The sequence below is a fragment of the Ornithodoros turicata genome, chromosome 2 (genome assembly GCF_037126465.1).
Source record: "Ornithodoros turicata isolate Travis chromosome 2, ASM3712646v1, whole genome shotgun sequence".
In the NCBI taxonomy this organism is placed as follows: domain Eukaryota; kingdom Metazoa; phylum Arthropoda; class Arachnida; order Ixodida; family Argasidae; genus Ornithodoros; species Ornithodoros turicata.
The window spans coordinates 101,514,887-101,586,975 of NC_088202.1; the positions used below are offsets into that span (position 1 = coordinate 101,514,887).

At 46.6% G+C, this 72,089-nt stretch overlaps 2 protein-coding genes and 1 long non-coding RNA gene across 4 annotated transcripts; 2 read left to right on the forward strand and 1 right to left on the reverse strand.

The window, feature by feature from the left end:
- Positions 1-18,092: 18,092 nt before the first annotated feature.
- LOC135383892 (uncharacterized) lies at positions 18,093-28,094 on the forward strand. 2 transcript variants are annotated; one of them, XM_064613185.1, is made up of 5 exons: positions 18,093-18,156; positions 18,568-18,636; positions 19,471-19,492; positions 20,606-20,643; positions 27,221-28,094. In XM_064613185.1, exons 1-5 carry the CDS (start codon positions 18,135-18,137, stop codon positions 27,634-27,636), a joined length of 567 nt encoding a protein of 188 aa, XP_064469255.1. In that variant the 5' UTR covers positions 18,093-18,134; the 3' UTR covers positions 27,637-28,094. The 2 variants fall into 2 exon arrangements, with proteins under 2 accessions (XP_064469255.1, XP_064469254.1); XM_064613184.1 differs by lacking the exon at positions 18,093-18,156 and having other exon boundaries at positions 18,260-18,636.
- An 11,240-nt stretch (positions 28,095-39,334) lies between these two features.
- Positions 39,335-39,870, reverse strand: LOC135383894 (uncharacterized). Its single transcript, XR_010420131.1, has 3 exons — positions 39,786-39,870; positions 39,470-39,622; positions 39,335-39,367 (listed from the first exon to the last, which is right to left on the reverse strand). It is a non-coding gene; the product is annotated as an uncharacterized LOC135383894 (long non-coding RNA).
- Positions 39,871-44,403: 4,533 nt separating this feature from the next.
- On the forward strand, positions 44,404-63,598 carry LOC135383895 (uncharacterized). Its single transcript, XM_064613186.1, has 5 exons — positions 44,404-44,549; positions 52,879-53,027; positions 60,557-60,723; positions 61,291-61,352; positions 63,383-63,598. Exons 1-5 carry the CDS (start codon positions 44,427-44,429, stop codon positions 63,422-63,424), a joined length of 543 nt encoding a protein of 180 aa, XP_064469256.1. The 5' UTR covers positions 44,404-44,426; the 3' UTR covers positions 63,425-63,598.
- Positions 63,599-72,089: the final 8,491 nt, after the last annotated feature.

Below are 72,089 nucleotides of genomic sequence, written 5' to 3' on the forward strand. Positions count from 1 at the left end.
AATCTTGACATAGCAGCAACAACAAAACGCGTTTGCACGCTGGCGGCAAACGCATGTGTGACCGGCTCCTCTCGGCCGCGCCGCGAACGCTCAGGCGGTGCCGCTTTTTGAGAAAGGTAGAAACCGTTATAAACGACCGAATGGATGGATATGTAAAGAAAAATATTGTAATGGCAGTTCCACAAATGTGGGTCCGTATACTATATAATATTTGAAGCTAAATGCTCAGTGAACGCCTAGGATTGCAAGAGAAATGAAGAAAAAAGGACGAAAGAAAAGACGACAAAAGAGTTATATTGCTGCGCACAGAGCTGTACGTAACGTGTTACAAGGAACGCGGTACTGTCTTTGCCTACTAAGTAACGACTTAGTTACTTTCTAAAAACTATACCTAACAATGTACCTAGTTTTTTAAAAAAATGGTAACGCGTCACTGCAAGTTACTGGTTCCTTTTCCTTATTTTCTATTCCTTTTTCTTTTTTCTTTTTTTGTTGCTCACTGTCACCAACCACGACCGCCAGTTCTGATTTTTCCCGTGCTCATGGCGGCATTCCACGAGGCTGAAGCACGCGGAAAGAATACCGGCGGAGAGAAAAGGATACCAGAGAACAACGCCTTTCTCATTGCTCTAGAATCCACAGTGTTTCAGAACACTCAATGTGTTCTTTGTGTTCCTCATTGCAAGGGGTAATATATTTAATGCAAAGAAAAAAAAGAGAGAAGGATTCACTGCGCTCAGAGCGTTTAGTGCTTTGTCTCTCTGTCCCCGACTCTGGAACTCATGTCAGCCAGCTTTGGGTTCATCAAGGATGAGCCAAAAAAAAGGAAGAGTAGGCGATGCTTTCGTATTTCTGCTGTCTGGTATGCAAGTGTAACGTATCGAGGTAACTCGTTACTTCCAAGTAACGAGAACGCCTTCCTTTTATTTGTTAGTAACGGGTAACGTATTTAGTTACTATTTCTTCGAAGGAACGAGTAACGTATTTAATTCCTTTTTTTTTGGGGGGGGGGGGGGGGTAACGTGTACAGCTTCGCTGCCGCACCAGTGCGAAAAAAATATCACAATGCGTGAAAGTATTTTCTTCTTTTCGGGTACGAGATTTCAGCGTGTCTTTCAGCCAACTGTGAAACCGCTTCGACACCGTTGAAAAGTTTTTATTAACGCGGCTAAAATCGGTATCGATATTCGTCGCTGACACTCGAAAGCCACAGCCACGCTTCGTGCGGTTCCGTCAAGTTCGGCACCATCAATCGAAATCAATATGGTCCATGTTACAGTATTATTATATGGTCCACGTTATGATCGTGTTACAGTTGTCGCGCGCTGGAAGTCTAGCACTTTGTGCTCGTCATCTTAAGAAGTTAAACGAGACACATACTGTGAAATGCTGTCAGAGAGCGCCACGCAGCATCAACAATCTCGGCCTCAGGACAAACAGAGAGTTCGGATCAAACTCAAACAATACAATCTGATTTCCCTCCAGTAAACTGTCAGACACAGGCAGAAAATTTCTTCAACAGATTGCTTTTCCCAATGTCGGTCTAGACGAAATCGAACGCCTCCAGGTATTCGCTTAACATACACGTCAGAGAAGAGCGCTGCCGTTGCGTTGAGTTTCACATTTTTGCATTCACCGTTTGCAAAGCCGCAGGCCCTAGACATGAAAGGAAAGGAGGGGTCTTTTCTTCTCCCATGTGTGATGCTGAACCTGGAGGAGAAGAACACAGAACGGAGTGAAACGTAACACGTTGGTGAAAGTTACCTCAAAAGGTGATTATGATGACTAGAGCTTTTATGCTGCCGAGATGACCAAGTCTATACAAGACGGTATAGCTAAAAATTTAAAAGTTGCGCTCCCTTCTTGTAAACGTTACACGAGTTTTCCGCGATTCTACACGTCGTGATAGAAGTTGCTGTGCTACCGTAAAAGTCACGAGTTGTGTTTCTAGGGGGAGAGTGAATGACGTTCTATAAGTATTAAAAAAGGAAAGAAGATGAAGAAAAAGTGAGGTCTGCCTCACGCTCGTTTGCCGCCAGCAACACATATCGTACTCTCCGCACTTTTAGAAAAAAAGGTGCAAAAAGTTGGTAACTCCACAAGTTACCACCTTATGGTTACGTTACCTCCTTGCTCAAGACCGCAAGGGGTATAACTGCCCACGTTACCACCTTCATGGTAGGTGACTGACGGCGTACACTGATCAAATCCGTATCTATAGCCGTAGTCTACCCCACATTGCGGTTTGGCGGTTGGGGCTCTGATTGCTGTGCTGCGAAGTGAAACCACTGACTGAAACAAAGGGACAACAACGTGGTTTGGACGCTGCGAAAGTCTTGAGTCTTCATGAATGTCAGTGTTGACAGTATGTGGTTAGTGGTTCAGTTCAACGATTTCAATCGTCTTGTTTTGATCCGGGATGGAAACCCCGACGAGTAAACGCTGCGACACGCAATTGCAACAACGTTTCCTGAAATACCTGATGTGGGCTCCTGCCTAATCCAGGGAACGGTTCCCAACTACTCTTATTCTTCTTTATTGTTTTCTTCTTCATTCATTCTGTTGCTTATTAATCGTCGTCAACGATGTTTAGCTGAGCTATATTTGTGCAGGTTTACAACAGCGAATTTTAGTCGTTCCTCGACTACACCCCCAGCGAGTATTTTGGAAGACAAGGGCCGTGTTCTTGTTGTCTATAAGGAAGGTGCAAGTGTTGGATGTATATCTACGCTAGTGGAATGCAACAAAGACTACCAAGAACCACCTACAAGGCGAGTATGAACATGCGCGGTCGAACTATTATGACATTTCAGTTACTGTTTCCATGCGGAGAGCACTAGGTGGTCCTGGCCCCAAATGAAGTGAGCAGAAGCAGCAGCAGAACACTAAAGGGGCCGTAAATAGGCCACCAAATATTTCTGAAATAATGATACCCCATGAAAGAACGCAGATCATAATACCTAAATATACATTTCGTTCGGCTCCTGCCAGCTCATTGACCCACATAACTGCTTTCAAAGATGAGTAACCAGCGAGCCTCTCTGCACCACGCATACGTCACATGGCTACGTAACGTTTTGCCGTCCAATCGGGTGGCCGAGCTGCGCACATGACGTTTCAAATTACCAGCCAATAAACATACTTCGTTATCAGCTGTGAGTCTGAGCGCTCAGTTTGTTGGTGTGAAACGACGTCTTGCGCTCCGTGGTTCCGAAATTCAACGTCATGACATCTTCAACATCTCCGGCTGGCGCAAATGTCAACAGTTGGGCTGCTATCACATGACGATTCGAACCCGGGTTCCTCCCAGTCACGACGTGACATGTCCAGCACGCTATCCACTGTACCACGCGAGCTGGTGACGCGATGCCGCGTGGCTCAACCCAGAGTACGGCAGCCCAGTTGTCGGAACCATTCGAAGCTGACGAAGATGTTCCATCGCGCACCTACCTAAGATTCCTGAACTGTAGTCCCGGATATTCATCCGCGCTCGTGGTGTGCTGCGTGGTACTGCCCAGAAAACGTGGTGCGCGTATGATATCTAAATTAAACGCATTTCTTTTCCAGTTTGAGGCTGTAACTGTTTAGATTTTGAATAGAAGAGGATTCACGTTCATCTAGTCCAATTTCGCATTTGAAATAAAATCATACGTGGAACACTCGATCGTAATTGGTGAGGAAAGCGCTACGTCAAAATGACGTAAAGTTAGAGCGCGGGGCGGAGCTAAAATGCGAAAGAGTGCAATGAATATTTCATCCGTATGCAAGCGCCTTTTGCTTTTGAGCGTTAGTAATTGCAATGAGTTTTCACTGTCTAAGTTTCAATAATATAACAAAAAGAAATGTGCACCTTTTGTACCTGTTTACGGCCCCTTTAATGTCAGGCCATGGAACTGAGCTGTAATTGCCATCTTGAGCTTTATTCATTGAGTCACTAAAATGGTGTCCCAGTCATTCATAAGCATTTGTCATGTAACAAAAATGTGATAATCTGCCCATATTACATTGGGGTTTCTCGTGCTCCCAAAGTATTCACCTGCATTTTTATTGCATTAAGAAAATGTTCATAATTGAATAATACTATGTGGTATGTGTGTGTGTGTGTTTTTCTGTGACGTGTGGTTTGAAGGGCAGATAGTTCAAATGGCATGAAATGGAAGGCGGTTGATACGTCTTGCGTGCAGGAACCTTACACTTTTATTACAGTGAGCAATATATACTTCTTATGAGAGGTACATTAATTTCCAGCATGTGACAACATTGCACTTTTGTGTAGGGCACGACTTTACACCCATCATCTTAAGTGCAGCCCTGCAACCGTTTGGGCACAACATAGGCGATAGGCTGTTTTCCCCAAAAAGGTGTAACAGCTCTACTTTTTTTTTGTAGAGTGACAACTTTACACCCTTCTATAGGTGGCATTGTTACCTGCTGCATGTGGTAAAATTACACCCTTGCATGGGTGTAACTTTGTACCCATAGCCAGGGGTGTAACTTTACAACCTTTTTGGGCACAACATATGTAGCAGACCAGTTACCCCCAAAAGGTGTAACGACTCTACACTTTATTCTGAGAGCGCGACGGATGTGGAAAGAGGGCATATTTCTCCTTTATCTCATGACAGAAGTAACGGTGACAAGACTACGCGCAGTTCGCCGAGCTCGCGCTACACGTCCTATTTAGGGCTGTCTCCCTTTGTGAGTCCTCGTGCTTATATTGCTATTCTCATTTCAGGGTCCAGCTTTCTGAACGCTTGTTCGATTTCTTGGTGGACGCTAGCGGGTAGTTTCGAGGGTTTTGAATGCTTCAGATTTAGATTGTGGCGAACAGCTAATATGAAAACGGAATAGCACATCCAGCTGACCATCACAACAGCGGAAAGCCGAACATGACAGGGAATCCCTGCACCTCAAAAGGACGAAGAAATCGTTCGTCATGAAATCTGCACTCCTTCCGACGTCCCGCAGGTGAACGGTAAGACAAGCTTGGTTACTTTTTGTTATCGAAGGAAGTAATTCAGGTTTATCGTGTGAAGTGTATTAGGTACGTACAACATTTACGAGTCACTCTGTACGTTAGAGGCGTTTCATAGTGCATTGCGTTGCCGTAACTTCTGCGTTTCGGTTATGCCGCTAATCAAATTATATGTGAGGTTATGCTAGTTGCCCCTCATGCACGTCGCAGCCGTTCATTCACTGTAATCTACGAACGTTTGTGAAACGTGTGCTGTTACACACCTGGCCCAGCCGTTTTCGAAAACTGTACACCTACATACTGGGTGTGCGAACTGCGATTCTCTTCGGTGTCGAAGCACCTAAAGCTCCAGTGAAGCCTGTTACAAGACGTGAAAAGATATGTACTGTAACTTTTTCGAAACGGTTCGCGAGGACAAATAAACTTGCTTTATCAACCGCTATCGCTTTTTGTTTCTCTTCTTTGGAACAACACATATATGTTACTCTATACAGCAAGCGCGAAAGAAAAACAGACGACAGATGGCCTTGTTTTTTTGTTTTTTTTACAAACAAACAAACAAACAGACGAAGCTGTGGCTGGAGGTAGGGGTGGTAGGGGTGACGAGAAGAGAGAGACGAAACACCCGAGGAGCGAAAGGGAAGGAGGTTGGGAAAGGCGACCGGTTTGCGCATGCGCACATGACCCGTGCTTTTTTCCCGCGCTGCTGATCTTGACCGCTGTGAGTGGCTCCTGGAGATCACGTGGTTTGGGTGCCCGCCATTTTCCCCGGACCATTGCGTCTATGGGAGCTTCCGGCGGATGCCAGGAGTGCGAAATGGATACTGTGTTGCTAGGTGACCATGATCGAGGAAGAGCGCAGCACCTTCCCATACAAGTAAACCGTGAATACAATCGTCGTTTGCAACGTCTTTTTAGAAAGGATGGTATTCGTATTCTAAAGTGCAAAGGAATGCAACACAGAATGACATTTTGAAGTTCATTCGGTGCAACGTGAGATCACAAGATGGCGGCTGCTAGCGGTCTGCGTATGCTTTCAACGACCATGTCGACTACCGCCGAGCAGTAGTTCCCCCAGAAATCGAGCTCTGGGGGAGTACCAAGCTTCCAAGGGGGAGGGGGTATATGTTTATGAATATGTGTATGTATGTCTGTATATGTTTATAGTTTTTGTATTGGTAGCCGAGCTGTATTGGGCAATCTCAGAAATCTCAGGGGGGTGTAAAAAAACAAAGGGGGTAGGGAAATGCCTGCCGCCCAGTGCAAAAGCTCGGTGGCGCGTCGATGTAAGGCAGCGTTCACACGGGGCAACTTTTTCCAGCAACTATGAACAAGTTTAGAGTTGCTCGCAGTCGGCCGACGTGACACCGACAACCTCCAGCAATTGGAGTTGCTGGGAGCTCGGTGAGGGCTCGGGGAGCGAAATCTTCAGAAGCTGCTCGTGCACCGACCAATCAGTGAGTGGAGCATTGCCACGTGACTCCCGATGACGTATGTGATTCCGTTCGCGCCGTACTACCTGGCATGGGTTCGAATGCTGCAGGCATAGAGAAATAACCTTCTTTTTTTCTTAACTAATGCCACACAAACATATCAATGGGCATTCTTTCAGGACGTCAGTTATGTTTTTGCGAAATAAACTAACTTGAAGGTTAATATTTCTTTAAGGTTTGAATAATGACAGTTGAGGAAGAGGCACCAAGCGTTGGATTCGAACTCACACACTCCTATTGCCGTAAGCTTGCTTGCGAGCGAAGCTACCGAGTTGCTATGTGTGAACGCTGATACTGCACTGTCTGGAAGTTGCTGAAAAGACGTTGGTTCGAGTTGCCCCGAGTTGCTGAAAAAAGTTACTCCGTGTGAACGCAGCCAAACGAAAACGAATACAGTAAATAACGAATGACTATACCGTAGCGTGCATGCTCAAAAGCATGGTGTCAACCTGAACCGAAACCGAAAACTGAGAACCGGAAACAACCACTATTTTGGGCAAACCGGAATAGACCACTCGCCGCGGCACGTCACATCAAGATATCATGAGACTGGGAAAGAGTGGATCGTTGGCAAAACAAGCGTACATGGTTGTTGCCGTCGTATAATTTCGTAATTTCAAAATTTCGAATCGAATGGCCGCACACACCTTACTTCTTTTAAATTTTCGCTTTTGTTCCCCCTCTTCTTTAAGAAACTTTCAAATTCGGCTCAACCTTTTTTTCAGAACCGATATGATTCCTCACAAAATGTTATGAATAGCACGTAGCTAAGAAGCAAAATCCCCATTCACAAGTCTGTGTGGTGCTTATGTTCAACCTTATGAAAGTCGCGGTTATACTAAGCAGAAAAGAACACAAAAAGGGAGGTGGAGGAGTTCAGAACACACCCCTCCCACACCCCTGGTGCTCTTCAATTGCGACCACGTGCACAAGGCGAACCGAAGCCAGTTCTCAGTGAATATCATAGATGACGCCTGTGCTGACGTCACAGCCGGAACCGGTTCGAGCCTTTATGCACCGTTATTGTTTTACTTCGCAGCTGAACCGGAGCTGAACGTTCTGAACGGAGTTGTTGCGGTTCGAGACTGGTCTATGGACTTTGTTCAACGTGGAAAGTGGACAGAGACACAACAGGAAACTTGCACATACGGAAGGATATTAAAATATAGAGAAATGTCCTGCATAGAGAAATGAAACAAAGCGTAGAAGCGGACTTAATTAAGCGGTTTCTCGTCATCTCTAGTAATGTAACTATTAATTAACCTTGTAACAAAATCCATGTTCTCTCACAGGAATCGCGCTTCACCAGCATGAACTCATCAGTCACAACTCACAACAATGGTTTAACTATGATTAGTTGTGCTCACAAGGAAGTATCGTGCACAATCAATTTAAGAAAATCAGGGAAACTAAATAATAACAAATAGATACATAAGTGACATTCTAGTTTCAATAATTTAATTTCTCGTATGGAAAGAAGACGATTGATGAGGCCAATGAAACAGCCAACTGAGAGAGCAGAGATGCGAGTGTGCGTTAAGCAGTTGCTATACAGGCTCGAACAAATAGTTACACAGAAGAACTGAATAATTTATTTGTGACACGCAGGTTCCATGTCATAAACTGCCCCAGCACGAATTACAGCGTATTCTGGTCCAGCAGCTATGTCAACATGTACATCTTTAATGTGTCTGTGCTTATTTATTCACTTATCGGTAGCAAACAATGTACCTGAAGTGCAATGGCGCGCTTTGGACTTGCGCTTTCCTGTGTTCTGACTGTGAATAAACGACTACGTATCAATACGGCGCACTCCCGTTTTTATGTGTTCGTGTTCTTCTCAATATTCCCGACTTCCTGATTAATATATATTGTAGGTGAACCTTGGTATCGTTATTTCTCGTGATGATCTTCACGCGCAGGCAGAAATTTGCCTTCATATTCACATATTACATTCCAAAAACAGTCACAAGGGCTAACACAAAGGCTACAAACAAGCCCCTAATTCTGGTTTATTTAAAGGGTGTAGTACCCACGATGTACTTAATAAGAGAGCGACCAGTTCATTTGGCCCCCGTCCCAGCGCCGGATTTTTGTTTCACGTGTTTGCCGCGGGAGCATTGGTGGCGCTAGCGACATTCCCTACTTAAGTGGGGTTGTAGTGCTTATGCTGTAACTTTCCAACGGATTTCTTCGCATCCGCGTCAGCTATTTGTGCCCTTTTTTCGACAAACATGTCGTAATCTTTACGCACCAAGCCGTCACGAAGACCATCAGTTCACATGGGCATGGTTTATTCCGTAGTGCCCTTTTTGCAAGGCACGATGCCTCATCGCGCGAAAAGCGAAAAAGTGTGCTGCCACCTGAGCTATTTCTCTAAAAGCTTACAGTCCAACTGCGGTGACTTTTATGTTACCCCTTAAAGTATTGTTAACATTATTTCCTTTTCGTTTTGAGCAAGTAGAAAAGATTTGCAACAACAATTCACTTTGGAGACGACGAGTCAGACCCACTTGTAGAGTGATGGCACCAACTTTAAATTCATTTTAAATTTAAATAACGGTTTATTGAAGCGTATCGCCACAGGAAGAGCAACAGGAACTGCTGCTAGCCTATGGCACGCTTTCACCAACGGTGCTTAGCTTTGGACTAATATCCAGGGTTGCGTGATCTGGTGAATATTCCAGTGACAATAACTTCCTGTCTCGGTTCAAATGTTAATTGGTGTTGGTGACACCGGACCGTAGTCCATCACTCAAGGACTGAAACCGGAGCGAATATCGGTTCGGTTACGGTCAAGGGACCGTGGTTACGCTTCAGTGTTCAGAACTCTGAAAGCGGTTTCTGTGACAGTTACGAGGTTCGCCGTTTTAATGCTTGCGGTTACCGCTAACCAAACAGTTCAACTGGTACTTTTCCGGTTTTCTCTAGGATGTATCTGCAGGCCGCGTGGATGTCGCAAAATGAGCTACAAGTGCAAACGGGTAAAAATGAACATATAAGTCGCAGGAAACTTTATTCGAAAAGCTTAGTCGGCTCTTTGCAAGGCTAACCTTGCCTTTATATATATATATATATATATATATATATATATATATAAAGGCAAGGTTAGGTTATATATATATATATATATACAACCCCCCTCCCCATTAGCAGGACTACACTGCAAGTATATATTAGCAAAAACGTCTTCAACTCTTTCCCCTTTACTTTGAGGAGAAGTGTATATGACGAAGAGATCTAGTTCAACAGAAGCACGTTCAACACCACTAATCAGAGTTGTAAAGCAATACAAATATCACATCCAAAGTTGATCGCGTTCACGCATGAACAGATTCTTATGATCCGGTTCAGGATACGGTTTCAGTTAATTGCGAATGGTGAATAGATGATTTCAGAAATCGCATGGATGGCCCGCCAGAGAGCGCCGTGTTGCGAATGCCCTACTGCACCTCGGTATTTAGTTTTCATGAGTCAGACAGAAGAAGAAGAGCGCAAACGGTTTCGGTTTTCCCTCCTTCCTTCGAGCAACAGGCAGTATGGCATACAGGCAGGCATGCACGAATGCAAACCATTTCCCACGACGCATTGCGCGATGCGCGTGACTTGGGCGACGGAGGGCCCCCGTGCGGAGCACAAGGGCAATATGTGAAATCGCCTATTGCAGATATGGATCTATAAGAAATTTGGGTTCCAAGTGGTCTCCGGTTCCGTCCCGGTTTCAGTCTATGCGCGCACTTCCACGTGACAGAGCATGATTGGCTCCGCTGCTGGATCGCCAATGAACTGATTGGGTCTTTACAGCTCCCGTGGCTCAGTGGTTAGCGTGCTGGCCATGTCACGTCGAGACTGGGAGGTACCCGGGTTCGAATCCCGGTGCCGGCTGTGCTGTCTGGGGTTTTTCCTGGGTTTTCCTCAGACGCTTTCAGACATATGTCGGCACAGTTCCCTTAGAAGTCGGCCCAGGACGCACATTCCCCCAGGGCGTGAGTCGTGACGTTGCCCACATACGTGAGGCCGACAACGGCAAGCCCTATCACCACCACCACCACCTGGGTCTTTACAGCGATACCTGTATGGCGGTGGTGGTGATAGGGGGGAAAGGGCCAAGTTCTAAGGGAACTGTGCCGACATATGTCTGAATGCGTCTGACGAAAACCCAGGAAAAAATCCAGATTGCACAGCTGGCTCCGGGACTCGAACTCCGGTACCTCCCAGGTTCGACCAGGTATGTTGGAACTTGTTTTGCAAGGACGACGTGGTATCAAGTCAAGTACCTTATGTTGTGTACCAATATGAGATGAGCTCGTGTTGTAGTGTACTGCTATCTGTGCATGGATCGTGTCACGCACTGCATATGCTTATTGCTGTACCAGAGCACGAGAAAACAAAATAAACATCATCCCTGTGAAGAATGCCCCGACAGAACGAGTACACCAGTCGATATTGTACATTACAAGTCAATATAGACGTCGTAAAGATGTACAGGGGTCAGTACGAACATCCTGTCGTCACATGTCCCAATGCGGCGTCCTGCTGTTTTAGGCATGGTTTTAGGGAATGTAGGCAGCGTGCCAAGCGGACGTTTCACCGGTGAGAGGAGGAAAGGGCGAGAGAGGCTCAGCGGACAAAGAGGGAGTCTCAGCGGACAGCCGCTCCATAGGGATTTGGGAAAGTGGTCTGGTCGCTCTCTTATTAAGTAGGTCGTGGTAGTACCCCTTGTATCAACATATCGGTGACATTTTTAGAAATGATATCGTAGCCCTTAATCGGAAGGAACAAAATGTTTTATAGGTAATAGTAATTGTAGCTAATAGTAAAATGTAATAGTTTTGTGTAATAGTTTCAGTTTTTGTAGTTTTTCTGTATATTAACACGGCGAATTTAGGAGTATAGGACTAAAGTATGAACTATTTGAAAAACGCCTTATTCATAACGTGGCGGCGCCATGCTTGAGTATTCTTGCGGTCGTGCTATGGGCCATTTCCTGCAGCGGGGCCAGCTGGAATCCTTGAGATTCAAGCTTTCTAGGATGATAGGCGAGCAGGAAGAATGGACAGCCGAGCTCATGAAGCTGCAGTTGTGGTGGTTAAAGGTCTCGCCGGACAACGTCACGCCTGACGCCCTGGAGGATGTGCGTCCGAATGTGCGCGTCTGAAAGCGTCTGAGGAAAACCCAGGAAAAACCCCAGACAGCACAGCCGGCACCAGGATTCGAACCCGGGTACCTCCCAGTCTCGACGTGACATGGCCAGCACGCTATCCACTGAGCCACGCTGCCGTTTCTTACGGACAACTTCGTTATTGCCTTCTACAACGAGCAAATAGCGTCGGATAAGCACGCTTGGCGAGCTGCAACTTCATGACTGAATCCCTCGTCGAGTTGCGCACTTTTGGGACTCTGTCGCTTTGGGACATCTAAATACTCAATTACTTGCACTAAATTTACAGCAGAGTGTGTGGTGCAATGTGATACGCAGTTACGTATAGTGGGCCCGTATGTGCAACGCGGGGTGGTGATGTTCAGAGCAGATCTTACTACGGGACTGTCTGCTTAGCAGCTCGGTCTATTGAGTAACTCAGTAAAAGTATTTGGGCATCTGTGACTAGACACATTTTGTGTACCTCCAGTAAAATATCATATGTACTTTCAGGTATGTACGTGCACCTGCAGTTGTTTGGTGCCAGACACCAAACAAACGGTGAACGGAAATACGATTCTTGAGATGGAAAAGAAGTCAAGTGGGGCAGGTTGACTGTTCACACAAAGAAGGAGGAAGAGTCCCCTTCTTGGAGACACATAAAAGCTAACTTTCTCTGATTATGTGACCATTTCCTCGCGTGTTATGTCGATTTTCTTAATGATGCAAAGGCAACGGCACACCAGAAGGAGCACATTGCTTTTCCTCTGAAATCTGATGTGTCGTACTTGATTATCTGCTTGGTCCACAGCTCCTTTTTAAAAGTCATTATAGCAACAGTGACCCAAACTCACATGCACCACTATAGGAGGGACAGTGCACAAATCAAATTTTCCAGTGTTCTCTAAATGCATGTCTGGCAGCAAGCTTCCACTGAAAATGCAACACTTCTGCACATAAATGAAGTCTGTAGCTCGCGTGCAGCATAGACAGACTTCTGAAAGAAGCTGCCGTCCCGTACACGCGAAACAACCGCGGTCCAAAGCATGTTCTGGCAATGATCGTGTCACGTGCATTTTAGTTATTGAGAGGCAATAACAGCGAACTGAAGACACCTTCTCGGTATTGGGGGCCAATATTGCCCTTTTGTGTGCGCAATGGCACGGAACAGTAATGAGAATTGCCGGTTCAACCTGCCGGGATGTCGCATTGTTGGCGATAGGCAGTGGGGCGAAAACCGAAACCACCGGCAGCTATACTCAAACATGGCGCGTAAACGTAGTCTCCGTGTCCGCACATAGATGGCGCACTTATGAATAACGAGAATGATTAATTCTATGAATAATTTTTAAAGCCCCGGGACAGACAATCTTCCGGAGGTACGTGAGATTTGGTTGACTAAAGTGTGGGAATAGATAATTGGTCACGAAAGCAAAATAACAAGAAGAGAGCTCCCTGAATAGGTCCGCTTTGAGAGGCGCTCTTCGTGGGATTATTATCTATGAATGGATACAGCAGCGTCTGCCGCCGTTGTGACGTGATCGAGCGGCTGAAAGTATTAGTACAGACATTATCTTCAGCACAGAATGACGTGCAGATCCCCAAACCACGGATCGGTATCCTCAAATAAACAAGAGATATAGACACATCACATTTGCACCGTTTCCTGGTCTTTACCGCAAGAGATATGTGGCCAAAGTTTCAATATAATTGTGGTGTTTATGCGTTTGAACTTGCTATTTTTTAACATGAGAGGAAAATGTAAGCTTTCTGTCGAACATGGGACCAAGGAATTTGTGCTCAGATCTAAGACTTCAAAAAATAATAAATAGCATCTGTGATAAAAATTTAGTACCCGTCATTAGAACACCGTGTCCCCAACAAGAATCATACGGTGGAAATATTCCCTGCGTCATCTCTCCCACCGCATGGGACGGAAGCGGAAAAGCGGACCAGCTATAGCATAGCAGCATACCTCAGTTGGAGCCCCAGCTTGCCAACCCCCGTAGACGCGACAGAACAATGCTTGACGATGACCAAGTTTAAGTACAACACAGTACGATCAGAAATGTTATGCAAAATCATGGATTAGACAGACAGACAGAGAGTACACACCAAATAGATCAACCTGAATTAAAACCGTGACTTACTAGCATTTGTGGTTTTCTCGGGTTACTCCATATTATAATTATTTCTTTCATTGTTTATTGGCTGCTGACAACAAATCAACAACGTGCAATGAACCGACCTAGGCACATACGTGACAGTTGTGCTATTTCAGTATTTACATATTCAAAGCTATCATAGACCTGTTTCTGCGGGCCAGATGGCGCGAGCGAGCAGCAACATCAGCGCCCTAAAATGTGCAACCGCGGGAGTTTAGCAGACGACGCGGATCTTTGAAATACATGGTCTCGAGTTGTTCGCACTTGGCAAGATGCACCGCTTTTTCTGTGGGTTTCCTACAGGTTTTGTAGCTTTCCTTGGCGCCATGCCGCTTGAAACACCACACAGAACTCGCTGATGAAACTCCCTGCTGTCTGGATCCGTGGCCGCTTGGGCTCGAAATGGCGCTGTGCAAACTTCGCTGCAACAGCCTTATAATAATAATTCGTGGCTTTACGTCGCGAGGCAACTATGATCATGAGCGACGCCACAGTGGTCGGTCTGTGGATTAATTTTGCCCGCCTGAGGGTTTTTTAACGTGCGCCGAAAGCTCAGCACACGGCACACGGTATTTAACATACCCCGCGGAACATATTCGAAGTGGTTGTGACATTTTGGTTTATGTTGCTCTGTACTGTGCGCCGGAATATCCTTCTACGTGTCGTAGATTGCGCGACACAGACACTTGAACACGTCCAGTTCTGGCGTCACAGGAGCGCCACCCTCGACCATTCCTATTGATTCACGAAACCACGTGACACCTCCAGCGGCCGATCCGTTGTGACGTCACAGTCGGGTGGGTCTCGCTATTCGCGATGACGATTTGCTTCTAGTACCCGCTCTGCTGTAAAACGTGGAATGTCATGTGATGTGATAGAAGAAGGGAAAAAAAGTGGAATGTACTTCACGTCCATGCAAATCTCTTGCATTTGTTCGGGGTAAATCTGACGAAGTGTCGTAACCTAAACCCCTTTCGCCATAGCAAAAACGTGTCTTCCTAACCGATGATTTTCAAAGCTGCGCGTGTGCACCTTGTAGTCTTTCAACAGAGAGTCGTCGAACATTATGCTCTGGCTCAAAAACAGAGTGATATCTTCTGGTTCTGACTGCTTCAGAAAGACCTCCACCATGTTAAAACTGACAAAGAAACGCTTCCCTGAATTTCAGATGAAATTATTCAGCAAAACAATTTACTGTTCTCTTTGGCGCACTGTCAAACGCGACAGAAATACGATAGCATATACATAAGCAAGGACGAAGGGCGGTCCTTGCGCTATAGGCCGCGTACCCACATGCGGAGAATATGCGCGGAAACGCGAACGCGGCGCGGTGAACTCTTGCCGCTGTGCGGGAAAAGCCACCTCCGCTTTTCACTTTTTGGCGATCGCGCAGTGCACGATTTTTAGCGGCAACCGCACATGCTCGGCCAATCAGGAAGCAAACGGAAGTTGCATGCGTCCTTGTTTTCTTCCGGCCTCCCGCACGGAGAGCATTGACGGCGTCGTTGACTGGAAGGTATGTCGCAGTGATGCTTACGTTTTGCAGCCGGCGAATTTATGACGGAAATAAAATGTCAATGCTGCCTAAATAAAAGAGCGTTGCATTAAAATCACTTTTTGGGTCGACACTGGTATAAAATTTGGGAGTGCAGGTAAGTAAAGTGTAAGATATTGACTGCCATAGTGTCAGAAAGTTGAAACCTAAACATTGTTCACGACAAAAGAATTCGCTATCGCCATAGCGCGTGAACCCAAAGCCTGCGTTTATTGTGTCTGCGATGTGGATTTCGCAAAAGCCCAGATGTAAGAACGGAAACATTTACTACAGTCAGTAGCTCGACTTCGCTGTCGTTCGCCATCTTGTCAAGCTCTCGCTGTGAAGAGGCGCGGGCGGAGGCAGCATAGCTGGGGCGGCATGCATAAGCGTTCGCGTGCGGGATGCGGTTGCGCACATCTCTACCGCATGTGGGTACGAGGCCTAACACACTGGTTATACATTATACACCAACATCCCGTCATACATGTATGACGAACGTGTATAACAAACATCCCTTAAACATGTATGATCATACAGTGCTGGTCACACTGCTTAAACACCGGCAAAACATGTTTTAAAGCACGTGTGTATAACCAGTGTGACCGTGCCGTCATACAAGCAAGCGCTCTGACTCTGTTTGACAACATGTTGTCAAACGCACGACGATGTATTTGGGCACTGCCGAAAAACGGTGATGGACAAGTTGTATAAACGGGCGTATTCGCCACGACAGTTTTCCTTCGCACGAGTCAGTGTCAAGGACATCGCGATGCGCGTGAGTTATTTTGCAGGAGTAAGTTGTAAGTCAGTGTTCGCGACATTGTGTTGCACGTACGTTCAAAATGGCGACCTCTTTGCTTGCGCACATGGAGCATGAAACAATCGAAAATCAGCCAGTGCAGCCCCGTCTTCGTCGTGTTCGTACATTTTGAATTGCGATGTCCGCGAATGGAAGTTATATAAACTCCTGGGTTGGTTACTGTGACACTGACGTGTGTCATACATCAGTGTTTATGCGCCCCATGCATATGCACCCCATGTGGTTCCACCTTCACTGTACTCTATGGTGCGTATTTCTGAACATCTGGCCGACTATAATGGCGGCACGCTTTGTCGCACGCTGCTTACATACGTGCCCCGTTTTCGGTCACCGCGTCCGCATCTCCGGCAGATCTGCGAACTCTATACTTGCGCGAATGCTCCGCAGCACACCGCGTACGCTGTAACTCCATGGCGTTCGTGCTGCCAGACGTCGTGAACGACATCACGTGAGACGCGCTGTGCACTGAACGACCAGCGGCACGGCCGAGTGGGAAAAAGCGTTCACTCGTTAGTGGTAGCCAAGGTCGTTTTCCCTCGGTTTTCCGGCAGACTTTCCAGACGAATGTCTGCGCAGTTCCACCTGAAGTCGGGCCAGGACGCATACCAACCCCCCTGTACCCCACTCCTTCTTGCTGTCATCTCTCCATCTGTCCACGCCTGAACGCCACTCATATCCACAGTTGCTTCGTTGCGCTAACACGCAATCAAAACGAAGCATACATTAGGGAGTTTTAGTACACCGGAAGCGCTTTACGAACACTATAGGCAGCTGTCAAATCCAAGATCACCAACGTGGTGTCAGCCACTTCAAAGGAATCAGGTGCTTACCATGTTATATTTTCGGAACAGTTTTCGTGAAGACCTTCCAACCTGCTAAGTCTCGTCTAATCCTTCCAATGCTTCTAAATCTCCCGACTGAACCGGCACCGGGATAAAAAAACAAACCAGGGGGAGCAGCGTGGCGCGTCCCGGACACTGAGGCCCGAAAAGTGCGTCAAAGAAACGCTATCGCATTTAAAACTCTGCACAAAGCAAAGTCGATAACGACAACATCTGTGCAGAAGATAAAAACGACTGAGTTTGTTGTACGGTGACATCCTATTTTTAGACGGCGTTAAACTCCGCCATGCATTGTGCAGAGATGACTGGCATTACTAGCTGGCGATAAAAAAGTACCACTGTCCGGTATTGCATTACGTGTATTTTTACTGGTTGGACGTCCAGTTGAACGTCTCTTCGTCTGGTTGTTGTCTGTCTTGTAATTTCGAAAGAGCAAAGTTAAATTTCCTTGATCCCCAAGGGCTACAGTCAGCCACGTTACAATGTACAGCTTGAGACAAAAGTTTACGGAACACGGCGCTGGCGCATTTCTTCATCGGAGCGGCCCCTGGCTAGCTATCAGGAAGAAATCAAATAAGAAACGGGTGACCGGCTAAGAACGGCCCGGCTCAATCCGGCTGTGTGTCAGCTCCTGTTTGACGCCTGGGTGTCGTTCCAGTACAGAAATGCGACTCCCCGGTGTTCCATAAACTTTTGTCCCAAGCTGTACTATTTCTACACTGGATGCAAGAAGCAGTGCTCGACAACTGTAACCTTGTATGTAGAATGTCTTGAGTGCTTGTGTGTGAGTGTGTAGAAGCATAACCCATGAATGAACATGTCAGTCATACACACTAGGGAAAAAACGCATCGAGGCATAAACTGCTAATAAATATGCAAGAAAGGGAAAAGAAGTAAATCCCTGTCAATTTTTCCGTCTGTCTTCCAAAAGCTTTCGTCCGTTTCATTATTTAACGGCACAACCTCCAAATTAAGACTACCTCCCTATGTCCAAATCATGAGCTATGCACGCTGAAGGCACGCAAGTGTCGCCCAGCCACTTACGGTGTGGCGCAGGGACGCGTCGTAGAGTCTTTATAATGGACATATTTCCGCTTGCATCTACATCCGGCGTGTAAATTGGGTGTGAGGCGTCGGCAACGACGCTCTCTTCTTAACACGTATGAAGACGTCGTGTGGTCTCGGTAAGTGCTTCGTGCTTTTCCAATTAGTACACAATTGCGCCTATTAACACCTCGAAGGCTTTTCTGTGGTGAAGAAAATTAACGTTTTTTCTTACTTCAAGTAATGTCGCGTACTCCCAGCAACGTGATGTTTCACACAGAGAAGATACGGGTGCGTTCACAACGTCCCTCGCTACCAGTGTAACCGCAAAGTCGTCGCGTAGTTCGTGATCGTTCAATGAAGTATCGATCTAGTTTGACTGCAGCGCCTTGCTACCTTTATGTGTTGTGTTCTGAACGTTGTCTTGGCAAACGGGAACTTAAACGGGTGTTCACATCGTTTACGTTGTGTTACATATAACTCGTTCGTTGAAGTCGGCTGCAAGGTTCCTGGAGTACGACACACGCTGAAAGGTACATTCAATCTTGCAGCTACAGCGCGGAGTGCAATTATGAAACACCTCATTTTGTGCGTAGTGCTGGGAACGGCAGCATCAGCATGTAAGTGAATTTTCCTGTTCTACTCACCTCTGGACTCAAAGATAGGTGACTCTAAATGCTCGCCCGAATAAAAAGAGAAAAACCTCAACCATGAAGTAACAATCGGAGCTGAAACTTCAGACCAGGAGTTGTCGATATCCCGAACCTTTCCTTTCTTGTTTTCTTAATAAACATATCCCCCCCCCCCCCCCCCCCCCCCGAGCAGAGACTATATGCTCGATCTGAGGCTTGAATATACTGTCACCGGATCTCTGGACCTTCTAGTGTTCGACATGTATGAATAATATTTCCTCAATATCTGAGATACTGTTGTCACTTACCTAATGCTGTACGTACGAAGTTTCCCTGAGGCATTACCTGAGCCAAATCGAAGGTCACAGCAGGTCACCTGATCACAATAAGAGTTTAGTAAAGTACGTTGCACGGTACCCATAGTACTGCATTGTCCCTTCAGCACATAATTTGATCGTCAGCGTCCAGCGTATATTTTCTTGTGCATCAGCCAGTCCAGAGTATATTCAAGGATGATTTCGGTGTCTATAATTAGTCACCTCATTTACGAATTATCAGTTTCTTAATTGTCTGAATCAACCCTTCAAGCACCATATATAGCAATACATCCCTATATGTCAAGCTTGCAAAATGACATATCCAAGTAGTAAAGGAGACACTGACTTTGCTTTATTGTGGTGATATAATACAAGCGATGTACCTCCATGGGTGATCCACAATCTCCTTTTATATCACGCAGTGCAAGAAGTATCCCATATTTAGTGCGCTGTTTCCCAGTATGCATCCTGACGTTTTGATAAACTTGTTTCATTCTGGTTTCAGATCACGTCAGCCTCAATGATGTGTACGTATTCTACCGTCCTTTTACCTCCTTTGTTCCATTTTGCCATTTTTTTCTTTCTATTTCTATTCTATTCTATTCCTTTGTTCTTCATGTGTCAGTGTTCTCAGGAAGTGTATATTTTAAACACGTTTTCTCGTCTTCTGGGGAAGCTAGTGCCCATTGTAGACCATAATAGAGTACAGGGTGTTACCCCCAGTGTACCCGCGTCGGCTTGCCATGTTCTGCAATTACTCAATGCAGCTGGAGCATTTTCTCGTCTAAATGTAAAGCTTTGATTGAACTCCGTAGCGCAAAGTTATAATGCAAGAAGTACGAATCCCGTATTGAGCCGTCCCAATGTAGAGTTGGGCCAACATCTCCACATTTTTCTTTTTTTACCTACGTACGTACCGTATTGAAAACAACCAAAATGGCGATGTTGCGAAGAGCTGTTCAAACGCTGCTTCCCAGACGGCGTCTTGACGCACAACAGTCAAGCGCCTGGGATCGCAGTGCGCTGTTCTTCAATAACTGCCGCTTCAGTGTTGTGTGTCTGGGGAGCAGCGTCTCAACTGCCCTTCACCCACGGCCTTCGCCATGCCGCCATTTTGTTGAATACGGGACTTGTATACGTTTCGCATTATAACTTTGCTCTACGTTGTTTAATCATTCTTCTTGATTCATCTTGATCTTCAATCACTCTCCAATCGTTCTTGGAAATTTATCAGGATTGCATCTCCTTCAGAGCTTTATATGTAGATGCCATGATGTTCCATCTGCATTGATTGGCTGCCGATCATGGCATGCCGGTGGCGGGAGACCTTCATAGGGTAACACAAGGTAGCCATACTTCTATCACAAGAACGTTATCTTCACGTGAAATTTTTAAATACTGCTAAGGACTGTGGAAGTAGGTAGACGTGTTTATTAGTTTCAGAATATATACTTTGTTATTTTTTCAGGGCCGATAGTTGTAGATTAGTTATACAGAGCAGCTTAATGTATGTGCTAAAGGGCAAGCAATTCGGGGCACGTCTTTCAGTCAAACATTCAGTCAAACGAGCAAAACGATGTTCTGTGAAACTATCTTTATAATAACCACTAGTCTGAAGAGTATGCAACTTCCTTTCTCAGACTCTATCCTGATGACACATCAACGGAGAGTGATAATGGTACGTATTATTCATTTGGTAAACTTTTTTAATTCAATGTTAGCGCCGCGAAGCTACTGCGGCTATGACCGCGCACAGACGTGTACAGGTGGAGAGAGGACAGCAGGAAGGACAGGAGTGTAGGTAAACAGACGAGAGATATAATGGAATGCGATTTGTAACGACACCTAAATTCGAAGCCAAACTTCAATTACAATTAGGCCCATGTCACACCAACGTTTGTGTCGTACGTTTGCTCCAAAAATAGAACCTAGGCCAATCGAGCCACGTAGGTTCCAATGTGTCCGTTTTGGGACCGTGAAAAACATGGACGAGAAAAACGGTAGTGTGAAACCGGCTTTATATACAATCGGTGACGATTTGATGTGGCCCTCTGCCGTTACTCCGTTAAGCAGCTCACCCGTAAAGACTCCCTGGCTTCACACAGGCGGTTACTGACGGAAAATCACTAGCTCTAATGAACCCAAGATCTCTGGAACGTGGTTTCTTAGTCCCAGGGCGATCAGCACTCGTTAGCGCACGATGGCGCAGTCATCAAAGGTGAGATGCGAAAAACACGTTAACAATTCGACGCGACATTTTACTACGTCCACGTTATAGAAGGCTCACAAGCAGTACCTCTTAAATTCTCCAACAATTACGGAGCGCGAGAAACGCACACATGCCAATTATGAACTCCAAATTTTATATGGAAATGACTTTACGTTCAGAATTTTGACATAGGATGATAGACTATCACAGAGTCCCGGCCGCTTTGTACAGAATTTCCGGATGACCATTGTCGTGAGGACCCTGTGGTGAGTCGGCGGGCGCCATAGTTGAGGTGCTGTGGTCTCTGTAGTTTCACGATGCCAGACGACGCTCTCGCTTCCTAACCACGGCTGCAGTTACTTGGACTCGTTCACTGTTTTCTCGTGTTAATTAATTTCTCGTTATCCTCCTACAGGAAGAAGGCTCCTACATACAGACACACACACTTCGCGTTACCATTTCACACCCGTGATCACAATGCTCGGGACTGATTGCCCCGCCAAGATATTCGGACCTCTGACGTATACCCTGACTGCTTTTGTGTGGGAGAGATTTACTAGACGGATTTCACATGGTACTATACAACAAGCACAACACACACGTAACATACACAACACAAGATCAACGATACAGGGCGATGCAAATTGCGGATATTAACATATGAGAGTCAATGAATGATAAATGATCAAGGATGGGAAAAAATATGGATGGTGAAAAAAATACTGCTTTTTTCCGGGAAAAGGTCAATTTCGACGTATATAGACGACCTGAGCCCCTACGTCATTGATTACGTTTCACCGCCGCGCAAAGCATGCTGGTGGGCAAAATCAGTCTTATCAGCCTATCAGACGACGCATTTTTCCTACTTCTTGCCCACCACAGCAAAACATAACATCGATCCGGTCTTCTCATGACGTCACATGTTAATAAACAAAGGGTCGTCTATAGACAGAATACCTGATCTACAAAAAGCACAAGTGTACCGTTTTGTCGAGATATACTATGATGCATAAAACCATGTTCGAAAAATCTCCGAGAAACGGCGAAATCATGGATTTGTGACGCAGCATACTACTGCGTCTTTTTACTGTCCCCATATAGGTACGATGCGGTGGACCGTATTGCCTGACCTATGTTGCACTGCTCTGCCCTATGTGTTTTACCTTTTTCAATGCCTGCCCTGTTTACAAAAGCAGAAACACTACCAACAAAACACTTCATTTTGGAAGTACGTAAGAGAGGTTGACGGATTGGGAGGGATCATCTCCGTTTTCCGTGCTCATGAAACGCAACCTGAAAAGCGTTGCATGTATCCTCATTGCCAAAAGACAAAATAAAAATATTAACTCATTTAATGTGAATCATTTAGCTTATGGTGATGCTCAAATGTCAATTCCCCTGCTTGTCTTCCTAAACATGCGTATTGATGTCTAATTAGATGGGTTACTGTACAAACAGTATCTACATTCCCGACAAATGCACATTTTATCCAACTTCCCAAAATGTCCAAATGCTGACAAGGTCCGAAATATTTTCGGTCTTTATGAGCAGTTGGACCAAATGAGCAGTTCGGGGAACTTGCCCATGAAGTCCGAGGCCCATTTTGTCTGAACACCCCCATTTACACCGAAAGACGGGAAGTTCAAGGACACCTTTGTGTGCGTCCAAAAATGGAGGAAAGAATCGCGCCTGCATCGTTCTAGCAACGTGAGGTTTATTTGTCGTAACGGTACTGTAAAGCAGCAGGCATGCAATTTTATACTGCTGGCTCATTTGATAGCCTGGGTGCTAAATATACAAACGCCACAAATTTCATTCAAATGTACCTTACAGGCGTTTAGAAAATTCACATACGGGCAACCCTGTGTCTAAGACACCACACCACCTCCGCAGTGCCCGCCATATGTAGGACGGGGAACATAAACAGGCCAATAACATTGGGAGCGTACAGCGAAATATGTGGACCACTACCATCACCACGCCGGTTCGCCGGACGTGGTCCATTTTTGCGTAGGTGACTCTTATGGTGATTCTGCTGACAGTTCTGTCACTCATTTCCACGATGTACCAATATGCTTGCATTTCGAGAGAACACATCTCAGGAACAGTTAAAGTTCCCTTAAACGGGTGGTGGTAGTTGTGATGGAATAGTGGTCAGGTGCAGAGGCAAGTCCGTCGCGGAGTCGGAAGAAAGCAGGACAGGCCCAGGCGTGGAGACTATACACGATCTTTATTCCATAGCACTCTCAATCCAAAGACCCCCCCCCCCCTAACCAATATGGCGGTTCCCTATATACATGTTCATCTTCCCACTCCCCCACGGGACACCCAGTCACGAGCAAGGGAAATTCCACGAACTGTCCATTCGTGACACACTCCAGGACGCGTCACAGTATAATACAAACATAATCATACACATGTGGATGGGCCGGAACACGTGCTGTACGTTTCCCCACATACGTCACGAAGGTCGTGAGTAAAGAAAAAAAACGGTACGGCTCCCCCCCCCCCCCCCCCCCCAGGGAACATTGTCCCATTCTCACCACGGTCGTTATTTCGGCTCAACCAGTGTCTCGTCTCGTTTTCGTGTAAGGTCAAACGAGGGCTGCGTCCGCGGAGGATTCCCGGAATCCGGAGCACGTCGCCGATGACAGACACAGGGGTGGCCGAGGGGACCAGCCACGCAAGCCAGTGGCATTACCCTGCCGGTTTCTTTGACCGCTGCAGCTGCGGCCTACCCGGCAGGGCGCCAGAAGCTAACAGGAACTATCTCGTTTCAACAAACTTTTCAAAGAAAGTTCAAGAAGCCAGCTACTTAGCTCATGACTTAGCCGATAGAGGGTTGGTGGTGGTGCTCGTGAATGGGCTCGCCGTTGTCGGCCTCACAGAGGTGGGCAACGTCACGACTGACGTCCTGAGAGAATGTGCGTCCTGGGTCGATAGAGGGTTGGAGACATGTAACACTGCTGCTCGACGAATGGGCGATAGTTACCCACCAGACGTCGCCCCGCGTCTTTTCACCGCAATTTTAGTCGTGTTCAAAAATATTTAGAGTTTTCTGTCGCAATTAAATTTACAGTGTGGCTTTCTTTCGGAATAAGCTTTTAAATGCCGCTGCCAATATTAACAGCTTGCCTGCTGCTTTACAGTACCTTTAAAGTGCACGGTATATTTGTGAAAATAACATTGAACTTTGACGCTCTGGATTGAGAATAGTACATAAAATAAAGAAGGGGCGGCTTAGTTCATCGCTTTGTTCTTTTCAGCCTTTGTAGAGATGGGACAGCGACTTCACGAAATTAGAACACAGTGCCGTGCATGGGTAGTATGTTTAGAACGGTTCAACGGCCCGGTGCAGCTTCTGCAGTAACAAGGCCGCACTGAACATGGAGGAAGTCGCTAAACGTGAACCATTGACTGGAATTCTCAGATTATTCAAACGGCCAACAAGGGACTGCGCAAAGCCCGTGCACACGTCGCCTAATTGTTTTCAGCCTTTGAAACCTTTGGCTGGTAGACTAGTACAGACATCCTGCACTTGAAGAGGTCAACAAATGTGTGCGATTGACTGGAGTCCGCAGAGCCGAATTTTAGTCTATCACTCGTCCGGCTCCCGATTCCTTCTGTCATTGGCCTTGGACTTCCTGCCTTTCTGTCCAAATGGGCGCGTTCGGACGAAATGGGCCTCGAACCTCGTGGGCAGATCCCCCGACCTACTGATGTGGTCCAACTGCTCATAAGGACCGAATGTATTTTGGACAAAATGGGCATTTGGACCATATGAGATACTACCGTTTCCAGTAACCCTCGGGACGCCGCTACAAAAGAGTAGGCAGATTAACAGGCAATGCCCTACTTAGTCACAAAATTTACCTTGAGTGTGATACTTGCTTGCTTCACAAACAAGTGATACTTTCATGGTCGGCACAGGCACGCATCGCTCATCGAGTACTTGAGAACAATGCACAAGCCTGGCAGCTACAAAGCATCAAGAGCGACATTCCTCTTTGACCCGCGGGGGCCAACACGTCTTGGCGACGAGCATTTCACAAGCACGTTGCCGAGGTTTTCTAATTGCAGTGAAATACATATACTACGCAAGAGTTCCCCATTATCACAACCGCGATCTTTCATGAAGAGCATTTATCACAATCGTGGGCGTTCCCCCTTGCAGGTGATTAGAAGATATCTCTTATCAGCTGAGAGGGCGGTGTGCCTGTGGCACGTACATATCGCAAATAAAGCTCGAAAACACACGATCCGCTGTTGATGCAAGGCAAAGAGGGATATTAGAGAGTTTTAGTACACGGTACGCTATCGCCTTTGCGTACGTAAGGGATAGCGTTGGTGGTTCTGCGCACTGCGCGAAGCTCTCTTTCTGTTATGGACGTGCGTAGAACCACTAACGCTAACCCTTACGTACGCAATGGCGATGGCGTACGATATACTAAAGCTCTCCCTGTTAGTGAGTTGTCGTGCGTCGTACGTTATCGCCTTTGCGTATGTAAGGGATAGCGTTAGTGGTTGTGCGCACGCGCAAAACATAAAGAGAGCTTCGCGCAGTGCGCAGGACCACCACGCTATCCCTATACGTACGCTATCGCCTTTGCGTACATAGGGAATAACGTTTGTGAATCAACGCACGCGCAAAACAAAGAAAGCATCGCGCAGGGGCAGAACCATCACGCTATCCGTTACGTACGCAATGGCGATAGCGTAGTGGTTCTGTGCACCGCGCGAAGCTCTCTTTATGTTTTGCGCGTGCGCAGAATCACCAACGCTGTCCCTGACTGGTTGCATGCCTGTTTCAGTTGCATATTCGTAGGGGGCCTGGCTATTATTGTCAACTTCATGATTCACGTCAACGAAAGCACATTTTGTTCCGAAGCGAGTACCCTATGAACATCAACTCGGACTTAGAAAGTGTTGAGATATGTCAGTGCCAGTGAGGTTGCATCACTGCTTCCGATACCTGCTTCAAATGCCCGATGCCTAATCGAAGGTGGACGCCCTCCAAGAGTAGTACACTTTCCTGACAGTCTTCCATGGATCGAATTGCTTCAAATACAGCGCTGCACTGTATCGTTGCACGCTCCATGAATACCTTGGGCATATTTGATACTATGCGAATTTTCCGCATCGTGCAAGAAATGCCGTCTGTTAATTACTATCTGGAGTATTGGTTTAGCAACGAAATCGAATAAGTTCCAGTTTCATTACGAACACTGTCTATTAAATTTCCTTTGCACGCATTCCAGGTGAAGTTAGCTTACCTTTTCAGACTATTTTGAAGCGCACGTTTGCGATTGACTCTTTTTTTTTTTTAATATGTACTGTCTCCTCACACAAGCACAGATTAGTATAGTAAATACATAGCTTGATGAGGGTTCGCTGCCGTACGATTGGGCATGCAACTAGAAAATAGAAAAACCAACTTGAAAAGAAGAAATGCAGGTCCAAAAACTAATAGCGTTACCCTCTTGTGAACAAAGTGCATGAACCCTTGCAGATTTCATCCAGTAATACATCTGTGTGAGGATATGCAGGTTTGAATCTCCAAAGATATCAGGCTTCTGTAGATAAGCATGATAAAAACATCCAATCTCCAAAAACATGAGTACTCATATCACTCGTGCGACAGAATTACGATGCACAGGTATTCACATGCGCGCGTGGTTCTTGTTACCTGCGCTGTCCTTGGCGTTCAATTATTTTTGCTGTGGTACAGTGCTGGACAAAAGTTTTTCGAACAGGCTACGGTGCATTCCTCCCTCAGAGTGACGCACTAGCAGCGCATGGTACCGTACGGACTTGCAAAACAGGTGACTGGGTTACCTAGGCACATGTCTGTAAGTCATACGGTCCCATTCGCTGCTAGCGTGTCATTTTGAGAAAAGAATGCACCGGAGCGTGTTCCGTCAACTTTTGTCCAGCACTGTCCAACGATGCATATCTCTATGTCTGTCTTGCGTCTGTCTTGTCTGTCTTCTGTCTTGCGACGTGAAAGCCACGAATTACCATTACCCATCCTGTTCTCTTGATGCAGAGCAAGATGACTTCAACGCAGCATTCGTCAAAAGCCTTCAGCTCTCTCAAGCCTACGGCAGGCTCCTACACAAGGCGAAACGGTACGAAGAGTCTGGCCTCAATGTGGACCCAAAGGCGTTCAGTCAACAGCGACAGGCACTGCTATGGGATGGAGTACAGCTGAGAAGGAAACACCCTCTTGCACTGCCGCTAGCTGCGCGCCTAATGGAAGCCCTTTACCTTGTCAGCATCAGCCATGGTCATCCTCACAAAGCCAAGTCCGATCTATCTTACCTTGGAAAGGCTTTGGTTAATGTCCTTGTTAGTGAAAAAGCAGAGGCCGTTCTGAAGGCATTTGCGAAGTTGGTTCAGGAAGGTGGCATCTGGGTTTATGCACCTCCAGTTGACGCACCACAGTTCATACCGACTATTTAGCTTCACATGCGTGTTCTTCGGGTCTGGTGGATACATGAGCAAGCGAAAATGTGTGCTCTGGAGAATGGCTATGGTTCCAGATAATTTCTCCTTAATTAGATTTCACGAACCCTGATTACGTGTACGTTCAACGTATTGGCTTTTTATAGTATTGGCTACAAGGAAGTGAAGCGGCAGTGACCTCGTACTTTTATACATTGTATTGTATGTAATAGAACTCAAATCCGCTGCTTCGCTATGCTAGGCTAAGCTAAGCAGTCGTAACGTCAACTTCTTGTCTTTGTCCATGTCCTTTGCTGCTTCGAGCTCTAATGCCAGTTTACCATCTACTCAAACTTCATACTCTTGTGCTGTTTTTGATGTATGCGGCTGAACAGAATACATCAAGTCATGATGTCTTGCTCAGCAGGTAAAGTATGTAAATATTCAGAAATAAAGCAAGTATGCATACTACACATAACCAATCTACGTGGAGGTTTGCTTGCACATTTGGGGCTCTATTGTGATGTCTTCAACGAGAAACCTTAGCGACACTCTGCACTAAGCAATGGTAAAAGTAAGTTTTGACTTGTCTCATGTTACCTTCACTGAAGTAAAGGAGAAACTTAACTGTCTTTTCTCGAAATTTTTAGACTACGGTTTTAGATACAGCGTTAACGCATTATCTATTAATAGAGAGTTTTAGTATACCGCTACCGGTGCCCGGTAGGCTACCGCGGCTACCGGTGGACTTGCTTACCGCAGTCCCCGGCTCCGGTATTACAGGCTCGTTTAGTATAGCGCGACTCTACCGCGACATTTCACCGGTAGCGACGCACGGAGACGGGAAGGAGAGCGGCGGCGCTGCTGTCGATCTCGCCGGTGAAGCGAGCGGTACGCTGGCGGTAGGCTGCGCGGTATTTCGCCCCTCCGACCGGCGGCCGGTATTCCGCTCGCGCTTGCGCAGAGAAGGCATGACGTCAATAGAGAGTTTTAGTATACCGGCCATAGGCTATCGGTGGGGCCGGTATTGACGTCATGCCTTCTCTGCGCAAGCGCGAGCGGAATACCGGCAAGCACGACAAGGCTTCTCAAGACGAAAGTATGAACCAACAACACCAAAAGTGACGGACTGCTGTCCCCCCGAAATTAACCGGACCGACATAGGACCAAAATGTATGACTAAGAGGATTGCTCTATTCATATCACGTTGGTTACAATGCTATAGTATCGAAGAAGAAATGAGATTTTGCGATATGGTCGCGTACGCAATGCCTGGATACGGGGGCGACTCTCATTTGGAGAGGGGGGGGGGGGGTTCTTTGCCGAGGCGCGTAGTGTGGGAGTGGAGACCGGGAAACCCAATGGGCTTAAATCAACGTTTTGGGGGGCGATCGCCCAACCTGACCCAGGATCACACTTTCGAGGACAGCAATACCCGAAATGTATCAATCAATTAAAGTGGACGTGAAACAGAAGCTGAAAGGAATCTTCAGAGGAAACGTGCATGCATTCGCTCTTGCGAGTGACAGATATCCAGGGCCGGTAACAGTTACGTCTCAGTAACATGCCACGTAATGGATGATGCGTTCAGCGTGCATGTTTATGCAATTCCATGCAGGCCACTTCCCGACGCTCACACTGCTGAAAATATTCGAGGGCTAATTCGAAATGCGATGGAAGGATTTGATGGAAGGATGAAGCCTTCATCATTGCACACAATTCAAGGAACTATGTGTCAGCAGTACAGCACACGGGTTGGACAAGTCTGCGTTGTTTCGTGCACACGCTCCAACTATGTCCAACCATGCAAAGATGGAGCTCTGCGAATTTTCATAACTTTGCTCCAAGGCAAGGTCTACAGTGAGTCACTACAAGAAGAGTCCACAGGCTAGGAAGGAACCGTTTGCACGATATTCAGAAGACCGTGGGAGCGAACTGTTTATGGATGATTCAAGACGTGCCAATGTTGTGGATAAGTGAGTTTCAAATGCTTCAGCGGCTTGTCAGACTGAAAGTTGCCATATCTATTGAATTATCTGAATCTGACAAGATTGAAAACCTCATTTCATTAAAGTGGAGGCATGCTACTGCCCTGACATCAATTATGCAGCCATTTGCTGAGGTCACGGCAGAGCTGTGGAGGACAATGAGTAAATTTTGCGTCGTGTCTGCTTCAGAAGTTCAAAACACGTTTTGCAGACTTGAAGATGAGTGCATCCGCTTCACTTGCCGCTCTCTTAGATCCCTGGTACAAAGACGTGTTCTTCGTGTCATCTGCAGAAAAGAAGTGGGCTCACACTCTATTAGAGTAAACGGCTGAACGTCCAAGGCGACACTTAGTCACAAGAGGACGAAGACTCTGAACCTCAAGTAGCGCATGAGTCATCTTTTATATGGAAGGTGTTCAAAGACATCAGCGGAAGCGTGGCACAGCCCCAGGCAGAGGGTACTCGCACCAAGTGACGCACTAGAAGTTAATAATACATAGTAGCAATGACCATTTACTATGGCTGAAAACGACTGCCAGGTACGAATTTGCTTCATTAGCAAAGTTACCCAGGATTTACTTCGCCATTCCAGTCACACAAAACTACAAGTGAGCGTCTATTCTCGAAAGAAACTCGGCTCACAGGGAGCCCAGGAGGCCCGTATCACGCAGAAAGCAGAGCACCGCTTTTGTGACACTTCACTGACTAGCTCACTGCACGGGGCCCAAGAGTGTTGCGAGAGAAACGTCTGTCCATCCGTCCATGCACCCAAGCTCTGAGAGGTGTTGCCAGAGCACGGCCCGATGATGACGGCGACGCTTACAGTGGGGGAGCTGATGGGAGATATCGTCTTCTACGGCGCAGCAGGGGCCAGTGGGAGATGGGACGCGGCCCATTTTGAACAGGAGTGAACGGGTAAGGGCAACGTTCAGCCGAAGATGATGTAGAAGCCACTCCTACTCGTGGGAACAGCGGCAGCCGATGACAAACTCCAGTGAGGGGTCGATGGACTGCAGGAATGCATGAGGTCGGATAGCGTCTACACGATTACCTATCGCCGACCGACCCTGCCGAAAGCCTTGCATTACTTCGGGGAAGAATCGCACGGTCTCGAGGTACCAACTGAGGCGGCGGAACACCATGCGTTCCAACGTCTTGCCCACGCAGCTAGTAAGGGCAATCGGACGGAAGGAGTCAATGTTGCGGGGTGATTAGCCAGGCTTGAGAAGGGGCACTACCATAGCGGTCTTCCAGACTTGAGGGACGTCGCCCCTTTGCCAGCTGGCGTTGAGCACCGGCAAGAGGCAAGCACGACCTGAATCCGCAAGGTTCCAAAGTGCTTTATACGTGACTTCGTCCGGCCCGGGGGATGTGTGCTGTGGGGAGTCCCACAGTGCAGAGTTCATCTCCACATGCGAGAAGGGAAGATCCAAAGCCGGCTCCGCGGACGACGCCAAAGCAACGGCAATGCCGCGGGCCGATAGTTGGTCGGCCGAGGAATCGGCTGCGAGGCGAGCGCAATATTCCGACGTGCGTCTTGCTGAGTCGCGCTTGAGTGAGGGTTACGATGCATGATGTGCCATGATGGGCCATGAAGCTCTTATTAACTCCATCTCCGTCCTTACACGATGTCATAGGCGTTCTTCTTCTACTCATGAACACATCCAATACTCCGTAATCGACAAATCGATACTTTTGCTATATATGGCCGCAGTGGTGATAATAAGTTCAGAATTCCTGTATGTCTTATCTCTACACCAAGGTGTTGTGTTTGTTTACGAGTCTTGTCTGATCTCTACTTAGCAGCTACGCATTATTGAATCCTCAAGAAAATTACTTGATAATCATAAGAAAAAAGAAAAGCGCCCTGTCTTTACGTGGTCGGTGATAAAATTCAGCCCGTACTTATATGACCAGCCTACCAACCTTGTACACCGGAGCTGCCAACGGTATCATCACCACGTCATCTTATCTTTACCACCAGTCGTCCCAACATCGTCGCAACAGTCGTCACTGATCACTGCGTACCAGTGGCGTAGCCAGAGGGGGGTCCAACTCAATATGAACAATAAAAAGCCAACAATATAAAGTCCCCGTAGAACCACCCCGAAATATTTTCTGGCTACGCTACTGCCGCGTGCTTTTTACTGGCTAAGGAGAACGAAGGACCCGTATGGCCGCTTACATAGGACGATGGCTCCTACAGCTCCACGAAAGCAATACTTGTACGAAACCTAAGTCAAGAACTCGCGTGGCTCAGTGGTTAGCGTGCTGGCCATGTCACGTTGAGACTGGGAGATACTGGGGTTCGAATCCAGGTGCCTGATGGGGTTTTCCCTGAGTTTTCCTCAGACGTTTTCAGATATATGTCGGCACAGTTCCCTTAGATGTCGGCCCAGTCGTGACATTGCCCACCTCTGTGAGGTCGACAACGGCGAGCACCACCAAAGAAGGCTGTTTTGACAGGGATCGGAACCGAACCAGAACCGAAAACCGCTAACACCCCATATTTTTCCCTGAACCGAACCAAAATATTTTTTCTCACGTTGAACCGAACCGGAACTGAACCGAAATAAATTTAGGCGGTTACCGGTTCCCGAAACGGTTCAGGCGTAATGCGCGTTGTGAGAGATCGGAACTATGATTTACACAGCAGACTGAGCCGCGTTGCCACAGAGCCGCGTTGCGAAATTCGAAACTGAAACTGAACAAAACAAAACTGCAACCCAAGTGCGCAAAGCGTTTCCTCCTGGCAGCTATTGCGTTTGCTCAATAGGTGACCGGTACTTTCTAAGGATCATGGGAAAAGGGTCCACTTCCGTGTTTACGCTAGCAGACGACGCACGCCTGCGTGCCTTGTGCTGTGCTGGATGTAGATGTGTCGGGCTCTAGAAACATCTTTAGAAAGCAGTAAAGCGCGACTGTTAGAAGCTGACTAATAGACTGTGTTTTTCGGTGCGTGTACATAAACTAATTTACTGACGGTAAGCACGCACGTAATGTAACATTGAGTATAACGGCTGAAGCAAACAAACTTCAAGCGTACGTCACGTGTGTGTCCAGCGATATCCAGCTGCAGCTGAAAAAAAAAATATATGATTAAAATCAAAACGTCAAAAATTCGTTTTTGATGTTGTGGGTTTCATATTCTTCCATATGTAGGAGAATTACGCATCATTACCGTCGCTGTGCCAATACCTGTCATTGTAGTCCTGAAGGGTATAGTCAGCCCTTCACAACAGTGCAACAGCCACCCACACTGCTTAAGAAGCGACTGGGAAACCAATTTTAAACATGCAGAGATTACAAAGCACCTTGCCCATCGGAATCTGTGAGGCGCTTGACACGGAAGCGAGGACACTGACGTCATTTCCGCACGAAATTACCGGCGCCCTATTGTGTTAGCTTGTTTTGAGGTCTTGCTTTTTGCAGTTGTAAGCTTCCTTGTGTGCGATTTTTGTTGTCCACCAATCCCAAGTTTACATTTTGGGCTGTGAAAATAACGGCCAGTCCCTGAGCATGATGTAATAGGGTGTATACGATGAGTGAACATAGAGACTAGAGTAGAACCATAACGTAGCACCTGAAATGCAGATCTGTAACACGCAGTGTTGCAGTGAACTACTGCTGCGTCGGCAACGACAACAACAAAAGTACATTTGCGTTGTTTGAGAATCGTAAGGGCGTGCTTGCTTTTAACACATGGCGATCTGCTCAAAATTCGCTGTCCTGAAGCGGTTCTAACCGGTTTATACCGTTTTGAAACGACATTTTGCGCTGCTGCGGAGTTGAACCCGAACCGAACCGGGAAAAAACAACGATTCCGATCCCTGGTGCTGACACGCAACAGGTCCTGATGTCGGCTCACATAACTTCCAATGCCCTCGCCTATACGGCTAGTCTCTATAGATGAGCTTCGCTTGCATCACCAATCTTCTGAAGTACCACATAGTAAACTTTTTTACACTTTTTTGGTGTGAATGGCTTGTCCCATTGCGCACACCTTTTTGGTGTTGCCTTTACACTCAAATGATGGGTGTTTTCTAATACACCCTTTACTTAAGTGTATTCCTAATAAAACACTGTTATAATGGGCGTTTAAAAACAAAAACACCCTTAAAGGGACTATGAATAGATTTTTTTCTTCGTTTCGTTCGAAAGAAGACATTTTTCTGAGTCTAGAACCGAAATTTTGCCTTCGTCGCGCGAGCGGTTTTCTCCGGAGCGAATTTAAACGGAGCGGCGAAGGGAGGACAGCTGGCGCCGCGCCATGGCGAGCGGCCGAGCGGAGACACAGCGGGCAACTTGACGGGACCACGGCCGGCTCAGCAACGCGTCATCGTGACGTGTTGCCGTGCCGAGGAATCCAGGAGCATGCGCCGTAGGATCCAGCGTATGCGTTCATCGGGAGTGGAAATCTCCATGACGGCAGCTTTCGCGCGATCGTCGCATCCTGTGGTTTTCATCGACATGCCGAGACGATGTTGGATAGTTGGTTGCCCCAATTTATGTCAATATTCGCCTGGTATCCAATGTTTCATGCTTATCAGTGACCAGACAGACAGCTTTTGACGCCACAAAGCAATCGGACCGCCGGAGTGGAAAGACGATGCGGTGCCATCGACTAGCTGCTCGTGTTTGTAGCATTGCAGACATTTGCATGATCGAATTTACGAAGCGTACGCTAAACCTCTTCAACGTACTGGATAACGAGCTTAGTGTCGTCTGAATCAAGGTGTAGCACCATCACAATACCTGTCCACACCTGGGAAAGAACATCCACCTAAACGGCGCAAAGGTGAGTATTTTTCGTTACTGGAGCTGACCAAGGTCTCTCAGTCCGTGTGGTTGAAATACTGTCATAGATTTCAGGATTGTGTGGGTTAATTCTCATCTGCGTGACTCTGAACCTTGCCGCCGCTTACGGCACAGAGAGAGTAAAAAAAAAAAAAAAAAGTAGAAGGTTACCGAATCTAGTCCCTAAACTCAGGTGGTGCACTGTTGATAAAAGTACACTTCGTTTAGCATGATCTTAAAAACCATATTTCAACAGAATATTTATGTGATATGTTGAACATACGTATCCGTTCTTTTCTCTTCACTGACCTGTTTTCATGTTCACAGGTGACTTCCTCAGCGGAGCCTGAAACCACTTAGATGAGACAGCATGATCATTGTAACCCACTATTCAGAGCAGACAAATGCTGTGCACCCTCTTTCCAGATTCCTCTTTAATGCAGTGTCTTGCCTACCATTCGGGCTCTGTATATTGTTCACAAGTTTTCTTTTAACCTTTTTTGTTATTTGGTCTACAGTTTGCTTTATCATGTGCACAAATGTGATATTGAGGGGGACATTTTCTTGTTTACACTTCTTATCTTATAATCATCGCTCAGTTAGATTACATCATTTGCATTCACCGGAACTGCGGTTGTGTACTGTGTTATTTTCTTTTCTCAAATCAGGGCGGCCCATGTGCATGGCAGCTGAAGTCTTTCACCAGGGTAACATGCCAGGACAACTCCAGCAAGTGCTCTGCAGGTCACCTCTAAATTAAAGGAACCTACCTTTGATACACTATGTCCTCATGAGATTTTGTTCCTGCACCAACTCTGCGCTTTGTTTCACATTACCAAAAAATAACCCTACCAACCATTATCATACCAGTTGTGTACTGCTGTGTTCAACGAGCTCAACTTGCTCTCGGCATCCTGCAAGGCCGTGCAGCTACTTCAGCCCTTATTTGCTGGTAACACTGGTGCCAATACAGGTGTTAGATGAGCTGTGTGACAGTGTAAAATAGAACATATCCTGTGTTCTATTAAAAATAAAAATTATGCATGTATAGATGTTAGGTCTTAGTTATTGTACTATTTAAGCTAAATGTCGGCATTTCAGCTGTTTGACCCTGATGTCCTCGTCCTTGACGCACATACAAGTGCGCCCACACCTTCGGAGGAGCCTGCATAGCGGGGACTCTACCAAGTGGCAAATGGAACAGTTCTTTCACAAAGAAAGCAGATTTCCGCCACAAGACCAACAAGCAATTAACTTGAAATAGTACCAATTACTGGTCGTTTTTTCTAATTGCAAAATACTGGGCACGCTACGTCAGTACTGGTTTTTTTTTTTTTTTGCTTTTTTCCAGTTACTCAACTGGTGACTTCAAGCTTACGTAACACAATAATAAAAGGAGCAACAAAGCAGGCGAACTGGTGTCGTGAGATTGTGTCCCCGAGTCTTAGGGTTATGGATGTATTACACAGTATTGGAAATCTGGTTGAACAATAAATTTGTTAGACGACAAACACTTATCAGAAATCAATACGATGTCAGAATACTCTTACAGAATACGCTACAGCTGAGTTTTTGTAGGCATGGTGGTTGGCAACGCTAAATGTTCAGATTTACGACGTGTTCAACATTGAATACAGAATACGTAACGTGCTCATAAATAAATTCTTGTATGAAACATAATCTGCCACCTGTAGAACAATAAATGCAGAGTAAATCAAAATCGCCTAAAGGCGCGAAGCTCCTTGGAATAATAACAGTAATGATGTAAATGTAGTGAGTTGAAACAAAGTAAAACAAAACATTAGACCATTAGGTCACCAGTCTTTTACGATAATTCGTGCAAACAAATCGAGCAACAAAGGGGGCATCTTCCAAATATCACAGTCTCACTTCACAACGCACTTCCTTTGTTGTCAGATTGCTAACATGTAAACATAACCGCAACAGACGTAAATATAACTGCAAGGCCAAGCAACCACCAGACACTTCCCAGGCAGCACAGCGCGACGACCCAACGTCGGTGCGCCGGCGGCGACCGACCCGACCGGGTCGGCTCCCGACCATGGTCCGGCATACGGTTTGCAACATCGGCAGCCTGTATCGTACCCCAACGATTTCCCGAGGTGCAGCCAATGCACACTTGCGGGTACCTCCTACCCCCCAAACAAGAGTTAATTTGCGCGATTTTTAAAAACAAAATCAATATGTCATTGTAGAAAACTCTTTATTACATCATAGTCACAAAGTACATGGGTTCTTTAATGCATCACTTCACCAGCAATGAAAGAAAGAGAGTTACATTGAAAGTATATAACCACCAGTCCCGCATATGTACTATTTACTTCACAGATATTCACTTAACACAGATTATATGGAACAGAGATAGAAGTTGGAACTCGTTACCAGTTAAGTTCTAACTGTTGAAAGATGGAAGCCACTGAAAAGGTTAGCCAGAACATAATTGTAGGCCGGTTCCACGTTAGTTCAGACAGGGACGTCCCATGGACCTTCTGAATTTTCATATATATTTAGACGCTCATCGCAGATGGCGATCAACATTGGTAGAATTAATCACTCGAATACTTTCCGTGCCAAAAATCGAGAAATCCAGTCCTGAATTCGATTGTTGCAATTTTGTCGTGTTTCCACGTGTATACATCCTGAGTCCTACAAGATATCGTAGTGCATTTTTTTTTTTTTTCTGCTTTAGTATACCTACCTGCCAGCACTCCGAGCGCAAATTTAGGCGCACAGGTGGAGCACTGTATCGTATAAAAAGCGGCGAACATGCTCTGTCGCGCACTTTTGTTCAAACTTCGACGCTTCTTGCTCTGGCTGTCGATATCTCCGACACGTTCGTACGCAGTGGGGCCGCGTTTTAACGCGCTAATCAGTAGTATACGCCTTTGGAGAAGAAGTTTTTGCGTTAGGTGAAAGGCCTAACATCGGGCCATATACTGGGAAAATATATACGAAATTAAGTGGGACCTTTTTGAGAAATACACGCGCAAAATCCACGTTTATTTCGAAATATGCCTAAACATTTGCCTATTTAAGCACATGCCGCTAGGAAGTATATGCAGGATAGATATATCAGATGAAAGAGCATTAAAAGATGAGTGAGCTGATACCAAGTATTGTGATCAGGGACATCTATAGCCAGAGATATCAGGTGTTGAAATCAGCACAAAAGTGCGCGAGAGGGCATGTTCGCCATTTTTTATAGCACACAGCGTTGCACCTGCGCGCTAAAATTTGCTCTCTTACAGCTGGCCTGTAGGCATAATAAAACAGCATAAAAAAATTTCACAACAGTATCTCTTAACACTCGGGAGGTATACGCGTGCAAACACGGCAAAACTGAAACATCAGAATTCAGGGCCGGATTATCTCAATTTTTTTTGCATGAAAGCTATTCGGCAAAAATGTTGATCACAATATACGATAAGCTTATAAATATAAAAAATACTGAAGACCCAGGAGGTCGATGGGACCTCCCTGCCTGAACTGACGTGAAACCGTCCGGTAACTAAATTTCAAACGCAGTTACACGTAATAAAACGTAATGCAAATTGACGTGAAGTTAAGCTACTTTAGAAATGTAACAGGTTACCTTCAAGTTATTTGCTACTCAATATATATACTTTTCAGCTCTTGGCCTGTCTATATGGTTAATTCAGACCTTGCTGTCGCAATGGGCGATTCAAGACGTTTCAAAATAGTGTTGATATACAAAAATGATATCAATATCTGCTACGACAAAAGAAGCCTACATTTACGGGCCTCTTTAGGAAGGGATTTGATGATTTTAATCTGGTAATAAGGCACATGAAAAAGGAGCACAAAGCAAGTTTATGCTCTACGAGTTGTCCCCAACATACATATCGTAGAACTGTGCAAAGTTTTAATCCTGCTACTCAATGCCCTCTATCATTATCAATACACTTCTAATCGTTAAGATGCGCGATACCTGAGCTTCCTAATGCTCTGCTAAAACATAATTTGTAACATTCACCGTGTAACAACACCGTGTAACCGGAGTTAGTCGCGCCATGCACGTGCCATCTTTCATCTCAAGTCATGGGGGGAGGACTCAGCCTGCGATGTTTGTAGACCAGGATTGAACAAAAGGAGCTTTGAACATTCTTCAAGTTACTTTGACGGACTTAACCCCCCCACCCCCCGAAACAAAAGAAAAAGGGAAAGGAACGAGCTCTTCAAGAAGTTACTGGAGCCCAAAAGCAAAGAGCTATGCAAAAAGTTACTGAAAATAGCTAAGCAGAGTAGCCTAGTTACGGTATCGAGTTACTGGTAACGAGTTACGCCCAACAACATGGAACACGTGAACAATTTGAGAATCCGTACTACATGTGGCATGATCGTTCTATACCTTCTTTTAAGAAAATAGAAGAAATATTCGCGCACCTTTGCAAATACGAGGACAACATACAGACAATTTGGGAACCACAATCTAAGGAAAAAGGCGTGAGAAGGTGGTAACTTCCTTAGTTACCTCCTAAGCCAACATGATAAGGGGTGTAAAAAGCTGGTAAAAAAAAATATCATCCATCCAAATTACAACAAAAAGGTGTACGCCCCCCTCTCTCACCGAATCAGAAGCGGTAACCCTATTATTCGTGGCAGAGAGTGAGGTAGCAGGTAGAACTTTGCAACCTTTTAGGCACAACATATGCGACAGCTATTACCTCCTAAAAGGTCCACCCTTTTTTCTGAGAGTGCAGTATGGCACATGTAGTGTGACTCGTACCCTTGTCTTTAGGAGAAATATTAATGTATCAAGAAGATGCCTTTTCTTGTGGCTTTCTTGCTAGGAAGGCCTGTTATTATGGATACCTGAAGTTCTTTTAAAAGAAAAACAACACAGCATACCAGACTGTATTCCTTTCAAGCAATCATGACAGCGCGATAGGTCATAGTGTTGTAACCGAAGTGCGGGGTAGATTCTGAAAGTGGAAGATAGCTCGAGGTCAGGGTTACACTGAGAAAAGTACACCACACCACATGATGCACACGTCATTGAATACAGACCAAATAGCCAAACTTACAGTTTTCAGCATGACATGACAAGATCCGCTAGAAAAATCTTGACCATCATCACTGGCTCTGAGGCAGAGAGCTGGTGGTGGGCACTTCGGTGATACCTTCATCAAGGCATTGATTCCTTTAAGCACGCTCTGGTAGTGGTCCAGCATGACATTCTGAATGAAGGATCAGGATAGCTTTCATCCACTCACAGTTTCAAAGAAATTGACATATCATGCGTCGATCACATTGCGCAAACGGATTAAAGCGGAATAATTTATTCGCTTCGGAGGTTCCTTTTTTTCTTTTCTTTTATTTAGACTGACTCCAAAAACCAACCTTGAGCTGAAGTCCTCCAGCATTCCAGTTTTGTACGCACGCAAGAGATGAAAAGCACAGCTGCAGCACGCAGTCATCCTGAGAAATGGGTACATTTCGTTTGATGTCAAATACACAATACATACGATTCCACACTTTACTGAACCATATTTTCACTAAAACGGAGTCCATTATCCTAAAAGCAACGCATAAACCACAATGGATCACTGAAGTCGAAACTATGCGATGCTAAGTTTCGAGAGAAGCCTTCTAGAACGCTGTCACTCATGTTGAAAAGCATCTATGAGTAACATTTATCAATACGAGGAATACCACAAAAAGATATAGCACTTACCACTCGATGAATCGCTTAAAAATGTTGGAATTCCTCAAAAGTTTCGGGAGCACGGCCGGATACATTCGTTTCTCGCAGCGAGAGCGACGGGGACTCCGACAGTGCAAACACGGCTGGATGATCGAGGAACATCATTGGCCAGATTCGAAACTGTCGGTTACGTGATTGCATCACTCGGCGCCTGACTGTCTGGGAAGAGAAATCCGTTGCTGCACCCCGGTCATGTGACTGATTATCGTGAAGTGATCAGATCAGCATCGGGGAGCGATCCTATATTTTGGTCACATGACCAAGGTCAGTCCAGACCGGGAAATGATCAGAGCAGCATCGGGGAGCGATCCTATATTATTGTTTACATGACCAAAAGGAGACCAGAGCGGGAAATGATCAGGGCACGGTCGGGGGACTACCTTATCTTCTCTTATGTTCTACCTCCTCAGTTCCCACACCGCTGGGAACCAGTCGGGCACTATCGCCCGTTCAGGAGCCGGAGCTCCCATGGCGTTCCCATTCTTTTCCCGAGGGTTTGTGCTGCCTGGGTTTCCATTGGTGACGGCGATACAACCAATACATGTTGCGGTGAATCGCTAGAGGCCCACGTAACTCGTCAGCAAAACTCTCAAAGCCTCGGAGGTGCGTGAGTTCCTTGTTGTGAACGGCCGCAGATCAGACGACGAATACATTCCATGAACAAAGTACAGCTCACATGTCATACTTGCCAGTTCAACTGTAGCAAACGATCCACATGCAAAAAGCTGTTCATTAGAGCGTGTTATCCGAACGCCTCCAAGCAAGAAAACGTAATGCTTCAACTTCAACCCTCAGACGCGACCAGAGACCTTGTGACCTTGTATGTGCGACCGGACGGCAGCGGCAGCCACAGCGCGAGCTCGCGGCATTACTTGCCATTGTGCAACACCGGTGACGTAACGGGGAACCGAAGTGCGGTCCGTACAGTTACACCATCGACAGGGGAATATGCGCGGGACAGGAGGAACGCGGAAGAGACAATTCCAGCGCGCGCTCCTCGCAGAGTGGAGCGATTTCGTCCGGAAAAATTTGTGGCATATTAGTTTCTCTGCGGGAAGAACAGTTTCCAGCGAAAAAAAGTATGGGGGTTCGGGAAATTTCATAGTCCCTTTAAAAGGGGAATATTCTATTGAAAACACCTTTTACGATGGAATTGTTTGCTGGCAAATATTCCGTCGCAAATAGCTAGTGTAATAGAATCTACTGCGGCAGCATGCCGACACCAGTGGCCGAGACATGCAGTTCGACGTTCTTGCTTCTAAGGCAAGCACCACCCTGAACACGGCAGACTTCTAACCGTGGTTCCATCGTAGACCCTAAACCGGAGCGCAATGCGTCGCAGTCATGCCTCGTTAGCTTGCTAACACTGTGGGACCAACGTGAGTGCCGAGGCTTGAAGAGACCTCGGGCACTCTCAGTAGCCTATATTGGCGTGTCAGATGAATCATATACTGAAATACAATTTGTTGGGGCACGTTCGTTACATGTGGTGGGGCAGGAAACGTTTGTAACGGTGACGGGAATGCGATTTTTGCAATAAACACGTACGCTTGCAACGAGTCAAAGATATCAGCTAAATACCTAACATCCTTCCCTGTCAAATACTGTGTTTTTAACTCAGGTTATCGTCTATAATGTGATTACTTGCTGAGCAGAGCTGTGAAACCAGCATAATTTTTCTCTCACGAAATAAAACACCATTTTTAACATCATATCCCCAATTCAAATGGGGTGTAAAAAAGGTGTATTAGACGGGAAACACCCCTTTCAACACCACACTTTACACCCTTACTGATCGGCATTGGATGAAACGTGGTGTATGTCGATATTACACCTTTAGTAATGCTCTTCTTGCACACTTTGCAGAATAGAAAATGGTGTTTTTATAAGAATACACTTTTTTTGAGCAAATAAAGGTGTAAAATGTTTTACTGTGCGGCAAGCGCCCAACAACACTAAACAGCTCCTCATAAAGTGCAAGAGCTGTGCACCTGTAGACGACGTTCTTTGCATACAAAGTTATAATCGGAGACACGAATCAGCACTGAACGTTCTGGTTCGCATTACCGAAATGGCTTGCTTGCTCTACAGTTTGAACTCCCTGGTAACATGACAACTTGGCTTCTTCTCATATACACGATCTGACCTGAGGGTGTTATGTCAGGCCAATGATGGATGAGACGATTATCAACCTGTCACATTCGCACCGGAGTCGTTATGAAATAAAATACATCCGTTTTTCTCGCTTCCACACAACCGTATCCGTCATGCAAAATGAGAATCGCCCGAATCTTGGCTGAGAGAAGATGTGAGATAATCATCATCAGCGTCATCGCCCTGGTTCAGTTTCTGCGCGACATAGTGAAACTGAGGTAAGTATCAAGAATGACACCCTCTGCATACGGCCTCTTTCCTTTAATGTAATTACTGCTTGTCCGTTCCAGGGTGAGCGTGGAGCAAACGGAGACGATAGTCTCTGACGCCGAACGCCCGTGTTGAAGCTGGCTTTTTTGTGGATGCACGTGGCCTGAACAGATACCAGGTTCCATGACCCTATCTGCCCGTTTACCTGACGACAGTTCTATTGTCCCTTGTTAACCTTTGTAGATAGTCTTAGAACCTTATCAACCCTCATAGTTTGTGTGACATGTCAGTCCGCTGGACGGCACATAAATTGGAAGACCACGGTAAGAATGAGCGTGTGAGAAAAACCGTTGGCGCCCTTGTTAGAGATTGCTCTTATGGAGATGGACAAAGTTACTGCATTCTCGTCTGCGGCTCGTGAAGGGAGTGTGAACTAGGCCAAAAATTGTAATATTCATTTCACTACGAGCACTTTATGGGCATAAGAACTCATCTCTCCTGTGAAGCCCGCAACATACGTGTTTCGTTGAAAAACACAAGCTTAGAAGCCTAAAAGCTGGATGCTGCTGCACTCACAGAACACTCGCAGACGCAGACATCCACATAGAGGTACTGGAGATGCACAATAGACATTCATAAATGTGAAGAAAACTCATACAATGGCTGAGCTGCAACAAATGAGTTGAACTGGCAGTGAAATATAGTGGCATTTTCATATAGGCGGCTAATAGACGGTCACCGAAGCCGATGTCCCGTCGGTCCGTGTCCCACACTCGATTTCAGCTGTGGCACATGTACCTGTGCCAGCCAGAACACGAGGAGCGTTTGAACTGTGACAGCGTGATCACTTATAGTTCCGCGAGGTCGTTCACAAGGACACGACACTTCATCGTAACGAAAGCACTGCAGCGGGATACTGCCTCACGTCTTTTACTATCACAAACGCAGTATAGTTTATACTGAGTCGCGCAGGAGGCGTGCAGTGTGTGACACGGTAAGTCGGAACAGGTGTACGAGCTAACCTTATGGCTAAAGTTGGGGTCGAAGTCGACCACTGAAGAGCAAAAGCAGATCTGGAGCTGAACTTCGAATCACTGGTACACTTTCCGGTATTTGTCGCATGCCATGAGTCGACAGAAATCTGTTATCTCACAGAATATGACAGACGCTTTGCGTCACCTTTCGCGAAGTGGATGAGGCAGCTCGAATACGTCTTGGGAAGCGAGCTCGACAGTTGTGTCTGATGCATCATTGCCTGGTACGAAACAATATAGCTTATGAAGCATTATACTCGGCACCGTGGCACTTCTGCGCGTCTTCATAGAAGCACGTGGTGTACTTTGCGAGCGAACCATCCTGTCAACACGTCTAACTTTTAGGGGTGCTCCACTCGTTTCCAGGTCGATGTATATTGCCTAATGGGCTGTCCGATGCGGGTATATGACGCGATCAGTTCTGTTCCCAAAATGTATTGCGTGCAACTCGACTGTACTGTAACCGAGGTATTTTCGGAGCGCCAGTCTACTAAGCTGTGGCCGCCGATCACATAAGCACGCGTAGATGTAGGAGACACAGACTGGGGCATCAGAGTAGAATCGGTGCCTCATTTGTCTGCAAGCTATTGATGATGAACCGGATACAAATTCCCCAGTTGACTTGCAGTACTATCTTAACAGCCATTGCAATTTTATTGGGTTTTAACGCTCGAAATACCACTGAGCAGCATCAGCTGGCTAAACAAGCACTCTAGTTAACTATACCTTTGATTTCACGGGAAATGTGTAATACCTTTTCCTTTTGGCGGTGGAGGGTCTTTTTTAAAACGACATTTCCATAGAGAAGGACGATAAGGACGGCATTTAGAAGGAGGGCAGTAACGAAGAAGAAGAAACTTGCTCGACTCAGAAAGAGTAATGCCTTTCAGGTTTGAAGACGCTCTGAGACGTGAAAGGGAGTTGCACCAGGAAGACGAAGAAAGCCTAGCGCTAGAAAAGACTGCGGATTTACCCAAGCCTCCACCCGAAGACAGTCAAACGGTAAGAACTGTAGCGTAAGAGTCGGATTACGATCTTTACCGTTCGGACAGCATGCCTCGTTTTGCTTCTCTGCTTGTTATTTAGGGAGAAGAGCAAGGATGAAATAATGTAAAGGTTCATGAGATGCTGGGTCTTTTTTCCAGACGAGATCACAAATAACAACAATAACTTCATTTTTAAGACGATGAATAGGGACGAGACGACATCATACGTTCTCGATCACTCTTGCCGTTCGCCAATCATGCCAGCGCATCAATGTGACGCACTGATGCAATTTGTGAGTGCAACTCCGACGTCCAGGGCTTGAAAGCCAATCGTAAATATGGTGTATGTTAGCACAGAAAATAAGCTCCGAAGAGGCCAGATGATGGGCGACTCGAAATGGATACTTTGGAACGTTCTTACAGCTCGACGTCTGCTAGACAAGATCGTTTGCTATGCCGTGTTCTTCACACTCTGCCCCCTTACAGAAGCGCCGTCCACAGCGCACACGCAAATGTGTACTACTGCTTCATCATAATTTCAGTAGGCTGTTTTGTTTTTCCTGCTTTCGCTACCTAGTAGGCATAGTGAAAAATAAGAAATCAGAGCAGAGGCAAATGTTATGGTTCTAGTGGTGGTAGAGATAAAATTTCACTGTAGTCATTGGCGCACTGCCAAATGCGTACGAAATGTGACAGCATTGCAGCGGATGGATGGCGGTCCCTCAGGTGTGACCGCACATGACTCGCGTGCGGCCCGACGGTAAACCCAACCAAAGGTTGTCATTGCCTTTGTGCAAAAACACAGGTTTCGCCTACAAACGTCACTGCAACAATCACTGTACTCTTTGGAGCGTATTTCAGAACAGCCAAGGTCGTGGTAGCCAAGATCGTGCGGAAGATTAGGAGGTGGTCGGTTCGAATGATTCCACCGGCTGTGCTGTCTAAGGTTTCCCTTCGTTTTTCGGCAGGCTTTCCGGGCGAGTGTCGGCGCATTTCCCCCTGAAGTCTGCCCAGGACGCACACCAACCCCCCTGTCCCACACTCCTTCCCTCTGTCCACCTGTGTACGTCGCTTATAACCACGGTTGCTTCATGGAGTCAAAAAAAGCTCACATTATGCGATAAAGGAAGCTGTCAAATCCAAGATCAGCAACGTGATGTCAGCCACTTCAAAGAAATCGGGTGCTTGGCTTATTATGCTTTCGAAATGGTTATTATAAATACCTTGAAATCTACTAAAACTCATAATCCTCCTAAATCTCAGTGTGACGCGACGCAGACACTGAGGATCCAAAATTGCGTTAGAGAAATGCTATCGCATTTAAAACCGTTGCCACTGAGGCTACGTTAGGACGTTTGTTACAGTATTCATGAAAGTGAGGATGCTTAAAAGGACGGTCGTATCCAGAAACTCGTTCTATGAAAGTGAGCGAGAGGGCCTCGCTCAATGGAGAAAGGCTGCGTCCAGGCGCCCGCACTACTACGGCGTCCATTTTCAAGGCCGTGCCCTGATTGGTGGCGCAGGGAATGACGCTTTCGCCTTTTTCCAGAGGGAAACAACACCAACAACATCCGCCGTCTGCTCTTGTCACATATTCCATCGAATAGCAGCCAAACTGCAACTCTTGATCTGGGGGATTCTCTGGGGGATTTTCGATATCCTGATTGATCAGTGGTCAACGAGGAATAAAATGACAATAGTTTTGAAATCAACTGGAACGGGGGCAACCGTCCCTTTAATGCCAACAGAAATCAACTATCGGATACTTCCACTTTAGCCGCGATGTACCGGCGACCAGCACCATGGGTAACAGAGCACAGACATCACGATTTTTAAGAGAATTTTCCGTGCGTGTATCAGGAAAGAAAACGTTAAACGATGGTTGTGGTGAGACACGGCTTTGACCTGGCCAAATAAGTGTGCTGATAAAGCATCCGCAACGACTTTTCTTTGTTGCACATTTGGCACCATTGTACCCCCTTTATCTGACAAAAATGGCTAACTTGTTGATACGGCTCATATGTTTGTTTCTTAAGTTGTTCTACACCATTTTGCAACGAGATAGAAAAATAGCTTTTGCAGAACTCACAGTAGCAGATACCAAAGAGACACGCGATATATGCGCTTTGTGGTGGGAACGATTCATCCTAGCCTGCCATTTACCGATGTATTTCCACCTGCAGTGCGCGTCATACCCCGGCGGCAGTCCCCCCGACCCACTGTGGGCACTACTAAAGATTCGCCACTTAATGCTCGATCTAGGTAGCCTCTCTAAAAAGAGTGCATCCCAGTGGACACCATAGAGTGCGAATGTAAACGCAAAGCCATCCGTAATTGGTAATCACGTGACCCCGTAATGACAATAGCATGCATTGGTTCCGAACGATATGACGACTTGCATTTGCATTGCGGGAGAACCAGCCACGGGACTTTCAGCAGGGCCAGGTTCCCGCGTGCGAGAAGTATCAAATTGGGGTCGCGTCTCTTTAGGGCTTATGTAGACATGTTTGTAACTGGACAAAAAAGTAATGTTTCTTCTATACGTGACACGGAAGCATCAGAAAATCAATTTCTGGTTTTGAGAAGTACGACATCATAGGATGCGTAATATGTCATGCGCCTGGCAGCGGTCCTCCTCGAAGGTGCATTTCCGTCTACTGAGGGTGAGGAGACCGAAATCCCCACCACAGCTGCTGGCGGGCTTCAAACGTTGGGCGGGGAGCGAAGAGTGGAAAGGTGTACGCGCTGTCGGTGGGAGACAGGCATTCAGAGCTCGCGGAGACGTCACCTACTTTTGGAGAATCCGAAACTTTCAAGTTGGGCAGACTCTTTCGAAAATCTGTGGACGCACGTACGTGCGTCTTCACTGACGGTATTTATAATTTACGTACTGAGTCGTTCCGCGAAGTTGACAAAAAATACGATACTAGGTACGTATAATTTTTTACTCCAGAGTGGCACTTTAAAGTAGCATAACTTTTATCGTAACGTCCATGTCATAGTGGCTAATGTCATTAGAGAAGGAATCGGGGCACGAGCTTCATTCATAATGCCATTTGAGATCTGGATGTCATTAGACGATAATGTCATTTTCTTCAGGGATGGGGAAGTTGCCCTCCAAAAGGAGAACTATAGCTACGAGTTACGTTATTGAGCTAAATGTGTAACTACGTTACTAACGTAGTTACATGTTCTGAAACTGAATCATTAAAAGGAACGAGTTACTTCCAGGTTACTTGCTACTATGTTGTAATCATTTAACACCTTTGTGTCATCATAGTTGGAAGCGGGGGATAGCAACATGCTCAGAATGCTTTTGGTATCAGGGACGACTCGAATGTTTCTCGTCTCCCAATCGTGCATAAATTATGATGGGAATCAGACTGAGTTTCAGCGGTGAAGTTTCCCGAATGTTTTGCCTGCACACATAACATTATTACTCCCACAATGTGAATAGGTTCAAGACGGAACAGTAAAAAAAATGGGAAATAGATAAAAATTTTGTTCGTATGACACACCACAGCATAATCAAACTAGACAAAAATTATTTCAATGATTTATATGATGGACGAAGCCGTACCTTTATGTACTTCCTTAAGTTCGCTTTGGATGACCTCGAGGTATGAATATACATAGCCTCGATTTATGAATAGCGAATGTTTCTCGAAAAAACGTTCACAAAACGAAGGATTTTATAAATCGAGGTCTTAAATGACTAGGAGGATACAGTTGGTTTTTCAACGAAGTGTTCAGAAAGCGAGGGAATTCACAGATCGAGCGTTCATGAAACGAGGGTTGACTCTACTTTGTCATTGGGGTAGAAACATCGGAATTTGAAGTTTTGTGGGGTCCCCAGCCCTCCGCCGTGAAAAGTGCATTGATCAGAGATCACTGCAAAGATGAACTCTCTGCAGCCACCTGACGACCTGACACCATAGGTGGGCACTTTCGGCCTTACTCATCCTCACCTCACGAAGCACAGACTTAATTTGCCTCACTCACCATCACCAAATTTTCTTCACCGGTAACTAAACCTCAGTCGCCCTCGCCCTCACCCTCACATTCCATTTTAAATTTTGCCCTCACAAACCTCACCTCAGGGCATCGGGATCCCGAGAGGCCTCACCATCCTCATCCTCACATGCCTTCACCCCATGAGGCTATTCACAACCCTTATGACCTCACGTATCTTCACCTCATGAGGGTCCTACTCCTCACGTGTCCTCACCTCATGGGGGCCCTCATGTCCTCACGGCGCCTCACGTACTTTCGCCTAATGAGGACCCACATGTCCTCACGAGTCCTCATCCTCACGTGCTCTCACATCATGAGGGCCCTCATGGCCTCACGACCCCTCATCCTCCTGAAGCCCTCGCTTCATGAATACCCTCATGGCCTGACGTGTCTTCATGTCACTAGGAGGCACATGAGCCTCAAAAGAACTTTCCGTCATGTTCACATGACACGTCGGCGTTGAACTACTGTGTCGGTAGTTGGTACTAATGATACTGCGCGGCATTAAACTGTTTTTAGGGTTTCATGCTGTGCTTGGATAAATTTGGTAACAGTTGTTACTGTCACAGTGAGGTTTAACGTTAGTGTTTTGCAGCAGCAAAGAGGAGCTCGAACCCATCACCTCATCCGTGAGATCCCTCACGAGAGGCCTCACAGCCTCATCCGTGAGGTTTCTCACGAAAGGCCTCACAGCCTCATCCGTGAGGTTCCTCACAAAGGGCCTCACGGCCTCATCCGTGAGGCTCCTCACGGAATACGTTGTACCCTCACATATTGATGGCCTCACAATGACTGGCCTCATGAGGTCCCTCACGGTGGGCGTCATGAGGGACAATGCCTCATGACTCTTCTCGTGAGGAACGTTCAGCGTGGTCTGGCCTCACTCACCCTCACGTCATCGTCGTGAGGTGAGGGTGAGGCGTCTTCACGAGGGTCCTCATGAGTGAGGACGCCCAGCTATGCCTGACACTGAAACACGTCAAAAACTTGGTTGCTTTCGTCGCGTAGCAACGAAAAACAGGAGCAGACAAGCAGGCGTTGCGCACGTGCAAACTCACTGTCATGCCTTTTTCTTTTTTTACTGAAAAATAAAAAGAAAGAAACAAGCCCGCATTCTTCGTGGGCGAGAAGCGAAAAAAAAAGAAATAAATAACTGGTAACTTCTCAAAAAGTAACACTAGTTCTTCCCGAAGTTACTGGAACAGGAAAGTACAGAGCTAAGTCAAAAGCCACGAAAAAAAAAAGTAGCTTTAGTTACAGTAACGAAGCACCCGGAACACTCTTTTCATGCCTATGTGGCACCGGTATTATTCCACTGGATTATTACGCTGGCAAGATCACAATGATAAAATTCGTTTCGTGGTAAGCGTGAATTTACTATTAAGTCGGCGGTTGAAAGACTACAAAACGCTGTCGTATTACACGGTGTGTTTTAGCAGCATGTGTGAACCACAGTTGCGCGCGTGCTCTCCTCTGGCGATTTCTAATTAGCATAACGCTAAAGCGTCGCCTGCTTAAAAACGCGTGTGAATGCCGTCTACCATGATGCACCTTGCGTCGACCTATAGGAACCGAAAGGAAACCACGTACGTGGTGTTGTCATAGTGTGGTCAATTTATTTCAGGGTACTCAACGCTTTTTTTCTAGCCACGAAATAGCTGCAGCCATTTTTGTACAAATCTACAAATATTATTTCGTCTAATAGAAACCGATCATATCTTTCATATATTTTCTAAGCATCTAAGTCAGTTACGGCGTGCGGCAGAATTCTGCTTCTTCATGCACAACCGCAGAAAAGGCCCTCCCCCATTCACATCTAGAGACCTGTTAATTAGAATTCCAGCTTCGTGACTGTAGCACAACTCAGGACCATAATTTGGAATATTGATGATCGTACACTTTTGTGTCTCGTTATATCGTTGATATCAGAGTTCGAGGTAACTCGTTACAAGTAACTCGTTACTGTAACTAAGTTCTTTTTTTTGGTAACTTGTAACTTAACTCGGTACTTTTGCGCCGTGGTAACTTTCAGAGGAACTCGTTCCTTTTTCAGGTAACTTTGCCAAAGTAACTTAAATTCCAAGTTACTTTTAACTCCCTTTTCGCTAACGTCCACATATTTTCTTGCTTTCTCTCCGGTTCCTTCATGCCATTTTTTGCCATAAAACGTGATATTCAATCAGTGACAGGAAGTAAGAACCGCTGCCATTGCAATGAAGCTGAACCATTGTGCGCCCACAGGGAGTAAGATGCAAAACGTTCGAATAGACCTCTACCAGAGGAACGTCATCAGGACAGTGGTAGACAGACTGAAACCGAAACAAATCGGAAGGAGAGGGCTGGGTTCCACGAAGGGGCACTTGTTCGCTGCCTCCCATTGAAAGAAAAGCAGGACCAAGGGTCGCGTCCCTTTAAGGGACCATATCGTAATCCCCTCAAGACCGTGGCTTTCGGGCGCGACCTTGTTCACCTCTAGCTTCGAGCGTAGCTCAATTCTACCAAATTTGTGGCACTGTCGAACACCATGACGTTATTTGTTTACAAACAGGGAAAGGTCTATTGTTGGACATATACGAAAACGATCTAAGCGTGTTGTACTCCTCCGCAGGCAACTCAAGGTCTAACTCAACTGCTCACACACGCTGCACCTGCGTAATGCTATTTTGTGTCCGAAGTAACTTGGAAGTAACTCGTTCTTTTTTTAAAAAGTAACTCAGTAACTGCGAGTTACATTTCAGGCTGAAGAACTTCGTTATTAACTTAGTTACATTTTGCACACGGTAACTTAACTTGTAACGAGTTCTTTTTGACCGGTAACTTCTCAATCTATGGCTGATATAACGATTCGTATAGTTGATATAACGTTATATAAAAGATATATGTATATCGTTCTATGTGGGCGTTACTCGATAGACAGCTACGGAGAAAGTAAAGACGTGAGTAATATGACATTGGACGTCTGTTTGAATCTGCGGCTAGGTCTGTAATGGTGACTGCAAAAAAAATTTTAACACTACCAAGTCGAGAAATATTCAGTTTGAAAAATATAATAAAGACAATTCACGTCCAACTTGCATGCTATAATAGTGTACGCTCAAATTAGAATGAGGGTATCCCGAAATCCCATAGTTAAAAACCCACAGGTTCAAAATCTGAGGTGTTCAAAATCGACACGACCTAATCCCTGCGCCACCTGGAACACGGGCGTATAGAGCTGTAGTTAACAGACTTGAGCTAAACGCCCTGCTAAGCTAACCGTCGCTAAAATGTGCATTTCTTTCACTGAAACGACGTCGACAGACATCGAAAGCACGAGAAGCTGACACGTTGCTCAGTGATATCTTATTTTGAAACACTGACATTCTCGAACCTCGCAAACAACAACTTTATTTCAATGATGGTGATTGGACCTCTAACCTTTGATGCTACAAATTGGAAGTTTACCATTGCGGATTGTGAGAGTCGGATTTTGAACGCTGGAATATTGTGGCATGCCCCACCTGAGAAGGTGTGTAATATGTGTGCTTAAAAGGTTGAAAAATAGTAGTCGTCGCACTCAATGGTTAAACTTGCTTTGGTTGGCACGCCATTTCAAGCTCGCGCGACACTAGGGTTGCGGAATGGGGTCACCCACTCCATACCATTTCTACGAATGGAGATTTGTGATAATTCAATTTTTCCCAACCTTCATAATAATTCCAACCTTCCTAGGAGAGGTTCCTAACATCAGAACAACATCAATGTACTACTAATTGTAATAACTTTTTTTCGTATTAATTCGGACATGTGGGCAATCTTGCTGATCAAGAATATCGTATGTTTCGGTTCACAAACATGAGGTGCTGGAAAGAGGTGCCCGATAACCAACTTCGCCATAATGTGCGAAGCTGTGGAAAGTACTCGTTCTACGTCTGCTCGGAGTTCCGGGTGACCGCGGAAAGCTTCCCTGTATTATTTTCCAAATGAAGGAGGAAGGACACCCAGTTTATACATGCCGAATATTCGACAATACTATTTCGCTCTTGACCGTGGGCAGGTGCGGTGCGTCTGTGCAAATGGCGCGAGGGCAGAAACCAGCGGGCAGAAATCAAAATTACCACCGGTGCACCCAGACCATTCCATTCCAACTCCATTCCCGCGCAAAAAAAAAGGCCCAATTCCATTCCCATTCCATTCCTAGGACAGTTTTCTCCCTTCCATTCCAATCCCATTCGATGCTCTAATAAATCTTGAATGATTCCGGAATCATTCCAACTCCGGAGTGGCGACTCCGCAACCCTGGTACACACATGCAAAGCTGTGCGTGCAAGCGCGGTTTGTTATTCTTTCAGGTGCAACGCGTCTTCCCGCTCCTCTTTTCGGTTGCTGTGGTTTTCGTTGGCGTTGTCGTCCTAGCCGTCGTCTTGCACAGTGATGATATTGACATCGGTCAGTCGGCCGGGACCGGCACCGCGGACATTACGTGCGCCAACAACGAATGGTAAGACACGCAGGATATTTTGTAGGGGCCCATCTATTTGAATCGGAAGGAGGAAGTGAATTAAGGCGTCAAACTTCTAAATGCCAATGTAGTTGCCGTGTTGTGCGACTGGTTGACACCAGTACAGTCCCAAGAGGAAAGGGGCAACCGCATAGTAAATTCCACTTTCCAAATGACCTTACCCAAGAGGACTTTCATTTCAGGAGGGTAAGCCGCAGCGAGGGATGTAAGGAAATAAGCGCAGCATAAGACAGTAAAATAAATGCTGTCGTCTCTCCGTCTTTCACGTGCAAGAAAAACACAAGAGGGTGATTTCAAGCAGAGTTAGGCAGGGTGGTCCGGTCGACCTCTCAGATTTTTTTCGTTCCAATATATATTCAAGCCTAGTGCTTAGGAAGTACATTGGCGGAGGAAATAGCTGAACATATATTATAATTCCTTTTTTTAATAATCTTCAAGACTGTCCATCTCGAGCAGTGCGCTTCGTCACAATCTTCAGGCATCGTATCTTCGCAGCCATTAAGGCATTGCAGTTAATTTTTTCCACACTTATTGCCTATCTGCTGTACGCTGTTAAAACAGAACTTCACCACATAGCACGCTCCTAGCCAACCATCATCCGAATGATATCATTCTGTGCACTGATTTGTTGAAAATGGGAGGAGGCGCCTATCTGGGACAGATTATCTTGTCCCAGATAGGCGCCTCCCACCTGTTTTGAACAAATCATGACCCGGAATAATATCATTCGGTATGATGGTTGGCTAGGAGCGTGCTATGTGGTGAAGTTCATTTTTAAGAGTGTAGTGCAAACAGTACTACACTGTTAAAACAGAACTTAAAAATGAACTTCACCACATAGCACGCTCCTAGCCACCATCACCCCGAATGACAACGTTCTCGCCCTAGATTTGTTGAAAACGGGAGGCGGAGCCTATTTTGTGTCCATTATGCATGGCACAAAATAGGCTCCTCCTCCCGTTTTCAACAAATCAGGGGCGAGAACGTTGTCATTCGGGATGGTGGTTGGCTAGGAGCGTGCTATGTGGGGAAGTTCATTTTTAAGAGTGTACCTTTGAGGTTCTAGGTTCTGCAGGTGTCCAGATAAAAAATCGCAAAATCGCCTCATTTGCATTTGATTTGCGATATTTTATTTGGACACCTGCAAATTCTACAACCTCAAAGATAGAGCAAACAGTACAGCAGCACATAAGGCAATAAGCGGTGAAAAAATTAACTGCATGGCCCCAATGGTTACGAAGATACGAGGTCCGAAAATTGCGGGGAAGTGCAGTGCTCGAAATGTCAGTCTTGAAGATTATTTTTTAAAAAACGATGCTATTTGCAGCTATTTCTTCCGCCAATGTACTTCCTCAGCATTAGGTTTCAATATATATTGGAACGAAAAAATCTGAGAGGTCGACCGAATCACTCTGCCTGGCTCTGCTTGAAATCACCCTCTTGTCTTTTTTTTTTAACGTGAAATATGGAGAGACGGCAGCATTTATTTTACTGTCTTATGCTGCACTCTTAAAAATGAACTTCACCGCATAGCACGCTCCTAGCCAACCATGAACTCGAATGATATCGCTATGTGCCCTGATTTGTTCAAAACGGTAGGCGTACGCCTTTTTTATGACACTTAGCTGTTCATAATTGTCACAAAAATGGCGTACGCCTCCCGTTTTCAGCAAATCAGGGCAGATAACGATATCATTCGAGATGACGGTTGGTTAGGAGCGTGCTATGCGGTGAAGTTCATTTCTAAGCGCATGCGCTTTCTTCTTTACATCACTCACTGCGGCTTACTCTTCTGATATGAAAGTCCTCTTGAGTAAGGTCATTTCTGGAAGGGTAAAGTGAGAAGGGAGAACCGAGAACAGGTACATTCGATAACCAGCCACTGAAAAATAGCCTTTCCTAGCCATACACTCTTAAAACGGAACTTCACCGCATAGCACGCTCCTATAGCCAATCATTATCCCGAATGACATCGTTCTGCCCCCTCATTTGTTGAAAACGGGAGGAGGACGCCTTTTTGTGGCAATTTGAACAGCATAATGCCACAAAAATTGCGTACGACGCCCTCAGCTTTCAGCAAATCAGAGGGAAGAACGATGTCACTCGGGATGATCGTTGGCTATAGGAGCGTGCTATATGATGAAGTTCCATCTTTAAGAGTGTAGTATAGCGTTCCTCTGGAAAACATAATGTCGGAGGCCCAACATCGGGTTCATCAAAGTTTTCTTCTTTTCTATATATATATATATATTTTTTTTCTTCTTTTTCACGAAACGGTGCTTCGTTTGACAAAGCAGCATGGAAGGGCGCTACAAAAAATACGGCGGGGGAAGAAGAAATTAAGGATCACAAGTCCTGGGATCTGCAGAAAAAGTACGGGTGTGACGCGCAATCCTGGTCCCCAAGAGAGTGTTCAATCTCGTGAGTTAGAGAAGCTACCTTCCCGGGTGAGAACGGAAGGCTGGGCGGGTTGCTGATGTATAATTCAACATCGAAGGTAGTGCCCACAGAACACACAAAACCGTTGCCGACATGTGTTGGATTCACATATTTATTGCCTTCAAATCTGCCGTCTCGCAGATTCCCGAAAACATCGAATTAGAAAGTTCATTCAGGAATTTTAGGTAATTATTCGTCCAGTAGTACGCGCGCTATCCCACAGGATGTCCGCCTGGCCATAACCAGCCTGCAAAAATGGCATCAGTGCTGCTCTCACAGCCCTTTTTTTAGTTTTATTTTCATCTTTAAAGGATAAAAAAAACGCCCAGTACACATATTTTCGATATGCCTTCCATGCTCCACTAAATTGGGCTAAAAGATGTGTCGCACACGGTTGCCATTGACCTGTCTAAGGGCTATCCAAAAATGACCCATTATCCTGTAGATAACAAAAGGAAAGCGAAGGTAATTTTGTAGTCGTCAGTGCTGTATACGGCTCTGATAGTCAGCAATACCGTGTTATATTCCCTTACAATTTGATCTACTACGCGCCTTTAAATGGAGACTTCGGAACGATCGGAGAAAAAATTGCTGCACATCGTAGTTGATGCATAACATCCACTGTATACCTGCCATCAACTTTGTTTCTTCCTCATGTGATGAACTGTGCCTCAAATAAGAAAACAATCAAACCGAAACAGGAAAATGGAGACGGGGTCGCTGTTGTGCGTTACACTCCGTAGAGGAACCAAAGTCCGAGCCAAGCTGCTGCTATAAAGGCTCATTCACACATGCGTTTCAAAAAGCGGCGCCGCCTCAGCGTTCGCGGCACCGCCGAGAGAGGGGCCTGTTACATATAGCCGAGCCGCCATCCTGAAAACGCTCTTCGTTGTTGTTGCTACGTCAAGATCGTACCGACACTTCCAGCTCTCGTCCTCAAAATTTACATTGTGAAGCATGTAATCCATTTTATAATTATCGTGATGCATTTCTGCTGGAATCATCAATCATTGGAACGGCAGACGTAACACAATAGCAGAGAAAGAACGGCAGAAGAAGCGAGACACATGTTTACCTACCGACGACCAACACATGGTCACACACAAGTCGTATTTATTTTCGTCGATTCCGTGGTTTGCGCAAATTCCCAGCTCATCTTTGATACCTCAGACACCAAACAACTATTGGTTACAAGGAATTTACTCATGCGGTACCAAACACACACACACACACACGCACAAATGACAAAAGATCCCAGCGCGGTATCGGGAGGCCCGCCGTTGCCCGCCGGCGCCAAAAGGAAGCCACCTCCACCCATCCGAGCGCTCCGATTGGCTGGGTGGAAAGCGTTCGCGTTTCGGCCCTCCGCAGCTGCAGCACGGAGCGGTTCTCGAAAAGCGACTGGAAACGGTCCGCGGCTCGCGTTTCGCGGCGCCGCGAACGCGAAACGCGTTCAAAAAACGCATGTGTGAATCCAGCTTAAGAGAGCTGTTTATTGTACGAGTACCAGGTGCGGACTGCCTTAGATAAAGCCCGCCAGGAAAGATAAACAAGGGTGGGAGTATGAGAAGCGAAAGCCTCGAACTCGCCGTGCGAAGACGCGGTGCGGAGATGAGTCGACGGCTGGGCTCGAATGCCAGATACCTCACAGTCGCTGAATTTTTTTCCCTCCCACGGCCACCGCGTTGACGTCACTGTGCATGGAGTGGACAAGTAGTATACCACGCCGGTCGCAGCCGCTGTGTTACATTCCTGAAACAAAACAATGGACGAAGATTCGGGACCAGATTACTCAGACACTGATGGAAAGAAACAGCGCTCAGCTCTTTCCCTGAGGGTCAGGAAACAGCTCAGGAATGGTAGGACTAATGCACGGTGACGTTGGCCGACCAGAGAAAGGAAAAAGTACTTCCGTCGACGCTCGGTTAGTTCCTTCTTCGTTTTCAAGTAGGGTATTTCCCAACCGTGTTCTGTTCGTGTAAATGATTGTAGGAATACCACATGCTTGAAATCCATTTGGTTGCGAAGTCTCTCTTTTTTTCGCTGCAGCGTGTTCTACGACGAATCAGATAGCTGCTTCGAACGAACAGCGAGCGCAGATGACCTATACAGAGCGCGCGCGATATCTCAGTTCCGCACACCTTTTAAAGGAGCTCGGAAAGCACTTTAATGACTATCATTTTTTTTAACCAAGTGGATCGTAAGCTTATTAAAATGCACCATGCGAAGTAATTCTATCAACAGGTGCATAAATATCGCAGAACTCGATTTTGAAAATCACGGCCGTGCCCAACGGTGGCAATACACGGAACGAGCCGTCGCGCCGCTTGTGTCATTTTGACGTCGGAAAAGTGGAGCCGCTGATTGGTTTCGAAGAACGTCGTCTGCTATTAGAAAGTTTTAGTACATCCTACGCTATCACCGTTGCGTACGTGAGGGATAGCTTTGATGGTTCTGCGCACGCCCATAACAGAAAGAGAGCTTCGCGCAGAGCGCAGAACCACCAACGCTATCCCTTTCGTACGCTAACGCCTTTGCGTACGATCTACTAAAACTCTCTATTTTTCGCTCGGAGCCCCGCTGCAACGGTGGAAGAATTTCCTTTTTGCTTTTTCTTTGGTTTAGATACAGTAAACGAAGATTGGTCTACAGACACTGTTCAAGGTTATGCCGTGAGATTGTAGAGGCCATCCTCATTGAACTCCCCGAGCGAAGTCAACCAAAAATCGGTCAACCTCTCCCCGATTGATCTTGCTTTCCCTAAAGCGACCTTCCGGAGTAGGTGGATTATGAAAATAAACTTCAGGTGCCAGTTGAACGCTGTTCTTTCCGTGTCTATGTTTTGTATGCTGTTCGTTATCGTGGTGACTGTTTCTTGTTGTGTAGTTGGTGGCAATACGTATAAACACAGTGCAGCACTAAGCGCTGCTTCAGTTCACGCCTCAAAATGATCGCTGCATCGCTATGACCACTAATTCCGTTCGCTATGTCACTATATCAATATTCGCTATATCACTAATTCGCTATGATTACTAGTGCCCGTCACTTCGACTAGCAACTTGGTTAGCCATTCAGTTAATTCCTTATTCAGCTGGAGGAGTGTTCTTGCCACTCAATTTATGGTCAAGTTACCAATCATCGAGCTAAACGAGAATTGGCCGATGCAGACTACAAACGTGGACGACGCAGACACGCAAGTTTGAGTTCATCCGTGCTCGGCGCCATTTGTTTTGTCACCATATAGTGCATCAGTTTTATCCACCATATTGTGACCGACAACGCCGGTTAAGTTTGCGTCCGCCGACATATCAGCGTACACTGAAACAACACGTGACTAGCGTAAATTTTAGCTGACTATAAAATGCACATGTCGCGCGCGGAAAACTGCCAACGGCAAACTGTGAGTAACCCAGCCAGAATATTGCAAGCACACAACTAACCAACCAACATGCTGCCCTGCTAAGCCAAATGGCTGCTTTGCCAGCTCAAAATGCCAATGGCCAAAGCCAAAGTAAACGGAAAGAAAGAAAAGAAACCCAGTCAGCACTGACCCGGATAGAAGCGCGGTCGCCGCTTTCAACTTTTATTACGTCACCAATGACGTTTTTTTTTTTTTTTTTTTTTCAATTCTCCTCCTCGTTTGACCCGGAGGAGCGAGTCGAGTGGGAACACGCGCGGCGATGTTCAAGTGTCTTTTGTTTTTCTACGAAAAACATCGCGCACAGAGAAAATTTTCGTGTTAATCATCAAGTCAAGTTACCTGCTTCCACAACGCGTTCGGAACGGAAAAATTTTTAGATGGCTTTCAGAGCTTCTTTAAAAATCCTGCGCCCGTGAAAATAGCGCATCGAAGAACAAGGGAACGTCGTGACGTAACGTTGTCCCCAGGCACGTGAATCGTGAGGTGCAGTGGCACAGTTCAAGCAGGTATAAGCGGTGCGTGAGCAAACAGAAAGAAGCAAAGAAATAAGGCACGGGTAGCTGGACGAGTGAGGCATGGTTTGGAGCCACGTTAAATGTCACCTCATTGCTCTTTTAACTTTAAATCTGTATCCCTCATCTGTGCTCAGTGCTTTAGTTGTGAGTGTTTTGTTAGTGACAGTGTCACTGTAAGTGTTGTCAAAACACAGAGTGTTTTGCGACATGTCAGACTATTTCTGCAAAACCTCATTTTCATCTTCTCGAACTTCACTATAGTCCATGTGAGAGCAATGAGAATGACTACAGTTGCCTCTGTTGTTGTTTTGTTGCGTGTGGTGTGCAAAAATACCTGAAACCTACACCTTTACGGATATATCATAAATCATTTGACGGAAATTAAAGGGGTTGAGAAACCACACGGATAGACCTTTGTCTCTGGCAGAGTCTGTTCGCCTTACTCCACGCACTCGGTACTCAAAGTCCCACCTCCTATTATTTTTTATGCTACACGGTTTTAAAAATCTCCCATTTTTGAGGCCCCCGCCGACCGTGGCGCCAAACGGTGCCAGGCAGTTCCATGAAGTCGGCGGGAAGTGACGCCTTGACCGGTTGCTCTATGGCTCTACGTCATAGCCCTTCCGCTCACTTCGCCGCGTCGCGTCCCAGCGCGCGCCGCGGCCCTGTTTACAGGCGTCGTCATGAGAACGGGAACTCCGCACTTCCGTATCGCGCTCGGTACTACGTTATACAGAGATCGGGCGAGGAGGAGGCGAGCCAAGAGTAAAAGGATCTCCTCATATTCAAAGCGTCATAACTCCGTGGCGCGGAAGCGCAGCGTGAAAGGGTTTCGACAGAGATGTTTGGCACCAATAGATCTACATTTCAAACATCATTTTGTGTAATATTTGGATTTGGATTCACAACCCCTTTAAGAGAGCTTCCGAGTGTGTCTGTGGCTCGTCTCAACACCCGTCTTCTGGTTAAACTTGTTGCTTGATGGCGGCAATAATATTTTTTGTCGGCGTGAATAAGGAACTTTTGAAGTTTTCAATATTTTGAATTCAGGAATAGGCCAGTTGTTGAAGGTAACACGCACGGTACTTGTGAACATGTGCCAGTAACGCTTATCGCGTGTCTGTAATGCACAGCTATGACGGAGTCAACTATCCAGATAAACAAGGAAACAACGACACAGGAAATATCACACTGCCCGCCAACGAAACCGCGGTGGCGACGCCAATCAAGGTGCACGTGGTTGCCTTCAATAGCAACGCAGTTGCAGACAACGAAATAAGTTACCGGGTACCCAACGAAGGTATGTCTTACTGTCATCACGTGATTGTGCTACTTTTACCACTGTGGACTTTCGGCCCCTTCCGTTTTGTCTTGTACCTTACGGCGCATACAGCCTTATGAGAAAATCGATCATCAAAAACAGAAGTAGAGAAATGATGCACAAGCATGCAGCCGTCCCCTTCCTACATAAAAACACGTCAGATGTATGAAAGACGCCTTGCACGATGACAGTTGTTGTAGTGCCGATTTAAATGGGCGTAGTCTCTGCCTTGCCTGTGGCAGGAGTTGTCAGTACCAAACGCCTGGAGACAGCCTCGCGCATCACGCACTGTGATATGGCGTCGGTTGGGAGGTCGATTTTCGTTTAAGTGCACATGGTTCCGAAACGCAATATGAGGTCGTTCGTAATTTTTTCATCACTGGTTAAGGAACTGGCTAGGAGTTCATTGCCACCTAGGTCGTCGGCCTAGTGATATTTCGCAAGACTGATGACTCTCTCGTTCACTAGCTACTGATACAGTAATTTATCCAATACTGGGTAATTTATGTGCACATAACATGCAACGACTGAATAAATTCTACGCAGGCACTCACTTTGTATCAGTTTCCACTGAATCCGAAAGCCAGATGACGACCGAAATCACGGAGGTATGGTATTTCATAGTATTATCGTAACTCATTTTTGCTTTCACTTATCGGAAGGGGCCTCTGGCGATGAAGTCTTTAATCATTGATGAACGTACAGTCCCTAATGCGCGCAAAACTAATACACAATCCGACGAGACGTCGCTTATGGGTTTCGTTCCTGCTATGGCCGTTTTTCGGCATAGAACGACTTGTGCTAATACGAAACATCAGACGTCAACTAGTACCTTTCTTCAGTACACAGACTGATCCCACTGACAGATCCCAATGGACGTAGAATGCGTTATTGTCTGTAAGCTGATTGGGGAGGATTTCGTTTGTCGCGAAAAACGTGGACTTCGATTTTGGTCACGGAAAGACGCGGCCTTTGCATTTCGAAATGAGAAAATAACAAACGAAATTCACTAAATTTGTTCCTTCGAGGAGTCGAGAATACAGCAACACTGTTGGCCATGATTCTACGACCAGTTCCTCTAGGACTTCGGTAACCAATCGTAAACTCCCAAGCGAACAAAACTATATTTTCCGAATATGCGCGGCGTCCCCATCTGTTCATATCTGTACGTCGCTCATAGCCACAGTTGATTCGCGGCGCAACACGGAATAATAAAGAAATCCTTTGTTTTGGAAGAGGTAGCTTTGAAAGCTTGGTTTTAGAAAAGCCCAGTACGCTTCCGCTGCAGCATTTTCTGGCTGCAAGTGGGTCATTCATAGGACAAGCTCGGGGAATCGCTATGACAAGAATCGCGTCTTCCGTCTAAAGGAGGTTAACATCAAGATGCTAAACAACGTCGAAATGTACAGCCTGTACCTGCTCCGGTTAAGGAAGGCCACAGCGCGCCGTCTCGACAGCTGACCGTATACGAGCGACAGGGCGGGAGAGAAATCGAGCAAGCAAACGTTGTCAAACTCTTTTGGCTTCCGTTTAAGAACTCCCTCTCAAATCACGACAGGTCCCACGGAGCGGGGCTTCAGCAAATTGGAATTATGCTCCTCTCCCAATGAAATGTTTCAAGGAAGAAAATGCTGCGCAGTATTTTTCTATTACGCAGTGATGTGTATCACTCCAGGGCATTGACACACATCACGCCTGATAGTCCAGCCAGATTCAAGCGAGATTTTCTTGCAATAATTGTCTATGTACTTTTCTGTTGAATTTTTGCAGTTTGCTTTTGGATCGGTTATGCGGTTCCTCGTTGGTCGTTTGCTTGCTCGATTTCTCGATCGCGCTGTCGCTCGTACGGTCAGCTGAGGAGACTGCGCACTGGGGCCGTTCTTAACTGGAGCAAGTACAGGCTGCACATTTCGACGTTGTCTAGCACCTTCATGCTAACCTTCTTGAGATGGAAGGCGCGATTCTTGTCCTTGCGATTCCCCGAGCTTGACCACCAATGACCCACAGGCAGTCAAGGAATGTCTTACTACCAAAGTGGTGTGGCGGAAGCGTGCTCGGCTTATCTAAAATTTAGCTTTCCAAGGTTCCTCTTCCAAAACAAAGCATTTCTTTTTTTTTATTCCGTGTTAGCGCCGCGAAGCAACTGTGACAATGGGCGACGTACAGATGTGGACAAGTGGAGAGAGGACAGGAGGACGGAGTGGGGGACAGGAGGGAACAAGCACTTCATTCATGAACAAGAGGCTGTGTCAGAGTATGTCCCATTTGGTAACGTTACGCTGGAAAGCATATCCCAAGAAAGTATTCTACATTAAAGGGGCACTGAAGTGCGGAAGTTTGCCCACGCAGTATGAAAGATGTTACCTTGACAGAAATGGCACCCCCGCAGAATGAAACATGGTGTTACCTAGACAGAAATACAAAAGGAACTATGTTCATCTGTTGCGTCATTAGTGCTTTACGCAACAAGGAAACCGCATTCTATGCTTCCCCCCTTCTCATCCTGCTCACGGCATACATTCTGTATAGTCCGCAGTTACCTGTCTTTGTCAGTAGGAAGATAAATACAGCAAGAAATTCAATATTTCTACCTCTATGTGCATCCCTCTTCTTCCATCTAACTTTCTTTTCACTGCAGAATGACACCATGTCGCACTATGAAAGCAACACAACAGGATGACCTGGAGCCTCACTGTCACCTGCCCGTCTACGAAGGACTGACTTCCTTGAGTTAATGCTACGTCAATTCACGAAGACGATTATTACATTCATGCACCGCCTATGTATCGTTCCCAGTGACATTACGTTATTCATAAACATTTGTTTGTACACAGAGCAGCGATTACAGATGTGGATTAAACCCCTGTGTGGTTCCCTCAAATTAGTACAGTAATTTACAAACTGTGTAGTGTGTCACGATAACACTAACGCAGCAAAATGTCACGTTTGGTACATAGGAGCCTGTCACTCAGGAATGCGTTCTGCACCATAACCAGCATGCCAACTAAGCATAGCGGCACTTAGACGAAACATTAGCTTTGCGGTTCACTCTCGCCTTCTACACCTCGCGCCCAAATTATATGTGGTTCAAGCCTTGTTCCGATGTGTATGCACGTATTTGGGCACACAACTCTACGACGAATTACATCGCAGTGTTCTGCCTAGTCGCTTACATGGCTTAAACCTCCCTAATGCGCTCACTCAAATGCGTGTGTCCTACAGACGACATTCGAGGCTTGGTGCTTGGTTTGCTAGGCACGCATCGTGTGTAAAGGATTCAGTTGAGTTTGCATGACCATTATGAGAATTTGTATGAGAGAAGTATGTTGTATTTGTCCAAATTTTAACATCTGACATCATCCGCCCACATCTGGTGTTGTTGGGGGATGTTTGCTCATTTTCTTAACGACCCTGCGACGAGGGTTGACCCGACTGGTTATGTCAATGGGGAAAGGGAATGGCAGCGTTGCAGGTGCAGGGGAGCTGGGGTCCTCCAGGCAACTCGATCCGTCGCGACGGCCATAAATCTGGGTTCTGGCGCCGGAGGCATGCACTGACCAAAGTTAGGTCATGCACAGGTTGACACCTCGCAACGTTGGTCGTAAATCGCGTGGAGAGAGTGTGCAATGGGCGGTTCTGGTCTGGACAAGTATTCAAACTGGGCCAACCACGAGTTGTAACCCTTTGAACCCAGGCCGCCCGATTGGAAGCCTTCAGCGGGGGTTGTGGCCCTATCTGTCACCCTTTCAAGCGACAGCAGCGTCGAAAAGAGAACTGCGAGCCGGAACTTGGAACATGTAACATCCAGTCCAGTGTGTAAATCTTGTAAATATCCCTATGTACCATAGTCAGTGCCTACCGAGCAGATTCCGAACGATCCCTTCATCGAACTCGGAGCGGCGAAGAAGGATTTGAACACTTGGTGCGCATCGTCATCGCCCATCCGTCCCCCGCCACTCGGGACGAGAAGAACGGACAACAACAACTTCGAGTTTTTACTCGGGGACGTGTTTGAAGCTATAGTATGCAATGCGAGTGATGCTCTGCAAGTACATCCCTGACAGCACGAAAAGGAAGTACATGTTTTACGAGTACATAACTCTGCATTAGTCATCAACAAAATCTTTGATATGCTCAAACCAGTTGTCTTAATAATCTTACAAAAAAATGTAATTGTGCTCATGTGCGTGATACCGGCAGCCCAAGTGAATCATCACCAGTCGTTACGAAAAATGTTGATAATCATAGCAAGGTGCTGATCACAGATACCGCGTAGATGTAACATTTCCGAAGCAAGACTGGTAGCACTGGACTGACATTTGCAAGGTTGCTCTACCCATAATATTTACGCAGTTGCTGTGGAGGATAGGCGAGTGTGAGGCGAGGCGAGTCTTGGCTGTTTAAATCGTAACACCAGCGTATAACGACACATCATTGAACGATATACGAGGGTTGTTCAATAACTAATGGCGAATTCCATTGGGTGAAACTTTTTGCCCTGCGCTGGGTGGGGTTAGTGGATGCTTTCGGCGGGGTCGCACCAGCTTGCTTTGTCAATGCTTTGCTTTGGGATGCTAGCATTCAAGGTACGATGCGTGCCCTGTGCGTACCGCGTGACCCGAGGGCTTTCTCGAGTTTGTTTGTGCCACGTGGGGCTCAGGAAACTGCTCCGGTATCGTACAATCTAATTACACACAGACTGCTCGAATCCCCACCCCCACCAAACCCAGCGGGAAGCGCTGTGTTGACAGTGTGCAAGAGACGCATGACAACCTGCGCGACACGCGAGCAGCGGAAAGGAAAGGAAAAGCTCGAACATCACGGCTTCACTTATCGCGCGCATGCCTCCTCTTCTCGGTCGTGTTCCGCTGAGGTAATCGCTGGGTCAAAAACTATTGCTCCTTGGAGCAAATTTTTCGCCCCTGCACTCTTAAAAATGAACTTCACCACATAGCACGCTCCTAGCCAACCACCATCACGAATGACAACGTCCTCGCCCCTGATTTGTTGAAAACGGGAGGAGGAGCCTATTTTGTGCCGTGCATAATGGCACAAAATAGGCTCCTCTTCCCGTTTTCAACAAATCTAGGGCGAGAACGTTGTCATTCGGGGTGATGGTTGGCTAGGAGCGTGCTATGTGGTGAAGTTCATTTTTAAGAGTGTGCTCCACCAATGGAACATTCAACGTATGGCACTCTCTGCCAATGGAATAGTTTTTGCCCCCTTCCGGGGCAAAGCTTTGACCTAGCTCTGCCAGTGGAGTGCGCTTTTGTAAAAGTGTGTTCGGCCAAAAACGGGTCTGCAGCTGGACGGCTGCGACACGGAGTGACAAGTGGCTGTCATGGCACACCCAGGAGAAGGGGGGCACGGAACTCCAGTTTCCCTGAAAGTAGAGGGGAAACTGTCTCCCTTTTTTCCTGTGTCTTAACTGTTTTTCTTGTTTTTTACTTGTTCGAACTTGGAGGTCTCTGGACCCCAGGAAAAGCCATTAATGTTTTAGTTGCAAAATAAACCTCGCTGAGCAAAGACGTCTTTGTGCTACGTGTCTTCTTATCGGTCCTTTGTACCGGGCCAACGGCAGCTTCTCGGTGTCGTCCATATAGTGTGTAACGAGTGGGATATCGCAAGATATTATTCCACTACATTTTCTGGTGCCGAAAGCCGGGATTACACTCGTGAAGTTCCAACATCATGGATCGACTGAAGACTAAACGATCGGTTCGACGGACAAAGAACACCAAACTTATCAACGAGGTGTGTTCCTTGCTTCAAGAGCCCGACGTCACCGTGACACCGTCACCAATGGCCTTCGTGATCGTCTCACCGCAAGCAACGATGAACTCACGCAACTCAACGCCCAAATCGAATCCCTCATACCGAATGATGAGTTGGAAGCCGAGTATTCTACTGTGGGAGACTACACTCTTAGAAATGAACTTCGCCACATAGCACGCTCCTAGCCAACAATCACCTCGAATGATATCGTTATCTACCCTGATTTGTTCAAAAAGGGGGGCGTACGCCTTTTCTGTGACACTTATGCTGTTCATAATTGTCACAAAAAGGCGTACGCCCCCCGTTTTCAACAAATCAGGGCAGATAACAATATCATTTGAGATGATGGTTGGCTAGCAGCGTGCTATGCGGTGAAGTTCATTTTTAAGAGTGTACGAGGACCAATTTGCGAAGACACTCAGTGACATCCAGAGTAAGCTAACTGCTTTACAGAAGTGCTCTAACGATTCTCCTACCGTTGACAAGTCAGTGGCCCGCAAAGAAAAGCCCCAAAACACTGGTGTGAAACTCCCTGAGCTGCAGTTGATGCAGTTCAAGGGGGAATTGGTGCAGTGGCAACCGTTCTGGGAGCAATTCGAAACGACTGTCCACAACAACGAAAACTTGTCAGACATTGAGAAGTTCCAGTATCTGCGTTCACTTTTCTTGGGTCCGACGTCGAGTGCGATATCGGGATTGCAGTCCACGTCTTCATGCTACAAAGACGCTATAGACATTCTCGCACAACGTTTCAGAGACAAACGCCGTATTGAACGTGAACATTTGAGCAACCTGAGACATCTCCCTGCTGTAAATTCTTCGGAAGATATTCAAGCTCTCCGAAAAGTATACGATCGTGTCCAAACGAATATACGCGGCCTGCAATCGCTTGGTGTCTCGAGTGCAAGTAATCCTCCATGATGGTGGACATTCTTCTGTCCTTGCTTCCCTCAGACATTCTGGTGGAGTATCATCGCAGATTGAACGGCAGTACTCAAACTTCAGAATTTTCTTATCTGCTGGAGGATGATGCTACCCCCGTCGCGTCGCAGGCATAATCAGGATCAGCATCGGAGGCATCGCAGTCCTCCAAGGAAATGGTGAAGCTGATCAATTTCTTGCGCGTGGAAATCGAGAGCAGAGAACGTTCGGGTGTACTGGACAGAAGGCAGGACAGCGCTCTGGATCCAAAGCGCAACCAAGGAGTAAGTCCTCCATCTGCACTCGTGCTTCACAGCGCCGGCAAGGTGAGCGCTGCCTGTTTCTTCTGTGCCTCTGAGAGTCATGCTGCCGACACCTGTCCTTGTGACCTTACTCTGGCGGAAAAGAAGAGAAGGCTTGCATCCGCGAGGAGATGTTTTCGATGCACGAAGCAGGGGTATCTCTCTAAAAACTGCCGCTACAGAACTAAGTGCAAGAAGTGCGGCTGGAGACACTGTGTCTGGATGTGTGATCCATCCTGGAAGCCCAATGTATCGCAAGATGATGTCCAGCAGATGGTGGCAACTAACTTGTTTTCCGCAAGCACTTCTCTCGCACAACACGATACGGAAGTCTTACTACAAACTTTCCGTGCTTGGGCTACCACAGATCGCAGCTGCGCGTACGTGCGTGGTATGTTCGATGGCGGAAGTCAACGAACTTTCATCCTCGAAGATCTCGTCGACAAGTTGGGACTCGTGGTGACCGGCACAACCAACATACGCTTAGTGCATTTGCAATTTCGTGTAGCGACCAACAAAGCCAGAACTTGAAGGTTGTCCAATTACGTCTGCGGAGCCAGTACAAGTCCACGGAATATACCCTCGAGGCAATCCTCATACCGTTTATTTGTCAAGACGTAGTCCAGACTCCTATCAACCACTCGTACGTTGAAAGCTTGAGGACCGAGGGCATGGAAATTGCTGATCGCCTTCTCTTTCCTTCTATTCCCGCAATAGAGGGCAACAGCCTGTTCGTTGGGGTAGACCAAATGTGGAAGCTCCTATGCGGGACCATTCAACGATGCGAGGACCATTCAAGCCTGGTAGCCATCTCCACGGTATTGGGATGGACATTTCAGGGTCAGTCGTGCACCGCTAGCGCCATTTCTAACGCTACAAACGTAATGGTCTGCGTACTGCGGGCAGGGCAAGGCAGGGCGGGCAGGGCTGCGGGCAGGGACGAGAACGAAGTCTCGCTGCCACCTGTGGACGAGTGGCAGATGACAGGAGTTCGCTTTGGAACAACAGCGAGCCCATTCCTTCGTGGGGCAACAATTCAACACCACCTCACGAGCATCAAGTGCGTGCAGGGATTATCTACTGTGGTGGACGCCATGCGAATAAAGTACACTGCACAAGCCGTGATGTAGGAAGCCGGAATACGCCTAAAAAAATTGAGTTCGAATTCAGTGGAGCTACAACAAAACGTTGTCCCGGCTCAGGAGCAGACCTACTAGCAGCAGAGTCCGAAACGCGAATAAGGAGAAGTGAAATTTCTAAGGTACTGGGAATCGTCTGGAGCAGAGACACCGACTGCTTTGGTTTCTCAAGTGACCACCTGCTGGGCGTCCTCAAAAACACGAAGCGCTCGGTGCTTCGGCGGTCAGGGCAGATGTTCCACTGGGATTTCTCGCACTGTACTTTATCCGCGTGAAGGTTTTATTTCAATGTATAGGGGAACTGGGACTAAGTTGGGACATCCCTCTACCAGAAGGTGCGCAGCGTGGCTGGACGTCGTGGACCGCAGAGCAGAAGAATTCGCCAACACATGTAATAGCCGTCGAGTAGTACTTCCAGACGGGAACGAATGGCTCAGCGGGACTGCAGCTTCATGTGTTCACGGATACCAGCCCCCTTGCATGTGGTGCACGCGCATACCTACGAAGCAGCGGACAGCGACGGGCAGGTCAGTGCGCACTTGGTATTTGCAGCATCACGTGTTGCACCCTTGAAGAAGCTAACATTGCCGCAACTGGGACTGACGGGAGCTGTCATTGGGGCTCGTATAGCGACCTTTTTGCAAAACTTACTTCTTGAGGAAAGAATACCCACGTTCCTCTGGACTGACTCAACAATCACTTTCTCCTGGATTCGAGGTTCTGACAACGTATGGAAACCATTCGTTTCGAACAGTGTGTCGAGATACAATCGCTCACTGATCCATCTGCATGGAATCAATGTCCTGGCCATCAGAACCCGACCGACGCGCTGACACGTGGACAAACAATCGAGAAACTGAGTGCACGTGAACAGTGGTGGCACGGGCCTGCCTGGCTTTTACTACAGGAAGAACATTGGCAAAGCACCGGGCTTCAAAACAGTGACCATCTACAGCATATCGAAGAGGAAAAACGACGGCAAGAAGCTGTTGTCATGACTGCTGTGGTTACATCACCACCGTTAATGACACTGCCGAGCTTCAGCAGCTACACAAAACTGCTACGCGTCATGGCGTGAATCATCAGCAATTGCCGCCAAGGAGACAAAACTATCGAAACCACCTTGACGACTGCAGAAGTTAACAGGCAGGAATTGCTCTGGATCAAGCAGGCTCAACTCAGCTGCTACACCAACGAAATTCGCCACATTGAACTGGAGGGCCGGGAACCACGAGACTCTCCGATCGTCGACCTTCAACCTTACGTTGACGATGATGGATGTCTGAGAGTAAAGTGTAGGCTTCAAACGAGAAGGGTTTATTTTGTCTTGCACTACACACACATATAGGAGTAGAGCGTTGCTGCGCGTGATCATGTTCTGTTCGTTGCTCCTTGGGAAGTGTATGCTCTCTCTCTCTCTGTAGCATAGTTGCCAACCGTCATTCTATCGGCGGCTACTATCAGCGTGAAACCGAAACTAAGTCTTGTATTTTGCCTATATTCGGCCATCCTTTTCTTTCGATCGACCCGATCGAACAAATAAAGCTTAAGTTTTCATCTGCTGGGCCAGTCTCGCAGAGGGTCTTGGTTCCTGCTCGTCATCATCGGACGACTTCATCGGACTTGCGGAGTCTTCTCGTGAAATGTCGAACCTTTTCATTTTGTCTACCGGGACAGTGCCCTTGTAGCTTCGACCTTTCTGGCCAGTCTCGGGCAAGGATTGAATTCGGTATCAATCATGCGGCAGTTTCTGAATGACCTCATACGGTCCTCTGTATTTGTCGCAGAGTTCCCTGGATTCTCCAGTAGCGGGAGGTTCTCTTTCAATCAGTACCAGGTCTCCCACTTTGTACTCGAGCGCTGTGCTGCGCTTCTTGTTGTAGAGGCCTTGCTGGTACCTTTGGTCGTTCTCGACGTTTTCGGCCGCTTGTGCTCGTCTTTCTGACATCTCCTTATCTAGCTCTTCCTTGAGCGTCTCTCGTACAGGGTCGCCCGTCAGGTTTCACGACACATAGTTGGACAGTAAGCTGAACGGGGACGTTTGCGTTGACCTGTTGTATGTAGCGTTTATTCCCCTTGCACTTGAGGTAGGGTCTCATCCCAGTCCTTGCCGTCGGGACCCTTGGTAAGGCTAGAAATGGACGGAGTGATCAAGCGATTGTATCTCTCAACCTGGCCGTTAGCCCTGTGAGTCGCCCTGGCATTTCTGATGTGAATGCTCTTGACGTCATGGCAGTACTTCTCAAAAAGTGCACTCGTGTATGATGTTCCGCGGTCCGTTATGATCCTAGCCGGAGCACCAAACATGCCCACAATGTCTTGGAGGAATCTCGTAGGAAGGCACTGGTGTTACGCACGGCACGAAAGATCACAAATTTAGTGCAAGCGCCCACCAGGACGATCACGTAGGCATTTCCACGCTTGCTTCGCACGAAGGGGCCTAGGTGATCGATATGTATCGTATGGAAGGGTTCTGCCACCTTCTCGATGTTGTGGCTCGAGCTCTCCTGGCCGTTTCCCTGATGGTTTCTTGTTGTACAAGCATTCTAAGCATGTTGAGATGTACCTTTTCACGTATCGTCTCATGCGAGGGAACCAGTAGCTACGCTGTAGGAGCTCCACTGTTTTGTCAAGGGCGAAGTGTCCTGCTTCGTCATAGTATTTGCATACTATTTGCAAGCGTGCTCGTGCTGGAACCACCCATAGCAGCGTGTGTTTTGTTCCGTCTTGTAGCCTTCGGAACACACTTCCGTTTTTGAGTACAAAGTCCTGCTTTACTCTCTTCGCTTCCTTTGTTCGGTCTGCACTAGCCAAGCTCTCCTTTATCTTCTGGATGTACGGATTTGAACGTTGTGCCACTACCAACCAGTCCACAGTTGTGACAGCTGTCGCTAGCATTTGTACAGTGTCCACTACTTCTATTTCTTCCGGTTCTCCCACGGGAGCCCTCCTTAGCGCGTCTACGTGGCCCATCCTTTCGCCTGGTCTGTGCTCGATCTCGAAGCGGTACTCCTGAAGCCGAAGATACCATCTACCAATCCGGGGAACGATGTGTTTCATCCAGAAAGCCGTTCGAAGAGAATTACAGTCAGTGACCACCGTGAAGCCCGGTAAGGGCGTAGCTTTTCCACACTCCGGACGACAGCCAATGCCTCCAGTTCGTACGTGTGATACTTTTCCTCGTCACGTGTCGTTTTGCGGCTGACAT

Bases quoted from the DNA above. Each gene is read 5' to 3' on its own strand.
- LOC135383892 (XM_064613184.1), top strand. From the start codon at position 18,417: ATGTGTTGTGTTCTGAACGTTGTCTTGGCAAACGGGAACTTAAACGGG. The intron at 18,637-19,470 runs GTAAGTGAATTT...TTCTGGTTTCAG, and splicing joins GGGAACGGCAGCATCAGCAT to ATCACGTCAGCCTCAATGAT. The intron at 20,644-27,220 runs GTACGTATTATT...CTCTTGATGCAG, and splicing joins ATCAACGGAGAGTGATAATG to AGCAAGATGACTTCAACGCA.
- LOC135383895 (XM_064613186.1), top strand. From the start codon at position 44,427: ATGCCTTTCAGGTTTGAAGACGCTCTGAGACGTGAAAGGGAGTTGCAC. The intron at 53,028-60,556 runs GTAAGACACGCA...TGTAATGCACAG, and splicing joins ACGTGCGCCAACAACGAATG to CTATGACGGAGTCAACTATC. The intron at 61,353-63,382 runs GTATGGTATTTC...TTTTCACTGCAG, and splicing joins TGACGACCGAAATCACGGAG to AATGACACCATGTCGCACTA.